The sequence below is a fragment of the Mytilus galloprovincialis genome, chromosome 2 (assembly GCF_965363235.1).
Source record: "Mytilus galloprovincialis chromosome 2, xbMytGall1.hap1.1, whole genome shotgun sequence".
NCBI classification, from domain to species: domain Eukaryota; kingdom Metazoa; phylum Mollusca; class Bivalvia; order Mytilida; family Mytilidae; genus Mytilus; species Mytilus galloprovincialis.
Window position 1 is genome coordinate 29,931,734 of NC_134839.1, and position 72,089 is coordinate 30,003,822.

Sequence of the window (72,089 nt, forward strand, 5' to 3'; positions counted from 1 at the left end):
ACATAAGACAGCTATGGCGTTCCATAATTGCCAATAGTACTTAGTTCAAATGAAGTGGATGTTAGTAATTTTAGGCAATAGTACTGCCTTCAACAATGAGATAAACCCATACCGTAATACGTATAGTCCCCGATATGAAAAATATGAAACAATTCATGCGAGAAACCCAGAGGTCTTTTTCTTATATACCAAAACCGTGTATAAAGAACAAATATGACAGTCATTAACCAACGACAATAACTGAACTACAAGCTCCTGACTTGGGACATGCACATACATAATAAGGCGGGGCTAAATATGTTTGATGGGCCATCCCCTTAACCTGGAACAGTGGTGTAACAAAAAAAAAAAAACAAAAAACAAGAGCAAACTGTGCAAAGCAATACACGAAAAACAAATATGAAAACAGCAACCATTCAATTTATTCAGGCTCCTTTTGAAAGACACACAAAGAATCTGGTGAGGTTAAGCAGTAACTGTAATCGAAATCTGTAACACGGAAAACTAGGGAGAGGTGTGGGAGAAAACAGGCCACTGAAAACGTCAACTTCTGCTTGCAAGAAATAGATTATGGTTCGGTTCCTTCCGTGCAATATATTACTTGGTACTAACAATTCTCAAAAAAGTAATTTTGATACTTGAACTTACCGTGATCGTTTTTCTCCGCTTCAAAATGCTGATACATGTTCTTATTGGACTTCTCTTGAACTGGATTTTAATGTGCGTATTGTTATTCGTTTACTTTTCTGCATTGGCTAGAGGTTTAGGGAGGGTGAGATATCAGAAACATGTTTAACCCCGTCGCATTTTAGCGCCTGTCCCAAGATAGGAGCCTCTGGCCTTTGCTAGTCTTGTATTTTTTTAACTTTTAGTTTCAAGTTGTTTACAATTTGCAATTTGGTATGGCGTCTATTATCACTGAACAAGTATATATTTGTAACTCGCAACTCGACTTTTGTAACTCGCAACTCGACTTTCTTAACTCGCAATTCGACTATTGTAACTCGCAACTCGACTTTTGTAACTCGCAAATCGACTTTCTTAACTCGCAACTCGACTTTTGTAACTCGCAACTCGATTTTCTTAGCTCGCAACTCGACTTTCTTAACTCGCAACTCGCAAGTTAACTTGCAACTCGACTTTTGTAACTCGCTACTCGACTTTTGTAACTCGCAACTCGACTTTTGTAACTCGCTACTCAACTTTCTTAACTCGCAACTTGCAACTCGACGATAAGAAACCCTCATATTTGTTGAGGGGCCAGCTGCAGGACGCCTCCGGGTGCGGAAATTTTCCGTTGCATTGAAGACCTGTTGGTGACCTTCTGCTGTTGTCTGCTTTATGGTCGGGTTGTTGTCTCTTTGGCACATTCCCCATTTCCATTCTCAATTTTATCTATATATAGTTACGATACTGTTGTCATTCTGACATCGGACTCAGACTTCTCTTAAACTGAGTTTTACTATGCGTATGGTTGTGCATTTTTTCTACATTAGCTAGAGGTATAGGGGAAGGGTTGCGATCTCAAAAAACATGTTTAACCCCGCCGCAATTTTACGCCTGTCCCAGGTAAGGAGCCTCTGGCCTTTGTTAGTCTTTTAATTTTAGTTTCTTGTGTATAGTTCAGAGTTTAGTATGACGTTCATTATCACTTCAACTAGTATATACATATTTGTTTAGGGGTCAGCTGAAGGACGCCTCCGGACGCGGGAGTTTCTCGCTACATTGAAGACCCGTGGCCTTCGACTGTTTTCTGCTCTGTGGTCGGGTTGTTGTCGCTTTGACACATTCCCAATTTTATCTAATCAGAAAACAGTTTCAAAGATTGTTGTTATAGCATTCAAAAGACGCAATGAATAAACTATTTTTCAACGAAAACTAAATTCATTTGACAATACTCGTAATAAAGCTTTTAAAAAAAAATCGCATTCCTTCTTGGGAAGTGTATTGTTTGCTGACTATTCTCTTTTCGTCGAAAGGGTTTATTTATACATTGCGTCTTTTGAATTAAACATCTTTAAGCATTATCAAACTATCATTATTGATGGTTTTTCATAAATAATGTGTCATTCTTTTTATAGAAATTGACATAACTTGTTATTCAAAGGATTGTTTTTCTCTGTAATCTCATACACTTAACAAGATGAGGTTCGTAAAATTGACAAGCACAGATAGATGGAATGCTTTTGTGAAAGAAAGGAAAAAATATTTTATAAAGATCATCGACAATCAAAGTTATATGTATGAATAGATCTTTATAATTACATACTCTTTATCATATTACATTGATATTCATCCATTTCTATATTACTATTACTCTTTTGTGTATTATATCAGAGAACGAATCTATGAACACGTAAGAAGGATGTTTTTGGATTTATGACTTAGCATTGATAGACTAACATTGATTACGTTAACATTGCATAATATTAATTTTAATATTTGGTAAAAGAAATAACTTCTTTTTAAGTGTTATATTTCCGTATTACAAAAATGAATCTCTTTCTTCACAACTAATATCAGTCCTATCTGTATTAGCTCTCAAACACTACCTTTTCTACAGTCATTGTGTATGTAACTCTCTCAAACACTACCTTTTCTACAGTCATTGTGTATGTAACTCTCTCAAACACTACCTTTTCTACAGTCATTGTGTATGTAACTCTCTCAAACACTACCTTTTCTACAGTCATTGTGTATGTAACTCTCTCAAACACTACCTTTTCTACAGTCATTGTGTATGTAACTCTCTCAAACACTACCTTTTCTACAGTCATTGTGTATGTAACTCTCTCAAACACTACCTTTTCTACAGTCATTGTGTATGTAACTCTGTGGATTAAAAAAATAGCAAAGTTAAGTTCAGTTTATCTTGTAAGAGGAGATCATACGATTTTCTCCGTTTTTCGACATGTATCTCTTTGGGAAGGAGGGGCATGTTTTTTTCTCTCAAACCGTACCGTACAAAACATTTTTTTTTACTCTTGACAAAAGTTCTCTGAAACATAAACCACTGTTAGTGAACCTCTTCTGCAGCAGGCAGTCAGTATTCTAATTGAAACTAACTATGCTCCCAATCTCGCCGAATATTCATTATGCTGCCGAAACTTAAACGGACCTAGCTTACCACATAGGAAATGTAGACAGAGAGATTAGGACTGAACCACAAAAGCATTGACTGTGACGAGTCAGCTGTGAAATGTAATCCACAAAAAGAGGGAATTTCCATGCTCACTAAATTAAAATCTTTTTATTATTGTTCGATATGTGCCGAAACTTAAAATATTTCTATTACTATTCCTCTTTTATTGTATTATATCAGAGATCAAATCTCTGCAGAGGTAACAAGGATGTTATTGGTAGTAGACGACAATGTCGTTTACACTGGCCACTGAGCTTTGGGGGACGAATCTCTGCAGAGATAACAAGGCTGTTATTGGTAGTAGACGACAATGTCGTTTACACTGGCCACTGAGCTTAGGGGGACGAATCTCTGCAGAGGTAACAAGGATGTTATTGGTAGTAGACGACAATGTCGTTTACACTACCCACTGAGCTTTGGGGGACGAATCTCTGCAGAGGTAACAAGGATGTTATTGGTAGTAGACGACAATGTCGTTTACACTGGCCACTGAGCTTTGGGGGACGAATCTCTGCAGAGGTAACAAGGATGTTATTGGTAGTAGACGACAATGTCGTTTACACTGGCCACTGAGCTTAGGGGGACGAATCTCTGCAGAGGTAACAAGGATGTTATTGGTAGTAGACGACAATGTCGTTTACACTACCCCCTGAGCTTTGGGGGACGAATCTCTGCAGAGGTAACAAGGATGTTATTGGTAGTAGACGACAATGTCGTTTACACTGGCCACTGAGCTTTGGGGGACGAATCTCTGCAGAGGTAACAAGGATGTTATTGGTAGTAGACGACAATGTCGTTTACACTGGCCACTGAGCTTAGGGGGACGAATCTCTGCAGAGGTAACAAGGATGTTATTGGTAGTAGACGACAATGTCGTTTACACTGGCCACTGAGCTTTGGGGGGACGAATCTCTGTAGAGGTAACAAGGATGTTATTGGTAGTAGACGACAATGTCGTTTACACTGGCCACTGAGCTTTGCGGAACTAGAATTGATTATCTAAACATTGCATAAGGTTACGTCTAATATTTGACAAGCGAAAAAAAACATTGTTAGGACAGGACATTTTTTCTCAAGTATAAATGTATTTCCGCATTACATCTCACGAACAGGAATTTCGTTCCACGTAACTTACATCAGTCTAATTCCTGTTTAAATACTATCTTATAAGGGGATGCTGTGGAACATTGGATTTAAAAGCAAAAATAAGGCTTTAAAGGGATGGACATATTTTTCTCGGGACAAACATTTTTTTCGTATTTAATAACCAAACATTTATCTCTTTGGGAATGAGGGGCATGGATTTTTTTCTCATGCTAGACAACACAATATTTTCTTTCCTACTCCTGTAAAAAATTCTTCGAAAATTAAAACCTCCAAATTTTGCTGGAAACAGCCGTTGCAACGTTTTTTTTGCGCTTCAAGAGTTAAAATTTCATCAACCCGCCGTCAACTGTCTTTGACTGTTATTTTTCCAATTCAGTGGCATGTAAAATTATCGAAAGACTTCAAGATCTTAAAATGTCAGAATATGATCCAAAAGCGTCTATAAGTTGCATTGGAATCAGTTTTTATCTGGGAAAAAACCACTCTTTATAGCAGAAACACACGATCATATATATGTGAGGTACATACAAACTGTAGTAACGAAAACAACAAAGTTTTTTATGGGCAAACCATAGAGTAAGGCCGTGTCTGTTTTTTTTTTTTTGTTTTGCGTCAACTGATTCTGAGAAAACCTACCAGACAGCAAGGAAAAAAAAAACACACACAAAGAAAATAACACAAGAGTCTGCTTAAGTTCTGGACTGATTAACAGTGACTTTAGATCAATACTGTCATATCTAAGTGAAAGAGCAAACATGACAAACAGGAAATTTAGCAATGTACAAACTTGATATGACTATATTCTGAGAAATGGCCTTGGTATTTCAAACATTTCCCATTTATACTGAAGCCTTTGAGAAGAGATATGTTTTGATCTGAGATGTGTCATGTTGTATTAAAACCTATGTATAATCAATAATTCCCTGTATCAAATCAATAATGCTTTAAGCATGGATTATCTCCCATTTGCAGAGTTATCTTCCTATAATTGGAATACTTTATGTAAACTTTTTGGCAATATATTAATGTTTTGTTCTGCATACTTTCTTCGGGGTTTGATCCAAATTTTAGCGGGTATCTAATAGGTGTTTTTGAAGACATAAGCACATCAAAGGCACTCTTTTGTTGATTTGAATTAGTTTTTTCACAAAATTTGTCAGTCAGCTTAAAGCTTACATATGCACCAAACATTTTAACAGCATCTATAGCCTTGAGAGATGTATTCATTTCAATTTTTTCCCCGTTAGAGCTAGATGAAACATAACATTTTATCAGAGTTTTATCCCCTATGGTGATAGGTTCATTGAATCTTGTATTTAACGTGTCTCTTATGCTGGCTACGTAAAGGCTCTCTAGGATCTGAGAAAAAGTTTCTGTGCCGGCGAGCGGAAAGGCATATGGAGCCAGAACGATCCTTTTATCTTTGAAAAGTGAAACACAAACGATCTCGGTCGCCGGCACATTTATACTGGCCATTTCTGCTGTCACATGTATCGAAGTCAAGATCGTTTAAACGCTTTAAATAAGGAGCGTACTTGTTATTTAAAGCGCAAGATAGATTTAAGTATAAGAATACACAAAAATACGGCTGGAAAAACCCGAAAATACGGATTTTCTACTGACAAACAAAAAAAAGTTTGTGTTTGTTTTTGACACAAATTGGCCGAAAACCTACCCGCACGCGGACGCAAAACAAATAAAAAAACAACTATGGCCTAATCTAACGCATGTAAATTCAAATATTTTTTTTTACGAGATACGTGTGTGCCGCTATTTTAGCGAAGTATTGTAAGATATTGACAGAGCCTACCAGAGACTCGGAACCAAAATAGTAATAGACTTATTGTAATAATTGTGTTGAGAAATCCGAAGGCAGTAATTGGAAATTTCCATACTCACTACATTTAAAGAAAAAACCTTCTTATAATTCTTCGAGTTGTGTGGAATCCTCAAATACTGTATTGTGTTATTTAGTCATACGATCAACATATATTTGTTTGTTTTTACTGATAAACGGAAGACAACTCAAAAGTAACATTGTTCTATTCGCTAGAAATAAAATTATGATAAGTCGCTCTTTTCCGAGAATACGATTAAACGCAACGGCCTTTTGTTAGGATTCGTTAGACATCAAGCAATTAACGTATACGAGACAGAAACTCGATTAAAATCACAAAAAGACGTTTAGATGTCAACAAACAGTTTTCTGCAATAAATAGCTTCTGAAAAATTGTTAATTATTCAATGAATACCCACATACTAATGATAAGATCAGCACTCTTGATAATATGTTGAATGTTTCAGATAACAAGAACAAGGTCTAGAGTGTTAAATATTATTCATATAGAAAACTGCGAATTAAAATGGAGAATGTGTCAAAGAAACAAAAACCCGACCAAAGAGCAGGAATCAGGCCAAGGAATCAATGGCTCTTCAATACAGAAAGAAAACTCGCACTCGGAGGCGGCATCAGCTGGTCTCTAAACAAAAAGGTGTACTAGTTCAGTGAAATGGACGCCACCCTAAACTCCAGAACATATTAATGAACCAGCATTACAGCTGACTGCAATAAGTGTCACTGGGGTAAAGCTGATGACCGTAACTGCATTCACGGTCATCCCAAGATGTCGGATGAAAAATTAGGTCAGTTTCTGTATTGTCTGTTAAAGTGTTTCTATATCATTTTCTTTACAAATCATACACTGAAACGATGTAAATTTATAAAAGAATCACTCGAAAATCACTAATTACTTCCGAGAAATGTGCATGAAACGGGAAATTCGATTTGAAAAAATCGTTAAGATGACCGTAAATCATAATCAAAATATTTTCAAGATGACCGTAACATAAAACCAGGATGACAGTGATTGGTAAAAAGATGACCGTAACTTGTAAAGGATGACCGTAATTTGTAAAGACTGACTGTAATTTATATAGGACGACCGTAACTTTTATTAGTACTATATAGGATGACCATCAATTCTAAGAAATATCCGTATTGTATTCAAAGCTTTTTTGTTGAGTTTGTCGATCTCAATAGGGGCTCGGTTAGCGGATATAAATATGTTTCATAAATTTCTTTTTTTAAACTATAATATAATTGGCCATATTTAGGATTTATAACAATGATAGTAAATTGCATATTTCTCGTAAACAATGAAATATTTATTGATATCGACGTTAAAATTTTAACACAAATTGACAGCGATACGACGAAAATTTGAAGAAACATGAATGTGTCCCTAGTACACGGATGCCTCATCTACACTATCATTTTCTATGTTTAGTGGACTATGAAAATGGGATAAAACTGTGATTTGGCATTAGAATTAAAAAGATCATACCATATAGGGAAAATGTGTACTAAGTTTCAATTTTATTTAACTTGAAGCTGGACAAACGGACAAACAAACAGACGAACGGACGCACAGACCAGAAAAACATAATGCCAATAAATGGAGCATTAAAAACATTTATAATACATACGAATGTTTGGTAATCGAGCCCATATGTATGGTTCCAGAGGAAGCAGATTAAAATCTTAATTTGTCTTGATATATATATATGCAGGCGGAAACACTTTTGAAATAGAACAAAAGAATCGAAGCTCTGTGTTTATCGAGAAAGCGATAAATGTTAACCGTAATGTTTGATATAGTAACAAAATTTTAAAAAGTTAATAGAAACAAATAAAACGACAATTTTCTTATTTTAAAAACACTATTTGCATAAGTTTTCAATGTATCTATTACATAGTAATGCAAAACAATAAGATATCAAGTCGACGACATGGTTCTTATCGGGGCCTTTTATAGCTGACTATGCGGTATGGGCTTTGCTCATTGTTGAAGGCCTTACGGTTACCTATAGTTGTTAATGTTTGTGTCATTTTGGTCTTTTCTGGACAGTTGTCTCATTGGCAATAATACCACATCTTCTTTTTTATATATAGTATCTATAAGTTGGATGTAGAAAATGCATAACCTCCGATTTTTTTTTATCACGGACGGAGAACATATCAATCTTTTAGTTCAGAAATTTTCGTGTCTGCCCTTCCATTATGTGAATCAAGAAAAATTCCCTAAAACAGGTAACGATTGTATCGAAAAGAGAAAAATCGAGTGCACCTTTTTATGTTAGGGCATGTTTGGGGTGTATATTTTGTCTTTAAAACGTACAAAGCAAGAGTATTTAATATAGCATCTCGCTTCAGATTCTATCATTATTATATATCAAAGCTACAGGTTGACTTTATAACGTAAAAAAATGACAGTACGAAAAGATGAAATATATGGGTCAAGTGAGATACCTATCTAATGAATCACAAAAACAGAGTAGATGTGTTCGAATAGCTATTTTTTCTAAAAGTACTTGACGACAGTCTTTTAATTTGGATGATGAACATGGATATCTTCGAAAAAATATGATTTTCTTGTGTGTGATAACTAGGGTTTATAATCTTCAACCACTGAAAATGTTTAGTCTGCCCTTCCACGAAATATTTAATTAGAATTTTTTTAAATGTTTAAGAATTTTCAAAAGTTCCATCTGACATCCGAACAGACAATATTTTTAAGTTGAATCAATGCAGACAAGATCATTAACTAATGCTCATTAGCTAGTAGATACATTTGTCTTTTAAAATATAACTGACATATAACGATCGATCGTAATGGTGCTATGTGGATAAATTTATCAGTTTTCAAGAGCAAAATTGGCAGAGCGTCATCCCTACAATGGCTTCCATTTCTACGATTGTGAGCATGAACTGGCGTAAAGGGGGGATAATTTTGAAGAAGTAGAATCCTGACTGTATGAATAACATTTCTGTATATATACAAATTGACAACGTTCCGCCTTGTGATACGCTTTTCGTACAATACTATTTTAAGGATCTACTTTGCTGGAGCTCACATTCACTAGTTTATTCGAATGATATTTTCAAAATATTTCTGTTATTTTATTTGCACGACAAAATGAAAGACAATATAATATCAATGGGTGTACATGCAATTTTTTGGCTTTTTTAAAAATGTGTATTTATTATATGTCATTAAAAGGAATCCCAGAAACAAACAAAAAATCTTTTGTCGAGCAGTTGAAGGCTGTGCATCGCATTTTTTTCATTATGCTTGTAAAGTGTCATTTTATCGCGCTTTTGTAGCATGTTTTCCCTTCCTGTTCATTTGCATGTCTTTTGGGAAATTCATTTTAAAAATTAAACCCTCTACTGTAAAAAAGATACATATGGTAATCTTTGCATTTGAAGCACGTCTTATTTTCTTCTACCTATAGGATAAAACTCTCATATTAATATATGTATACCAACATGATTAATCATTTGATACAAAAAGATAGTTATATAAATACGGATATTTCTTAGAATTGAGGGTCATCCTTTAAAAGTTACGGTCATCATTTACAAATTACGGTCATCTTAAAAGCAGTTACGGTCACCCTTGTTATGAATCGCTGATTCTGTTACGGTCATCTCGATTGTGATTTACGGTCATCTTGGCGATTTTTTCAAATCGAATTTCCCGTTTCATGCACATTTCTCAGAAGTAATTAGTGATTTTCGAGTGATTCTTTTATAAATTTACATCGTTTCAGTGTATGATTTGTAAAGAAAATGATATAGAAACACTTTAACAGACAATACAGAAACTGACCTAATTTTTCATCCGACATCTTGGGATGACCGTGAATGCAGTTACGGTCATCAGCTTTACCCCAGTGAAGTGTGTAGGCAAAGGTATTATCTTTGGATAGCTTGCTTGCTAGCTGTACCGTAAAGTCATTATTAGATTAGGTAAACTGTCCTCCTTTAAGAGTAGACTAGTCCGACAGATAACCAATACATCTGCCTGTAGGACAAGACTACTTCGAAAGAAGGGTATTTTTTATTGGCAATAAAATGGGCAATATAATAACCTAATAATAACTTCACGGTTCAGCTAGCACGCAAGCTAACCAAAGATATTACCATACAAACATTGCCTACAAACCCAATGGAATCGGCTGTACAAAACTTACAAGATTGATTAAGCTATCTAGAGTCTTATGAATTTAAAATAACAAAACAAAAATATGCATTTTGTAAACATGACCAGGTTTACGAGTATTATAAATATATTGTGATATAAAACTCATTGAACTCAATGCTCCGCTCACGCTTTCACATTTTTAGGTTCAATGTAATCAATAAACATAAAATATAGTCCAAATCACTAATTTTTCATTTATTTTAATAGAATCACACCACAATGAGCACATGTAATATATTAAGATTTTGAATTGATGTAGCACGGACTAACGGATGGACCTGGAAACATGAGCATCCTGTACTATAGTACCTGAGGGGCATACCAGTCAGAATAATATTTAAACTTCATGGCAAACAACTATTAACTAGACCAATAATAAATTGATTCAACTGACTGACGGACGGTCGGTCGGACATGAACCTTAATGCTTCACAGCTCATGGTCGTTGACGGGTAGATTGATATTCTTACATATAATATAATATCGCCCCGAATCTACACATCGAGTGAGTAAATGTACCCTAAACCCCAATAAACATTAAAATATAAATAAAGACAACTTTTGACAAGATTCCTGACAAAATATAAAAAAGAAGATGTGGTATGATTGCCAATGAGACAACTGTCCACAAGAGACCAAAATGACACAGACATGAACAACTATAGGTGTCACCGTACGGCCTTCAACAATGAGCAAAGCCCATACCGCATAGTCAGCTATACATGCATTGTTTTCAGTCCATAATCTTAATTGACCCTTAATTGTGTGAATTGGCGATATTTTGATAAAAAGAGGCGTAGATGAGAGTACTTGAAAATGCATAAAGAAAATGCCCAACAGACAATCGATGGAAATCCATCTAAAACGAAATAGGAAATACAATTGTTCAGAAAAATAAAAACGATCAAACGAAAAATAGGTTTCAAAACATTGCTTAAAAAGCTTTGGTTATTGAACACAGAAATAATTTAAGAATTAACAAGTTAGCTCATTTTATTTTCATACTTTCAACGAATGAAGAACGAATTTTTTTAAACGAATACATAGTTAAGTAAGGAACTTCTAAAATAATGAAATAATTCAACTTAAATATTTTCACCTGTTTGCATTTTTTTTTTTTAATGAAAATGGTTTATAAAGTTATTCTATGTTGCTTGGTTTCTTAATTTCAACTGATATTTGTGAACAGATATCATGTAAACAAACCAACGAGAAAAATCCCCGTGACATGAGCAATTTTCACGTGCAATATATATAGTCACGATTTTCATTCACCTGTTAGTCTGCCAAAGTTAACGTGACAAAGAACATCGAAAGGTAAGCACATATTTTTTTAATTTAAAATTAATGATAAGAATAGAAATTGTATGTCTATTTAAGACAAATGCACATTTATACTCCGAGGTATTGAAAGCATATCAAAATTACAAATAAATGCTCAATGCTAAAAGATAAATGTTATATGATTTTATTTCAACAAGAAACTTCTAGTCATTTATTAATGTTTCAATCTCAGCGACTGGTAAATGTCATTCATAATTTCATTAGACGTGTATTAAGTATTTTGGTACTGAAACCAAATAGGAAACCTCTTTTTTGTTTTCAATGCCGCATTGGATTTTTCTTTTCAATGGATGTCCCGTGAGCTGAATAGATAATGGCGGCAACTAGTAGGATGTGAAAAGTACTAACAAACATTTTGTACGAAATGTGATATTTTCATGTGTGTTTTGGTAACGAAATTTGCAAGAATGTATTCCGAATATATGGTACTAGTCAGACTTTCATTGTTATGTCACTATATGCGTTAAATGCTGGTAAAATATACGATTTGTTGTTTCAACCCCAGTTATAAACAAACAAAATGTCCGACACAAGTGAATTAAAAAGTCAAACTCCTGAGTCTACAAGTCTTCTTGGTGGTAGTAACAGAGGGAGAAGTTCCTCCAGGAAACGTCAATTATCTTCATCATCAGAAGACCAAATGAAACCCCCACCAACCCGTCAAAGATCTTTATCTGTTCAACGCCAATCTAAAGTACAGTCGAGTGGTCCCCCATCGAGTCCAGTTACCTTCAAAACTCATGGTGAAAGCTTTAATATGGCAAAACTTGTACAAACAACTTTATTGAAACCTGATGTATTTCAATCTATTATCAGTGAAATAAAAACAGAACTTATTTCAGAACTAAAAACATCTTTAAAATCAGCTATTACTGAAGCCATTCAAGACGCTATTAAACCACTAAATGCCATTATTAATCAACAACTGAAAATTACATCGTTAGAAACTGAAAATACTCAACTAAAACAACATGTTGACAAAGCACTTTCCGATGCTAGCGAAAGATATGAGAAATTTAGAAATTTGGGCAATGCAATTTTTACCAGTATGGCTGAAAACAAGGGTCTAAAGGAGGAAGTGGCTACTCTAAATGCCGATATTGAAGAACTTAAACAATACGGTCGCAGAACATCGCTCAGATTTCATAACGTTCCCTTGAGTAAAGAAGATCTCCAAAAAACAGATAATATAATAGTTGATATTGCCAACCTAAAACTGGGCATTTCACCACCTCTCTGTGTCAATGACATTAACAGGTCTCACATCATTGGTAAAATTGAAGGTGGGGAAAGCGCAACTCATTTGTAGGTTCCGAAATTGGAAAATTAAAAACTCCATCTATATGTCTAAAAAGAAACTCGAAGAACAATTCGGCTCAAATATTTATTACAGAAGATCTAACTAGAGACAGACAGGAACTCATCAAAAGGCTAAATCAACTTAAAAAAAACAAACAAAAAGATTCACTCGTTCTGGACCTTTGATGGTAGAGTATTCACAAAGAAAAATTACGGCTCGGACAAAGTTCTAATAAAATCCTTTCAAGATGTTGAAGATCTTAAGACTGAATAACTTGTAACAAATATGAAAACTAGAACGACTGTTAACATTGTTTCTTGTCTGAATTAGTTCTGAAATAACATATTATTATCATCTTATTGACATTTAGTTGTACGCAAATACACAATATAAAGACAAACAAGATCAATGTAAAGTATTATTTCTATTTGTAAACAATGATAATAAATAAATAAACTTACCTGTAACCAATTAAATGAACAAATTCCTGAACTATTAATCAACAATTCTTGCCACGTGTAATTGTTTATTTACCAAAACTGTTCAAGCGTGTAAGGTATGTGACCTCAAAAAAAGGTTCACTCGAATAACAATGTTGATTTGCAAGGAACAATTACGAAAATTTAATTCAAAATTAAAAGTTACACCAAATTTTTCTTATTCTCTTCATTTATAAGAATGTTAACATTTGTGATATTATTATTGATAATGTTAAGTAATGATGTAGAAGTGAATCCGGGTCCTTTAGGTGGTTTTTTCTCAATTTTTCACCTTAATATTATAGTGCGGTGACTGAAGGCATATTTTTTGGAATTTAATCTCCCCACCGAACACACACCTACATAATATATCATTGGAAAGAGGAAATCGTGTACTATAATAATATGCCTGTCGTCAGGACTTGATATGGTCACATTTTTCTAAAATTGAGGTCAAAGTTCATATGTAAAAATCTGAACGTTTGGGAGGGTTTCAATTTTGACATTTTTTTCTATTTCTAAACTCTACCTATATACAAATGATACTGTTTTGGCTTTAGTAATGTTTGTTTTTATACATAAACCTTAACCATTAAGATTTTTTTATCAACAAAACTTCAAAAATCAAGTTTTCAACCTATAAAATGTTTAGAGCACCTTAACCTTATGAAAGATATCAATTTCAGGTAAAAATCAAGTGTCATGCAGGACAATACTTTAAAATTATTTTTTAAACTATCATAGTGGGTGAGTCATCAAACCAAAGCCATAGAACACTACAGTCAAATATGACCTCAAATTGAATTTGCGGATACTTCAGTTTTTTTTTTTATAGACTACTCGTTGCTTTTGGGTTTTTTTCACAATTATTACTGCTACTATAGTATTATCTTTTGTTGTGTATTTAAATCTGGTTAATATCTATTACATTATACGTTTTGTAACTATATCCCCCTTTTATCCCTTGCAACGTACCGCAAACTTCAAAAGTATTCCATATAAAAAAAGATGTGATATGATCGATTGCAAATGAGACAACTCTCCAAATGAGACCAAATGAGACATTAAACAATTAAAGGTCCCGTACGGACTTCAACAATGAGTAAAATTCATACTGCATAGTCTTCAATTCCCGAAATGAATAATGTAAAACAAACAAAAAATCTAACGACCTGATTAATGTACAAAATAAATAAGAAACAAACAAATATAGTATATAGAAACAAACGACAAACGCTGCATTACCGTCTCGTGACTTGAAACAGACAAATACAGATATTGGCGGGGTTTAACTTTTTTAAGGGCACGCCAACACTCCCCTAACCTCGGGACTGGAACCGTGTGTACCAGTGCAACAGGCTTTATACCAAATCAACCGTTATCTCCATCATCTTCATTTTCATCAACCGTCACAAGACATGTTTTAATATTTCTACATATTTCACTCATGGCCACAGGTCTGCACATGAAAGGTTCTGCTCAAAGCTAACACGTTATTTTGAGTTTTACTTTACAAGTACAGACAAGGTATTGTAGGAAGTCCGAAGACATTTGTTTCTAAAAAAAAATACCAGCTTCAAACCATCCTTATCAATTCATCCAGGATTTTTAAAAGAGATCTAAAAGGGGGTTAGGAAGGTGTGATGACATCCATATGCTTGTCTGCAAAGATGCTGGGGAAACATTATACGAGACGTACACACTATCTTGAATTCGCTCAATTTCATGGTTGGCAACACATTAGATAGCGTCGCACTTTACTTTAAGTAGCATAAAATCCATTGGCATTCAATGTTTCAACAAGGTGTTTTGAACCAAACTCATGGTACATTTGTAAAGCCAATCCTAAATGAAAAGGAGTAAAACAAAAACGATTGTCTCAACAATTGCTTAGCATTTCCACAATTTCTCCGATGCCATTTCCTGAGAATAGTCTTGGCTGTATGCATTTTTATTGAGTAAACATAGAATGAATTGCAATAAATACGAAGGCATTGGCTGAATTAAGAAGGAAGAAACAATTCATCCGAAGTTGGGTAGTCTTCTTTAGAGTTTCGATTTCTTTTCTAAGTAAACTTGCAGCGGAATGAAATATCTGTCCGTTATTTGTGTCTATTACAGTTGACATTGAGATTTTGAGGTCAGTTTTCAATTGACTAAAAGCTTATATGGCATCTTTAAAAATAGTTATTTTGCTACTAAATATTATGTTATATTTGCCTTGAACTTGTTTATCGAGTAACGGTGTCATGAGGAATGACCATTAAATCATTGTCAAAAGCCAAAATAAAATTACTAAAAGCAGTATCGTGTTTTGAGATATCTGCTTCCACGGGTTTGAATTTTTTTTTTACGTTTTTAGCAAATAATTTGTAATGCAACCAAAATGACAGAGTGATTGAAGTTTAAAAGATGGACGGGAAACTATTTCAACTTTAACTTTATCTGACATGGATAAAACATTTTTAATACGCTCATCGGATTCAAACTTGAGTAATTTTTTTATCTTTCTAAAATGTTTTATTGTTGCAACAAAATATACAAGCGCTCCAGTTTAACGACTGCATTCTAGAACGTTTACAAATACTCGAAACTGAGGGACAACAGTCAGGTAATTGTATGTCGTCATTAAATATTAGACTAGAAGCTTCCTCGCGATAAAAGAGGGAAGAAATATGTTTACTTGTGTAAGTTTTGTAGCATGAACGATGATAAATTGCCTGCACGGAGTTCTTCAAATCGTTAACAGCTATTGCATGAAACAGCTTGATGTTCACCTCATCCAATCTTTTATGCAATGCAGATACAAAAATTGACTTCCCTAAACTGGTAAATTGACTCAAAATTTCAATCGAGGTTTTTTTTTGCATATTATGCACTGCATAAAATGTGACGACTTTTGTCTTTTCTTTGAACTTAATGAAGCAAGTTGCAAAGGACTTGACATATCACGGAATATTTACTGAAACTATCCGTCAATTATTTTGATTTTACAATAAGACTTTTCTGACAAAGTATATTTGATGTTTTATAACGAAAAAAACATAGAATATAAACATATAGACGTTACGCACGGTATTGGTGCCACTCAGCGTTACACGACGTTCCTAATAAAACAACGATTTTGACGTTGTTCCACGGAAAGTTTCAAACGTTGACCTTATATTCTACTCATTTGAAATGCCGCTTAAAGTAAAGAGATGTCCGAAGTTGCTTTTTTATATGGTTTTATTTTTTCAAGCCGGTGCAAATGCAAAATTCCATTGAATTAAAACAAAATTTTAGATACATGAACATTTTTTTATTTTTGCGAAGAATTGTCTGCAACAATAGCACAAAATGACAATTTGATGTCTTGTAAAATGATTTAAATATATAAAAAGAAGATGTGATATGATTGCCAATGAGACAACTCTTCCCAAGAGATCAAAATGACACAGAAATTAACAACTATAGGTCACTGTACGGCCTTCAACAATCAGTTTCTTCTATTTCTTAAAATTAAGCAACGCTCTCTCTGCCAGAAGACGTCTCCTATCTTTGCTAGTGAAATTGTAAATATTTCGTTTCTTGTTTCTGTCTCTTTTCCCCAATTACACGTTTGTATATGTTTGTTGTAATTTGGTAATTTCGCTCCCTCAATAAATATTCAAATGCTTCTTGATTTGTCTTTGATTATGTGAAAGATGTAGGTAGTATATCGCAAGCTATTTTTCTTTTCATAATCTTATTTTATCAACACTTTAATACTGAGACTATTATACTAACGTTAATATAAAATTCCAAGAATTTTGTTTTATTTAATTTTTCTTAAACAGTGACTTATAATTACATTACAATTCATATTATTTACTTTTACGTATAAGTAAGTCCACAATCTTAACATCAATCCCGATTTTATGGAAAATGTTTACTATATCATTATTTCAAAAATCTCTAACAAAAAACTTTACAAAATGTGCATCATGTTTGAAAAAAAAATACGTGCTCTTATGTTGCCGTTGCCAACTTTCAATGATTTAAAGTTGGTCGGGTCTAGATTATTTTTTTTAAAAAGAAAACGTTTTCATTGATTAATTTTTTTTTAAATCAGGATTGTTTTACCAGGCAAATAATTAAGAAAATTCATGTTATGTAGGAATTTACACATTTTGCACATAAATCAGGCCGTTAGTTTTCTCGTTTGAATTGTTTTACATTTGTCATTTCGGGGCTTTTCATAGCTGACTATCAGGTAAGGGTTTTGCTCATTGTTGTTTGCATATAGAAATTATTAATTGGTCTTACACGGCCGCATCTTCTACCTAATTGTGAAAATGAGAACCGTGATTCTGTTTTGTTTTGTTCTTGCTTTCGGAAACATATTTAGCAAGCTATCCTTTCATCTGATATTTTTTCACAAACTCAAGCTTCAAAAAAGGGTCGGCAATCAATACTTTTTTTTTAATATTTGAAATTATAGAATTTGGCAAAGTATGGAAAACTTTTACACAGACCAATACCTACATCACAGATTACCAGCAGGTCGAAATCCGATTTTGAATAATACAATTATTTTTTTACTAGTAGTGATTTTTTTAAGTAACTGCTATATGTGCATGTTTACATAGTTCAGTGTTTTCTCAAGCGAACAACTATGGAACGTCAGGAATGCATTTCATGCATTTTTTATACTCAACAATATTTTTGGTTTCGCGCTTCCATTTTCAACATATAACTGAGTATCGGTTTACACAAAATCTTCTTTGACATTCATCTGATTATTTTTATGTTTTCGGTTTCAATCTTTTTGGTTTCGTTTTTACATTGTTTTAAAAGTATAATCAAAGTACTGAAGTACTGAACCTCGGATGACCGCAAGTTCTTGTGGATGGTCACAAGCACTTGTCTCAGAAAAAAAGTCATATTTCTATACCGGAAAACGGAGGCTTATGTACAGAGATATATTTTTTCTGAGACAAGTTCGTGCGTGGATGATGAATAAATGACAAGGAATTCAACTTCACTGCTTTAATATCTATTATATTGTGGCGATACAAATACGTATACTCTGGTTTGTTGTTATATATTATATTTATAATTGTATATAGCAGTTACATGTATGTATAATGTTCATCCAATTGTATATCAAATGTTCTATTCTACGATTCTAATAAAAGTGCAGTACAAGTGCATGGTGGACACTCTTCTATAACAATTCGATTTTTCCAATAGATTGGATTTGAGTAGACATTCATATTTTCCCAAAAAAACTTTCTTCTGATATTCTTCCGCATGCGTTAACACAATTTTTCTGTACGTGTGCATTTTTTAATGCATATAAATATTTGTAACGACATAATATTTTGGTATTATAAATTTCTGTTCTTATGAGTATTCATTGAAGAAGTGAATTTATAACAAGCGATAAGAAATGTTATTTTGCACTCGATGATATCCGCGTATTTATACGATCGGTTACCAGTTAAAAACTAAAGTCAAATCTCTATGGCAACAATACATCGGAATGCCCTCACGGTCATCGCGATGTAAAAATTAAAGTTTTGTGGCGTTCTGCGAAGATAAAAAAAAAAGATCTACTTTACACCGCAGATTGATTGGTTGATTTTTTTTTCTAGAATGAGTTGGGAGTGTCTATAAATTAATACCTTGGAGCTAGCTGCTACATGTGTGTGTGCCATCCATCATATATGTCGGACAACTACTCTCTCACTCTCTCTCTCTCTCTCTTTCGTTCTTTCTCAAATTATGGTAAAAGAAAAGTTTCAAATTTCAATATACTAGTTTCATCACATGCCTATGTACCAGGCAATTCTGTTGGAGATTCGAGAAAATAATCTTCATTCTGCCATAATACTCCTAAGCGTAATAACCTTATTTTTCAAACACATATTGCTAGGTAGATGACTAGGAATTGTTCTACTCACAGTAGATAAAAAATTATCGTTAGCTGTACTGAAATGTTTATGACATACAAGTATTTCTCTGATAAAACGTTTTGTTAAATGAGTCGATGCGACAAAAAAAAAATGATTGCACGTTTTACTGAAATGTTCACGACTAAGGTGTACTTTTTCTCATACAATTTTTGTGAGAATTTTCATTCATGTGTATAGCTTCGAATTACAGATACTATCTGGCTTAGGAGGATAATTAAGAAGATTTCACTTTTGATCGCATTTTCTTTTTCAATGTATCTTGCTTTTATAAAGTGGGAGTGTGGTCATTAGTAAGTTATCTCTTTGTTATAGCTCCGAGGCCTTGTCTTTATGACGTATCCGAGTTAAATATTTCGACATCTTATATCCTTGAAACAATGCAGATCTATATTTTAATGCATATTAAACGAGAACTTTATTTTATATAGATCATACAATATCATGAAATTATGTTATGCCAAATATGCAAGAAAATTTGTATACAGTTTAATGTTATTATAACGCGAACGTCAAATTACGGTTACGGGGACATTTCATTGGACATCTTAGATCGTTTCGGATTTTCTAACAGCAACTCAAACAAAAGTACATATCATATCATTTTAAAGGAAATTAAATGTATTTTCCATTCATATCAGTAAACAGGTGTTAAAAAGTTGAGATATAGTAGAATTTCGTTTGATAAAAAGCCTCTGAATTATTCTTTGTGTTATTTTGTCCATCGGGACATTTTATTGGACACGGGAAAAATGACGATGTTTTTAAAATAAGACCGCAGTTACTTAATGATGACTTCAGATAGCTTCTTCGGGACATGTATAATTTTTCTGATATTATTAAAATCCATTTTCGTCCATAATATCTTATGAAAGTGAAGACAGAAAAAAAAAATACGGGTTGAGCAGCTAATTGGGACATTTTTTCTCTTTTCTATTTAAACTCTTTTGACGACCTTCCTTCTCTTAAAATCAAAAACGTCTGTTACTTCATTTTAGGTTAAATGTATACAAAACAATTGCAAAATTTTTAACCATTCTACTTACTAATGAATTCGCACTGGGATTTTAAAGACTCACATAAAACAAAATTGTAACAGCGGGACACCCTTGAAATGACGTTATAGGCATCGAAATGAGCAAAGTTTTTCATTAAAAAATAGACAAAGCACAAAATCATCTATGTTATTGATTTCTGTGGTTTATTTCCTTTCGAATGATATGCATAACATGGATATTTATTGTATAGGATAAGAGCTTGGATTTGAATAACCCGCCTTCTAACCCATATTTCCAAAGTGACACCAATATCGTGCGCAACGTCATACAAACAAAGAATGTGGCATATATCAGCGCACTTTAATTGAAAATATGTGTATATAATAGCGAAAAAGGTGTAATTTCATATATCATTTGAGAGCAAATTATTGACTAATACACAAAATGTGACGGAAGGCAAGTGATTGAGTTCCGTGTTAAAATTGAAGACATTTACTCCATTCTTTTTCCATTGATTTCTTAAGGTTTTTTCATATTTTGGCTCCGAAATTTTTATTTCTAATTAGTTTTATTAAATATTATATGCTTAAAATATTATGGGATAATTTTTATTACTACTATGAAGAGAAAACTAAAGTTTGAGTCTGAATTTGCAATTAAAATTACCTCAATTTTAAATAGTCTAAAGTTCGCAAATTTTATAGATTAGAAGAAAATAAAATACTGAATGGAATATTTTGACATATAAAAATAACTTCTGGAAAAACTATTTCAATTAAATGTAAGCAAACATACACATTTTTTCATTTTGAAAAAGGGGGGTTGAAACTCTCCAATATACTACCAGTCATTAAAACGACTTTTTAGAAAAAAAGTGACCGTACGAAACTCTGACGACAGGGCAAAAACTAAAGAAGACATATTTGTCTTTAAGTTAAGACCATTTTTAGCCGTGTGTTATTTGGAGAGATTAAACTCGCGATCTAGACGACTTTTTACACTTCTGTCACCGCACTATTAGAAGTATGCGTAATAAAGTAGACTATGTTGAAAACATTAGTAATGAAGCTGATGTGATTTGTTTAACGGAAACGCATCTTGACGAAAATATAAAAAATGAAGATATTCTTATTGAGGGTTATAATAGAGATTCTTATAGAAAAGACCGTAATAGCTCAGGAGGAGGAATTATAACTTATATTAGTAAATTTATTCAAGCCAAACCAAGACCTGATTTGGATTTTGATAATGGCTTGAAATTACCTTCCCCTCTAACAAATTACTCCTTTGTGTTGTATATCGACAACCTTCAAATAACAATACTTTTTGGGATAAATTTCATGAATCTATCGAAAACGCAATGAGCTATACTCCAAATGTTGTAATAACGGGTGATGTAAATGTAGATTTTCTTACTGACCATTCACATAAAATATTTGACATTATGAGACTAAATGGCCTTAAAAATGTTATAAACGAACCAACCAGATTTTGTGCTACACGCCAGTCCTTGTTATATCCTATTTTGGTATCAGATTCATGTGATGTCTACGATTCCCATGTAATACAAATAGATCGTACGCGTATAGTGATCATGACGGAACTATTATATTCTTGAATAATTTTGGTAGGTTACAAAATAATACTACTTATAAAAGAATGATTTGGGACTATCGAAATGCCGATTTCGACAAATGTAACGAGTTCATTGCTACTTTTGATTGGGAATCAATAATTAATGCTGAAAATAGTATGGATCAAAATTGTAAAAATTTTACAAATAAATTTCTTGAATATATTAATGACTGTATTCCTCTAAAAGAAGTAACTATACGACCAAATGATAAAATATGGTTTAATTCTGACCTACGAAGAGAAATACGTAAACGTGATAGACTACACAAACAAGCTCGTAGGTCCAATAGTATTCCAGATCTGAATAAGTATAAAAAGCAAAGAAATAATGTGAATAATTTAAAACGATACACAAAAGATCAATTTTACTTAAACGCAAATAGTTTGTTACACGAGTTTGCATCTGGTAATTCTAAATCGTATTGGTCATTAATGAAAAAATTAGTTAAGACATCGGGTAATTCTACTCGTATCACTCAACTTAAAAATGAAAATGACGAATTAGTCACTGAAAATTACGATAAAGCATGTCTTTTGAATAAGTATTTTTGTTCCATATCTACTATAGATGAAAATAATGATAGATCTCCAGAATTTCTGACTAGGTCAAATTCTAAAATTGATATTTTCTATATAAACTCAAATCAAGTAATTGATATTTTGCAGACTTTAAAATTGGGAAAAGCATCAGGTAATGTCTCAATTAGTCATCAAATGTTAAAAAAGACAAGTTATACTGTCAGTGTACCCTTATCATTGTTATTTAATTTGTCATTTGAAAAGGCAGAGTTTCCTAGTCAATGGAAAACAGCTATTGTCATGCCGTTATTCAAAACCGGAGACAAATCACTGATTTCCAATTATAGACCAATCTCATAATTATCAGCAGTGGGTAAAGTTTTTGAAAGAATTGTGTTTAAAAATGTATTTAATCACTTAATAGCAAATTTGTTATACAAATTTCAATCAGGTTTTATTCCAGGTCATTCTACCGTTCACCAGCTAATAGAAATTTACTATAGGATATGCATGTCACTTGATGATCGCTGTATAACATCTCTTATATTATGTGATATCTAGAAAGCTTTTGATAGGGTATGGCATAGTGGCCTCTTAATAAAACTTAAAGCGTATGGTATTGATGGAAATCTATATAAATGGTTTGAAAGTTATATTTCAAATAGAAAACAAAGCGTTTTTGTTTCAAATGCCTATTCGCCTTTTGATAATACTAATGCAGGAGTTCCGCAAGGCTCCGTATTAGGTCCCCTAATTTCTTATTTATGTAAATGACATAGCTGATAATTTGACAAGTCTAACTCGATTGTTTGCTGATGATACATCTCTTTCTTATTCCAGCAATAACCCTTACACTATAGAGGAAGTCTTAAACAGCGATTTAGAACAAATTTCAGTATGGTCTAAAGATTGGCTTATTAATTTTAACCCTAATAAGACAAAGGCTATGATATTCTCCTGTCATACTTCCCCAGATGATATTGAAATAGAATTTCAAAACCAATTAGTAGAATTTGTCTCCTGTCATAAACACTTAGGGATTACTTTTGATTCCAATGGTAAATTCCATACACATATAGAAAATATTTTAAAGTGTGCAAGCACAAGATTAAATGTTCTTAAAAAATTGAAATATGTATTGAATAGAAATTATCTTGCTCGTATATATTTAACTTGTATAAGACCCGTTATGGAATATGCATGTGAGTTATGGGATGGTTGTACTCAACAAGAAGCCGACAATTTAGAACATGTCCAGTTAGAAGCAGGGAGGTTAGTAACTGGGTTGCCGGTGTTTGCTAGTCGGGAAGCTATATATTTTGAAACTGGCTGGCAATTGCTTGTGGACAGAAGAAAATCCAGAAAGCTCAATATGTTCTATTCTTTACATAATGAAACTGCCCCTGATTATCTCTGTGATTTAATGCCCCCGCTTGTTGGTCAAGTATCTAACTACGATTTGCGAAACAGTAATAATTATGTAGTACCCGGTTATAGACTAGACATAACTAGAAAATCCTTTTTCCCATCCACTACTATTGAATGGAATAAACTTACCCCCGACATACTTTCTCCAAAAATATAAATATTTTTAAACGAAAGATGAAGTCCAAATTGATACAGCCACCTTCCTATTTTAGTTGTGGGGATAGAAAACTTAATATCATTCATACACGTTTGAGAAATATGTGCAGTTCTTTAAATTCAGATTTACATCGTGTTAATATTAAAGCAAATCCGGCATGCAGCTGTGGCCACCCTGTTGAGGATAGTATACACTATTTTTTAGAGTGCGCTTTTCACAACGAAGCAAGAGAAATACTGTTTTCTAAATTAGAACGTTATGCTATATCCATTGAGCTTCTGTTAGCTGGTGATGGTGACCTTTCTTTTCAGCAAAAACAAAGACATTTTTGAGTCCGTACAATCTTATATCAGAATAACACAAAGATTTAAAACAATCAATTAACGTTCTAAATTTCTACTTTACAACCTTTCACTCCAGTCCAGTTGTTTCATTATTATTCCTTATTATATTGTATTTTTTTTTCTTTTTATTTCTAATTTTTGAAGTATGTATTACATGCATTACTACTATGTTTTTTTTTCTTTTTTTTCACCATTATCTAATGTACTTTGTGTTTATATTTATATTGGGAGAGGACGTCTCTAATGTTGTTATAACTTGTGTCCAATCCCTTTTGCTACTTATGCAAAAAAAAAAATATGTTTAAACTAAATGTCCCGTTTATCCAGGACGCTATCCACAAGAAAACGTTCTGGTAAATGACTAGTCCGAAATTACGCTGACGTCCAACGACTGTCTAGCAAAACAACCGTTGGACGTCAGAGTAATCTCGGACTAGTAAATGACAAAAATAAATATATATAATAAAAACAATGTACATCCATATGTTGTTGTCATTTTCCTCCTAATGATAGCAAAACAAAAGTGCAGAATTCTATATGAAGTTTGTGTAGATTTGCATTGGTTTGCACCGTTGATGCCCGAATGCATTTCTGTTGAACTATCTTCAATTATTTCCTACTGGCTTTATAACTCAGTTACGTCATACACTGATTTTCAGACAGAAATATACTAACAAAATCGTTTGACACGTAATAAAGATTAAACGATGGAAATTTAATAGACACATTTTATGGTAATTCAAACGGACCTTATACGATGTAACAATTTAATACAAATAAATCGAGATGACCCCGTCATAAATGTTTAAGGTTCATCATGACAAATATGGCCATATTTTCACCTCAAAAACTACTCTGTACAGACTTACCTGTACAGTAGTCTACAGATAATCTTAAGACATCAATAATGTTTATTGGAAATTGTTCTTTGCTGATTAATTACATTATAAACGATACATTCTCAGAAAAAAATAAACAGTCACGTTTTTTTAGAACTAGAAAGCAATTAAGTCTTCAAGTTGTTAATAAAAGTTAGATAACATAAATTCAATTTACTGATAAATTGGCATTTTTTTGCGGTTAACAGTACATTCTCCCTAACATCTTTTTCACAGAAAAGACACTGGATACTTGATCTAGTTCCTGGCATGCTTTAATACTAATCCGGGATACAGCTTTGTCTAAAAACTCGGGAGGTATTGTTTGACTGATCAATAACCGATTAAGGCGCTACCTTTAAAAGACTTTCTTAGACAATTACATTTTTTTTTTGTTTACTATAATGCCTTATACGATTTATAAGAACAAACCCTTATTATGCACAAAACTTAATTGTTTTAGAATAAATGTGTTTATTTCTAATGCAAAGACCCTATAAGTAAATCAATATTAAAGCCAAAATATGCCAAAGTTTTATTTTGTTTTTTATACTCGGGATGTGTCTGTACTAATTTTCAAAATACAAATATAAAACGAATTTGTTTCTTTTATAGGGATTTATTTTAAAAGTTTTGATTTGTATCCACTATTTTTTTCAGCAAGCATCTTTCTTTGACAATGTATCTGAAAACAGACCACGGAGTGGACAAGTTGTTGATATGCTTAGTTTTGCTACTTGTTCCAGCCGTGATTGCCCAAGGTAAAGATTATTGCTAATTTTACAAAACGCGATTACCAAAGTTAAAGGTAAGGTATATGTTGCTCCAGGTAAATATAAGTGCTGATATTGTCCCAGCCGTGATTGCTGATGAAAGTCGTCAGAAACAAGTTTTCTTTCTATATTTTTGTCTAGTAGTAATGCCCTTTTGAACCTATAATTTTTGCCTAAATACACGTTTGCTAGAGTTTTGTCATCGTAACTCCTCCGAACATGCACAACAGTATTTCCTGAATCCACTCTCCTCCTCAACCATCTTCGCTAGCCAAGGGTTACAATCCACTCTCAGAGAGGCTTTTGACTTTTGGAGCAGTTATGAGTCTTGGAAGTCCAGTGAGATTTTGTTTGCCAACTGACAATGTAGGGGCGTGTGGTATGCGAGCGTGCTCAAATGTTCTTTAATTGCACTACTATTTTGCCATACCCCTATATCAGCATAGTTCTAAGTATGTCAGTTAGATAGATACTTCGTGCAATGTCTTTAGCTTTGATGAACGCAGTAACAATACAGTAAGTGTACATATTGTTTTACTCTGGACCTCTCCGGTGCGTATCAAAGTATACTAATAAACCTACCAATCTAAATATTGAGACCTCTTGAAAAGGCCCCTATTTGATCCTAGTTGGATTTTGTTTTGGATGAAATTTTTTTCAACCTCATGATACTTGAAACATGCGCTTACTGAAACGAACGGTCGTTTAAGTGAATCTTGTAGACCTTTTTTAAACCTTTTTATTGGAATTTCTAATTGTAAAAGACTTAAAAATTCATAGCAGACAGGGGACTTAATTCATATCTGTTTTGTCTTTCCTTGACAGTTATAAATCCAGACAGGTATGTTATTTCCGATGGCAGCGACGGCTGATGAATTTTTTAAAAAGAACTTGCTCTTCACACCGAATTGTATGGTTCATTCCTTATTATCTATATAGACTATCTATACCACATGCATATATGATTCTGAATGTAAATTTACTGCATTATGACAACCTAACTTTTTTTCAGTACCACCCGGCAGTCCTGTTATCACTTCGTCAAAAGAACGAATTGAGATTGGTGACACTATCACGTTGACTTGTACCTCCAAACGTGGTATTCCAGCACCCAGTGTCAAGTGGTACAGAGGCGAAAACGAGATTTCACCCATTTACAATACTGTGGGCGATTTAACGACAAACACCTATACATTTACAGCTAGTGATCGAGATCAGTTTGCAGTTTACGAATGTCGAGTTTTCAACAACGTCTTACAGAACCCACTGACCAATACCATATTTATAATAGTATATAGTAAGTATATCTAGTGCATTAATCAATAGATAGATATGCAGTATATAGTAAGTATATCTAGGGCAGCTAATCAATAGATGCGGATATCATGTTCCGTTGAAAAAAAACATAAAAAAGGTCATAACCTTTATACAAATTGAGAAAGGAAACGGGGAATGCGTGAACAGTCAATAACCGGTTAAAAATACAGAAAACAACCAGAGACCACACTGGGGTTTCATCACACCGCGAAAATCCGGCACTCGGAGGTGGGTCCTCAGCTGGCTAATAAACAATAATGTATATTTAGTTACTTCATTAAGCGCTGCTTTTGTTTTAAATATTACTAAATTTTATTTTTAGAGCCATTGGAGGTGAACGCGCCTAGATTATCGTACTCGGCCCAGACGTCAAACAGTGTAACACTACAGTGTGAAGTGACCGGTACTGCTACAAATATTTATTGGTACAAGAGCAACCAACTATTACAAATTGGTTCAAATAATCATTTCTCTGGAGCCAGTGTCCAGACTCCTTCCTTGACAATTACTAACATAGCGCTATCGGATGGTGGCGAATACGCATGTTCCGCGACAAATGGTATTGACACAAAAAGAAGCAGAAATATTGTTCTATCTGTGCAAGGTTAGTTATACATTGAATAACATACATATTCTGTGTTTACAAAAATCTGACAATTATACTCCATTTTACATTTACTGGTTATATTTGCATCAGACAATGAGGTTTCGGTCTACAAGTCTTTGAAGATTTAAACAAGCAGACGGAGGATCACGAATGGTCTAAACAAAGTTTATATAATGCAATGGTTCAGGTCCTTGTAAATAACTACTTTACACATGATCTCTATTTTAATCAGATTGCATTATACGTTGTTAAGAATTAACAATAATAACTGCATTGACAGTAAAATTAAGTTGGACCTCCGAAACTGTCTCAGATTTTTGTCGAGCCTGCAACTTTTGTTGCAGAAAGCTCGACATAGGGATAGTGATCCGGCGGCGGCGGCGGCGGCTACGGCGGCGGCTACGGCGGCGGCGTTAGCTAACTTCTTAAAAGGTTTATATTTTAGAAGGTGAAAGACCTGGATGCTTCATACTTTGTATATAGATGCCTCATGTTACGAAGTTTCCGTCAGTCACATGTCCAATGTCCTTGACCTCATTTTCATGGTTCAGTGACCACTTGAAAAAAAAGTTCAGAATTTTTGTAATGTTGAATTCTCTCTTATTATAAGTAATAGGATAACTATATTTGGTATGTGCGTACCTTGCAAGGTCCTCATGCCCGTCAGACAGTTTTCACTTGACCTCGACCTCATTTCATGGATCAGTGAACAAGGTTAAGTTTTGGTGGTCAAGTCCATATCTCAGATACTATAAGCAATAGGGCTAGTATATTTGGTGTATGGAAGGACTGGAAGGTGTACATGTCCAACTGGCAGGTGTCATCTGACCTTGACCTCATTTTCATGGTTCAGTGGTTATAGTTAAGTTTTTGTGTTTTGGTCTGTTTTTCTCATACTTTATGCAATAGGTCTACTATATTTGTTGTATGGAATGATTGTAAGGTGTACATGTCTAGCGGGCAGATGTCATCTGACCTTGACCTCATTTTCATGGTTCAGTGGTCAAAGTTAAGTTTTTAAGTTTTGGTCTTTTTATCTAATTTTATATGCCAAAGGTCAGCTTTATTTGGTGTATGGAAATATATTATGATCTATATGTCAGTCCCGCAGGTTTATTTGACCATGACCTCAATTGCACGGTTCATTGCACAGTGTTAAGTTTTTGTGTTTTGGTCTATTTTTCTTAAACTATAAGTAATAGGTCAACTATATTTGTTGTATGGAACTTTTGTTAGCTGTACATGTCTGCCTGGCATGGTTCATCTGACCTTGACCTCATTTTCATGGTTCATTGGTCTTTGTTTAGCTATCTTGGTTAATGTTAAGTTTATGTGACAGTTGTAATAAAGCTTTATACTTAGGACTATCAACATAATATCAATGATTAGTAAAGAAGGCGAGACATTTCAGTGTGTGCACTCTTGTTACTATTGTATTTCATTCTTTCATAAATCTCCAATGAAGTTTGCAATTCTTAACTTGTTAAACATAACCAGTGAGCACTATAAATGTTATTATCTGACCCAATTTAACTCTTTGCAGCAGCTTTAACATATCTCGGGCCCCGCAATTATAACCAATGAAACGGATGGTCTAAATAAGATTCTAATATGGCGTGCTTCTTTCGCTCTATGAATAAACCCATGCTCTAAATCCAATAATATTTTTTAGCACATGCGTATATTGACTACTGCAGAAGAATACTTTTTATTAATTTGATATGCATTAATATATTTCATTAATTTAAAACACTTCCAAACTCTTAAATGTCTATCATGCACATGTTGTTACTAATTCATTTATCATGACTGTAATGTGATGCATTCCGAAATTGACATATTTGACCTAGATACGACAACCGTTCATGCTGGCTGTTCCAAAACTCCGCCCTCTGAAAGATCAGTGCCAGCTAGCTGTTTGCTTCTCTGCAAACAAAAAAGAGGTTCCTGGAAGAGCCTACACAATCGCGTTACCCTTATACACATCGGACATAGAAATTACTTTAATTGTCCTAGTCAGAATCGAAATAATTGATGCAGTTTTAACATGGGTAGGCATTATATTCATGTTATTTTAGCACTCATTATCGCTCGGGCAAAATAATTACGAATATAATGCCTACCCATGTTAAAACTACAATTATTTCTTAATTTTCGGTTTCTAAAGACTGTCAAAAGAGAGGTCATTTCAAGTTAAAAATACGTATGATTTGGTTTCTGTTAACCGTATTTAAACAAACATATTTGTGAGGTTTTTTAATGTATGATTCAGCCCATTGAGAAAGCCAGGATCGATTACATAGTCTTAATTAGTTTTTATACACAAATAGACATAAAATATACTTATAGATTATCGTTGATCATCTCAACGAGATTGATTTTCTCGCTTGAGCCGGGACGGCGAAAGCGAGAAAGGCAATCGAGTTGAGATGATCAATGATAATCTGTTTATCGCTATTTTACCTACATTTGTATGACGATGTTGTCAATTTCATGTCAATTTTGTTAGAAACGCCACGTGCCTGCTTAGTTTCTAGCAATAATTTTCCATCTTAAGCGAGTAGCATGATATGAAAAATTATCACGTAAAAAGATCAAAGGAAAAATGCACAAAATAGCGATAAAATGCATTTGGAACCAACTTTTCTTAAAGAAGTTTAAAAATTAGGGTTTTATTTTTTTTGTTTTTATTCTGTGAAAACTCAATTTATAAACCGATTTTTTTTGGAAAGGTTTGTTATAAATCATTTCGGTAAAAAATTGAAAACAACACGTTTGATAATTTCTTGCGTCCGAAGCGTTTTTCTGGATTTACCTTCATCAGGAACGCTCAAAGCCAAACAATTGAAATCTGAAGATGTGCAAGTACCGAAACCGTTCAAGAGCTATATGTCAAAAATACCTAAAATGAATAGCCAAAATCGATCTAAAGCCAACTTTGCCTTAACTGAGGTATCTCGGTAAATATAATGATAAGTACAAAGTGTAAGTGATTTAACATGTTTGGTTTTAATTCTACGTTTTCAATATTTTCAGCCCCACTGGCAGTGATCGCGCCATCGACTTTGTATACACCCATGACGTCCACCAGTGTGACTTTAACATGCCGAATAACTTCCGGGACTGCTACTGATATCAAATGGTACAAGGACGATCAACAATTATTTATTGCTTTGAATGCTCGATATTCAGGAGGAAGTGTGGGGACTCCTTCCTTGGTCATCACTAACGTACAACTAAGGGATGGTGGCAAATATATATGTTCAGGGGCAGATGGTTCGGTTACCAGAAACACCACTACAATCACTTTATCGCCAAAAGGTAGGTAATACATAGCACAGAAACCAATTTGTTGAATGTAGTGAATTTCTTGTTTTCATTTAAATAGATTCTGAATTGGTGTACTCTGTGTATCAACGATATCTATATATCGGATTCTAACGTTAGCCAGAGGGGAAAGAACACATTAACAGATTTAGCATATACTGGTATTGAAATATACCTGCTAATTTTCTTTTATTCTATATTTAATATTTCATATTGAAGATGAATTGCCCTATTAAAATTAGAATGCAAACGACCTAGAAAAGGAATATTTAAATATGATTCTATAAAGATTTTTCTTAAGTCCAATACTTTTCATTTTGCTTGGTACTCATTAAACATCTAGTATTGAGCGATATTTAATCCACTATGACGAGTTTGTCTTCCTCTTCATTGACTCACTCTTTTTTCCTACTCTATAGCAACGCCATCACAGCCCATTCTAGTCGGCCCACAATCGGTTACAGCTGGTTCGTCTAATACATGGACATGTACGTCTACTGGTGCATTCCCTGCGCAAACTCTTGCAATGAGGATTGGAAATGAACTGTTTACCAATGAACTAGCGACAAACTCGCTGTTCGAATCCTTTGCCGGTTCGTATCGAGTTGTAGGGCGATTGACATGGGCACCAAGCATGATACACAATCAACAAATCATGTACTGTGATGTCTTCCACCCACAAACATTAAACAGTAAACAGACTGCAAGTATGCAGCTGACAGTAAGATGTAAGTATTAGATTAGTAGAGACACATATTAGATCTGTAAATACACATATAACACATATAAGATCAGAAGATACACATATAACACATACAAGATCAGTAGAAACACATAAAACACATACAAGAGCAGTAGATACACATACAAGATTACTGCCCCAAAGGCCGGTGACTGGGGAATAGAAATATGGTCACTTGGTCTTCTTCCGACTGGCAGTAAAACGCTTGTGGAAGTGGGGCTTCCGGTTGGCTGTGCGGGATGTATCAAGTTTGCAGTCACGTCCGGTCAGATTGGGGACGTTAAATCCGATGCCTCGTGTAAGGAGATTGCCACGCTCTTTGCACGTTAAGAACCCTTGAAACAACTCTTTGAGGGGTCCGTAGGTGACCTGTTTCAAGGCAACATTTCTGTCCCTATCCAATATCCCCTCTTGTCCAGTGGCAGTCCAATTTTCCCCGACCATCATTAAAGATGGCCTCTATTATTTCAAGACCAACCTATAGTATTTATTGTGAACTTGTTCTCGTCCTGAATATGCATGAAACATTTGCCACTGGACGTTAAGCAACCAACAGTCAATCATACAAGATCAGTAGATGCACAAATAACACATACAAGATCAGTAGATACACATATAACGCATATAAGATCAGTAGATACACATATAAAACATATAAAATCTAATCTCACACATACAAGATCAGTAGATACACATATAACGCATATAAGATCAGTAGATACACATATTACGCATACAAGATCAGTAGATACACATATAACATACAAGATCAGTAGATACACATACAACACATAGATCTACAAGATCAGTAGATACACATACAACACATGCAAGATCAGTAGATACATATACAACACATACAAGATCAGTTGATACACATATAACACATACAAGATCAGTAGATACACATATAACACATATAAGATCAGTAGATACACATATAACACATATAAGATCAGTAGATACACATACAACACACACAAGATCAGTAGATACACATATAACACACATAAGATCAGTAGATACACATATAACACATAATAGATCAGTAGATACACATATAACACATAATAGATCAGTAGATACACATATAAAACATACAACACCAGTAGATACACAATATACATATAAAAGATTAGTAGACACATATAAAAGATTAGTAGACACACATATAAAAGATTAGTAGACACACATATAAAAGTTTAGTAGACACACATATAAAAGATTAGTAGATACACATATAAGACATATAAGATTAGTAGGTACACGTGTAAATATAGAATAACCATACATTGTATCGAAATATCAATGTTATTTATACAAGGCTTAGAAACGAGTAGAATGCGAGGCTGAGTACAAATAACAGATTGATATTTCGAAACAATGTATGGTTATACTTTAGGGAGCTACCATTTGATTTTTATGGGGGGCTAGGACGACAATTTAGGTAAAAAAAGTCAGGACCGATTAGAGTGAAAAATAAAAAGGCAGGACAGAGATTACAGCTAAATAAAAGGCAGGACAAAATTTTTCATCCTAGCCCCCCCCCCCCCCCCCATCAAAATCAAATGGTAGCTCCCTTATATACTGCAACTCTTATAACTGTTCAAAATGAAGTATTTAGGGTGAAAACCGTCTTTCTTTAATTGTAAGCGGACAACGTAAAATTGCCGCGAACCTGTATTTTATATTGACGTCATAAATAAAACTCTATGGAAAAGCATTGTCAACGTCATAAACAAGGTGATATACGGTCAGTGACTGTATATCACATATAAATATAGTCATTAATGCAATTTGACTGCTCAAATAGCACAGCTGCAGTATATATTATAAGTTATAAGATTAGTGAGGCTTGTTTAGGGGGGGTATCAATATCCCATATCCCATTAAGTTTTTATCCCAATATCCCGTATCCCTATAATGTTTACCCCTTATATCCCAATAAATATTTTTTACAAATATCCCATATCCCTAAAACTATTTTGAAATATCCCAAAAAATCATTATAAATTCATTCCCAAGCCCATTTTTTCCCTCATCACAACGTCAACAATTTTGACTGGGAAAACAAACTGTGTTAAAGGAAATTTACAGTGCATACTTCCAGTGTTAAGAATATATATGTCCAAAAGATGAAGTGTTCCATCGTAGAGCCTTGTATAACAATCTCTTTTTATGTGATCTTAAACGATAAATTTAGTGTAAGGGGTCTAATTTCAGACTTTTTTTTTAATTGTTCAAACCGTGATGCATATGACTGTAAAATTTCATTTTGATAGCATTATTCTTTCATTGATAAGAAACTTCACCCTACACGTTAACCTATGTTGGATAGAACAGAAGGACTCAATCCTGTCTCTTGTCCGAGATTGCTCTGACATCCAACGATTGTTTTGCCAGACAAGCTGAGACTGTGGGACGTCAGAGCACGTCCATATCAAACAAAAAGTGGATATTTAGCATGCAAGTTCAATAACTCAAAATTTAACACAGGAAAGCTTTCTGCTAATGTACCTACATTACACTTTAACTGTTGCAATATTTTTACAGCAGGCAAAATTTGCACAGCCCTTGCTTTGCAAAGAAACAACACAACATTTGACTCTGTGATCTTGAAATTTATGAATTACGTAGATCCCAATATTTTTGTTACTTTTTTTAATTTCCTTCCTCACAACACCAGTAATAGAAAGAAAATATATTAATTTACATTGATTATTTAGTAATTATTCGTTATTAACATAGTTTATACGGCGAAATATCTACTTTTTGATATGGGACGTGCTCTGACGTCCCTCGGCCCCAGCTTGTCTGGCAAAACAGAGCAATCTGTGAAACGTGGAGACCTCTGAAGATCCTCGCCACGTAAAAAACAAGAGGTAAAACACTAGAAAATATCCTGTAATCATATAAAGCATCAAAACAAATAAAAACATTGACAACAATAAGGCTTAACTCATCAGATGGATACATCTAACAAAAATCTATGATTATTTCAAGAAAATTATCAATGAATATGAGCATATAATATAAAAAAAAAAAAAAAAAAGATGTGGTATGATTGCCAATTGCCAAGAGACCATGTGACACAGAAATTAACAACTATAGGTTACCGTACGACCTTCAACAATGAACAAAGTTCATACCGCATAGTTAGCTATAAAAGGTCCTGAAATGAAAAATGTAGAACAATTCAAACGAGAAAACTAACGGCCTAATTTATGTATAAAAAGATGAACAAAAAACAAATATGTAACGCAGCAACAAACGACAACCACTGAATTAAAGACTCCTGACTTTGGACAGGCACATACATACAGAATGTGGCGAGGTTAAACATGTTAGCGTAATCCCAACCCTCCCCTTAACCTGGGACAGTGGTGTAACAGTACAAGTTAACATAAGAACGAACTATACAAATCAGTTGAAAAAGGCTTAACTCATCAGATGGATACAAATAGAAATACATCTAACAAAAACAGAGAGTGGACGTGACCGAGTACTTGTACATCCCATAAAAAAAAGACACTCAGTACAGATCTGAGAGTACTCGCAGTTACTGACAGCTAGTTCAAAGCCAATTACAACTTATAAAAAGTAATGCATCTGAGACTAAATTATCAATCATTACACATCCAGCATCCAATGGCACGGTAAACAACATTTCCGTAAAAATGAGGATGTGCTATCCCGTTGGAAATAAGTTTTCTACAGGTAGAACCAAACTTCAAAACCAAATCTAGAATTTAGTAAAGATTTTAAGTGATTTGTGGTAACGAAATCCCTGACTTAATAATTTACCAGTAATACATATATTTCGTTCATTAAAATCCAAAACGTTACAACAGACACGGGGAAAGCGGAGGAGTTGTGATATACAAACACCGTAAGATAGTGCCAAAGGAACATCACCATCTAAAAAAGGAAAATTAACAATAAGGAACGAGGTATGGAAAGCAAAACAAATACTTTTAAAATTATCAGTACACATGAACATATAAATATCGAAAATAGATCAATACTTTTCGCTTGGGTTTGGATGACTTTTAAATAAAACGACCATAAACTCAATTAAAATCAACAAAGCACTAAAATGACCTTTAATATTAAACTTTTTTGGGCAATTTTATCAAGGACTATCAAGTGAGATGTAAATATTTCTGTACTTGACTTTCAAATTCCACATATTTTTTTTCATGTTAAAAGTTCAATATCCTTATAAATGCATCAATATCCCATATCCCATTTACTTTTAGGACAAATATCCCATATCCCTAAAATTAAAATGGCAAATATCCCGTATCCCAATATACCCTATACAAGCCTCATTAGTAGATACACAGTGTAAAATCAGTAGTTGCATATATTATGATGAACAAGGTGATTGTGGATGAATTAAAAACAGTGTCATTGCGTTTTTTTTCTGTTTATTTTTTTATTACAGCAAAAAGCCTTTCCTTTTGTTCTATACATAATTTTAAAAAGTAATAAGAAATTTACATCCAAATATGATGATTTGGTAACAAAATTAAACTGTTCGTTAAACTTGAATCCATGTAATGCATAGGCACTTTTTTGTAGCGTCTCTGTCCATCACGGCGCCAAGAACTTTCTATAATCCTGCTGAAACGGAAACTGTTACACTAGCCTGTATAGTTACTGCCGGAAACCCCACTGGGATCAGTTGGAAGCATGACAACGTTAATATTATAATATCCGGTAAAATGTCCGGAGGTACCACATCCAATCCGGCATTGAGAATATCCAATGTTGACATGAGTGATGCTGGTAACTATGTATGTGAAGCTACAGATGGTAGCGCTACCGTTAGAACCAACAACATCCAGTTGTCTCCAATAGGTATGTTTACAGTCCCATTCTCCATCCCATATGTCAATTTACAATCCAATTATCTGTCTCGTTGTACAAATTCCTCTGGTATCTGATACAAGTGTATCCAGATTATTACGTGTAACAATTTATTTATTGTAATATCTAACAATTTATTTATTGTAATATCTATAGTAAAAAAACATGTTTATCATTGTTAAAATAAGAAGTCATTAATTTACCTCTTGTAATCTGTTGTATTTAAAACTGATTTTTTGTTTTATATCTCCATGTATAACTGCATGTCTTATCAAAACTATCATGTTTTTCATTTATAGATAATGTATGTATGTTATATTTTTTTATTTAGAAAGAACTGTGTCCGAGTTCGACATCATAACTTCAATTCTTAAGGGATACAACAAATTTGTGAGACCAATCGATCCAGTTGTTAAGGTGACCCATTCTTTAATTCCAAAAGAAATGGTGAAATTTGTAAGTGTAGATGAAGATGCAGTTTTAATGTATTTTTTATTTATAATTTTTTTCTTTGATATTTCCTGTTGACGTTTATCCTACATTTCCTTTGGTCCGTATAGCAGATAAAAGTCTACCAAGTTAACCAAACAATGACAAACTAGACAAGAGTCAACAACATGTCACAATCTAAGTCATCCCAAGTCTGGAAAATGTGGCCAATGAATTTCAGAGGTTAAAGATCTTAATTGGACACAAATTTCCCCAAATGAGGAAAGCCTTTTAAAATGTATTACAGAAAGCAATCACTGAAGACGTTTCTGACTTGGAACATGCGCACTACGAAAGATAAGAAAGATAATCGCTGAGGAAGTTTTAAAGACGTTACATGACATGCAGCACATTTGAATTCTACTATGTTTATTTTTTTTAATATAACTGATGGTTTGTACCAACTCGTTTATAATAGTTATTATTTGTGTTTTAATGTTTATGTCAATCATCCCGTTTTAATCATAAATGTAATGTCAATTAGTCCTGTTTGATATTTACATGTCTATAATGTTACCAGAAAGTGTGGTAGTTAATTTTTACATGAATCTTCGGCATTATAATTGTAGGATCATGAGATGCTTGCTTTCGACGCCTTGCAATGTATCACCTGGAACGACCCAAGACTGTCATGGCCGAGAGGACAACCAAGAGTTAGTTTACCTTCATCTATTATCTGGTTACCAGATATTGTTATGTTAGGACAGTAAGTATTAGTTGTTTAAGTACCAGTCATTACGTTTTGACAATAAGTATCTGTATACTGATTATAAAATATGCTCCTTATTTACATTGTGTCAGTTTTTTGTTTTTCTTATAAAATGTGATATGGAATGATTTCTAACAAAACAAAACGATTTAGATATGAGCAGCTATGCTTTAAATAAATACATGTATGATTTGCTTTAAAAAGACCTGACAAACTATTAAAACGTTGATTTGACCAAAGGTTGTTAGAACAGAAATGGTATAAAAATAGCAATTTCTAAATAAATGAAGTACAAATTTGCCATCTTCAGCTGATTTAATTGAAATCTTTTAAGGACCCCAAATCATACTTGGTTTTAGTAAAAAAATGAAAGTGTAAACATGTAGAAAATATAGGATTGATATTCATATTACGTCAACATGTTTGAAGAAGCTTTCTCTAATATATTTGCCACTAGAATTCTTTGATATGTCTTAGCTTTATCATGATCTTTTCATTACTATAGGAAATTCACGAAGGACTTCGAGGATAAAGCAATAATTAAAAAGAATGGAGATGTGACATATTGTCCTGAGAGTATGATTATGTCTAAACACTGCGAGGGAATGGCCGGTAACGTTTGGGAATGCGAATTCAAACTTGTGTCCTGGTCCTACGACAAAGTGATGTTGGACATTTTCTTCCCAATAGGTATAAATGTGCCGTCGATAGATATGTCTATGTATTATGAACATGAAGAGTACGAGATCGTTAGTAAATGTGCCACCAGACGTGAAAAGACATATCCCTGTCGAGTTGGTACCTACCCGGAACTAACCTACACATTTGTGATCAGACGTCACCAATCTTATTGTAGAAATTTGAATAAGAATCCGACATGCAATTCCTAGGATCTCGCTGCGCTCTAGTTACCCCATATATACATTTAAAGACTACTTTGAAGATTATTTTTTTGATCAATCCACAACAAAATACGTTTAGAAATGTATATTATCATTAATTTAAAAAGAAACAGTGCTGTTATAGTGGTTTCTAATTTATAAACATTTTGTTTTTCAAAGTAATCAAATTGTTAAAATATTGTAGAAATACGTGAATGTATATTCTATTGTTCTTTCTTGTTTCAGTAAATTAAGTGCTATATTTATGAAATATATATATATACTAGTATACGAATTACATTGTCATCTATATGATATCTGTATTGAAAAGATGGTACATATTAAAAAACAAATGACCATAATCTGTTTCATTTATCATTCTTGGACATTCAATTTGTAATAGTGCAACCATCATTCAATAACAGAAATGGGTAAACATCAATGCAGAAGCAAACCCCCCGACCTTCGAGTCACAAACCCCAAACAAAATATATATGATATCTTCTTAGACAAAAACAGAAAACCTTAACTCAGGAATATTCGTAGCTAATAATAATTTTAACATATGCCATGCAGTCACTAAACAACTTCTGTACAAGGAAAATTTTCGTCCAAGTTTTCATGACTTTCAAAAAAGAATACATCGTACATATTACCTCAATGAAATGAATACAGTAACACAGGTTAGGGTTCGGTTACTGGTCTTGATATCATACCAACAGCATATATTGTATTCTGCCAATATCTAATATCAATTGGTGATTTACTTTTTGTAACCTCTTTGTTCATTTAACATCGCAGTACTCATCGGTTTTAATTAATACACAGGACTCAAGAATTTCGTCAAGAGATGAAATTCTGTAATGCTGGTTTTCCTCTTCAAATACGGCGTGAATTATTAGTACATGCTTCATACGTTGTATAGGCTATACCGATACCTTATGTTGCAAAGTTTCCGTCTGTCAAGTTGTATAGGCTATACCGATACCTTATGTTACAAAGGCTATACCGATACCTTATGTTACAAAGGCTATACCGATACCTTATGTTACAAAGTTTCCGAGTACTTGCTTGGTACGTTGTATAGGCTATACCGATACCTTATGTTACAAAGTTTCCGAGTACTTGCTTGGTACGTTGTATAGGCTATACCGATACCTTATGTTACAAAGTTTCCGTCTGTCATATGTGCATGGTTTCTTTGTTCAGCAACTCCTTGTAACACAAAATTGCCGAGTTAATTTTACTGGTCAAGTCCGTTTCTCGGATACTACATGCATAATCCATACAACACAAATATCAGTGGGAATGACAGACGTCTTGAAAACACGGGAAAGACAAAAACGCACATATAAAAAAGATCTGATATGATTGCCAATTTGACAACTCTCTTGTGGAGACCAAATGACATACATTATCAACCATAGGTCATCGCACGGCCTTTAACGGTGAACAAAGCCCATACCACATAGTCGACTTTAAAAGGTTCCGAAATGACTAAAACAATTCCAACAAGAGAACTTAATTTGTGTACTAAATATGAACGAAAAACAAATATGTAACTCATAAACAAACAATCACGGAATTACAGGCTCCTGCCTTGGGATAGGCACATACATACAGAATGTGGCGGGTTAAACATGTTAACGTGATCCCAACCCTCCCTAATCTGGTACAGTTACAGTGGTGTAACATAACTATAAAAATCTGTTTAAAAAGGATGAACTCATCTGATGGATATAAATACAAATACTAAAAATACTAAAAATACAAGTGGACGTGGCCGGGTACTTGTACATCCCAACAACAAAAATGCACTAATTACAGATCTGAGAATACTCTCAGTTACTGACTTGTAGTTCAAAACCGGTAACAACTAACAAAAAAAAATCATGCATCTAAGACTTATCAATTGCATAACCCGTTCTCGTTTATAACCTTGTCAGTTTATTCTAAGTTGGCAAAGGAACCAGAGTGGCAAAATCAAAATAAAATCAAACCGTTGCTTTTCTCATTGTTTTACATGTCTTTTCGGGACCTTTGAAAGCTTGCTTTGCACTATGGTTTTGTTCATTGACATTGAAACAAGATCTCTCTAAATAAATTTAAATAAAGAAATGATGAACCAAACCAGAACAGAATATAAAAGACATTAACAATTTGAGCACAGTTTGGCACCGTGCACTTATAACATGATACATATAATTCGGGTACAATATCGCATACAATAGTAAGGGATAGTGCATTATATATCCCTTCGCATGTTTATCATAAAGCTAAAAGATTAAATTTAGAATTTAATTAGTTTACAATAAATGAGCTGGCCCCTACACTTGAAACTTAGTTTGGGTGTTCATCATTACGAGAATTTTTTAAATGATAATCTAAATATGTTTTTGATCTTGGATTTTTTAGAAAATTTTCTGTTACTGGTTTTTGGTTTTCCTACACAACCAAGTAACGTTTCCAGGTTGCTTATTATCTATTGTTCAAATAAAATAAGAAAGTGGAGGAATCCTCTCCACTTTCTAACTTTATTTGGTCTTTTTTACTTTTTTCTTATTCCAGCGTCACTGATGAGTCTTTTGTAGACTAAACGAAACGCTCAAATACAAAATTTAAGTTCTGGTATCTATCATGAGTTATCAAAAGAGCAATGGGTCAATATATATATATCAATAAATAGGTTTGAAGTTTGAACTATCGAAACAGAAAATTCAAATTCTATATATAGAAAGATATTTAAAGCATAGTTTAATTCACTACAAGGAAACAAAATACTAATAAATTATGGAAAGGTATGATCCTACTTCCAGGTTGAAGCAAAAACAAATTGTACATCTGATGCTGAAAAACATTTATCATAACGCAGGTATGATCCCCTGTTGTCTTAAAGCCCCAGTCACACTGTCACGTTTTACTACGTTTTAAAATGCTGCGTTTCAACTATGTTTTGAATAAAAATGTCCCGTTAATTTGAAAGCTAGGTTTTCCTAGGTTTGTGCTACGTTCTTGTCATGTTTTGCTACGTGTAGACCCACGTTTCGACCGTGGATTGATCACCCCGTATAACCCCGATACAAATGAAACCGGACGTAGACGCGTTCGAAGCGATAATCAGGACACTATTTAGGATGACAACAATTTGGAATGCCTCTCTAGAACTTATTTGAGTATATATAAATATGTCAATGTGCATGCTAGTTCATTTATTCAATTATACAATTGTTGTTGGTTTTAGATATTGCATAGAACGTTTGATAAAACTGCTAGATACAAAACGCACAGACATCAGAGGCGGATTTAGAGGGGGGGGGGCCCAGGGGTCCCGGCCCCCCCCCCCTTTTTGGGAAAAAAATTGGTTGCTTATATAGGGAATCACTGAAGCGTGACTGGAGCGGGCCCCCTCTTAGGTCAGTCAGTGGGCCCCCACTTATGAAAATTTCTGGATCCGCCACTGGACATGGTGCAATTTCATACGTTTTATGAGATAAACAATGCTGAATATCTTTTCGTGCATACACCTTTGCGTATTAATACCTTAAGCAATAACAAATAACTATATTTTGAATTACTAAGTGCCTTCAAATGTTCCCTAGAACTAAGAATAAACGCAATATCAAAGTAAATAAGATTTCTCTTACTGTATTTGTTCCAGACCGTATGAGTATTTGGACCGTACGGGTACGGTCTGGACCGTATGCGTACTTTTTCAAAATACGCATACGGTCGGACCGTACGCGTACGGTCTGATTAACATTAAAAAGTTAGTCACGTTTATTAGATACAAATGTATATAACAGATCAACAGAACTTATGTCTCAAATTAATAGAAAAAGTTCAATAGTAATTATGGAAATAAAAACTTAATATTTTAACTATTTAAAATAATCACGCTTATTTAATCTGTTAATCTCCTGCATTTAGCATGTCAGTAATTCGTTAACTGCATGCAGCCCATTATGCTCATTGAAATTGAAGTTCTCGGAAGTACACATAATGTGGGGAGACAATTGTTATAGAATATTTAGAAATTTTACAAAAAAAGACGAAGGAACATGCATGAACAAATCATATTAATGTAAAAGAAAATATGACGTTCCTTGTGTTGTGGTACATTTGTAGCAAGTGTCACCTTGGTCCAGAGTAACAAAATAAGATTCAGATATACAATTAAACAAATATTTAATGTCAATTGTTCGCTTATTCACTCTATTCATCTATTTGTAATAATAACAATTTGTATAACTAACAATAAATGTTTGTTTAAATTTAACCCATATGATCCCATGCAAAACATGTCTGCTCAGCTGGACCGTACGCGTATACTCATACGGTCCGACCGTACGCGTATGGTTGGACCGTACGAGTATACGTATACGGTCCGGACCGTACGCGTACGGTCCAAATACTCATATGGTCTGGAACAGTTATATATATATTTTTGTGTTCACTATTTTTTGCAAAAATTAGGCTGTTAGTTTTCTCTTATGAAATGTTTTACATTTGTCATTTCTGTGTGATTTTTTTAGCTGACTATGCGGTATCGGCTTTGTTCATTGTTGAAGGCCGTACGGGGACCTATAGTTGTTTTTGTGTCGTCTGGTCTCTAGCGAAGAGTTGTTTCAATACCACATCTTCTTTTTGATGTAGACGGCAATCAAAAACAATTAATGGATTATAGGCTTTTGGCCTGAATCTCAGAGGCGGGTCCAAGGGGGTCATAGATTACAATAGATTACAATAGAGTTACATTAAGGCTAGAGAATATGTGTATACAATGAACATGTAACTTATAGCCGTCAATAGTAATACAGTTTCTTTAATGTAAAGATATAAAGATGAAGAGATACTTCTTAATATTAACTGAATTGCTTTCTCGATTATGTTTTTTTTTGTTTGTTTAATTTTTAAGGTATAAAGATTATGCTTAGTTGCCTCGGACATTACAGTCTTTCTACTGTGATGCCAAAATCTACATGATTGGTAATTCTGGTACTTTAAGCACCTTGAAGTCTATACCCACCCATATGCATTTCATTCAAATTTTGACTTATTTCGGAGAAGACCAAAAGGACCATATTTATATTCCCCAGTTTCCTTTGGCGTCATCGGTAAATTATGCAATTGAGGAAATCATCAATCATCAACCATCAACCTAACCTTAGACATTTGCTTTGTTTCTTTTATCATGTTTAAAATAGTTATCAATTAAAAATTGAAACGTTTCACAGTTGATACTTAACAATTTCTGGACCCCTTTATTTGTTAATGACACGCGTACGTAATAGCTGATTGTTGGCTGCTTAACGTTCAGGATAAGCACAAAGTAGCAACACATACTACATGAAGGTCCTGGAAGGAGGCCCTCCGGAATTACGTCAGGGAAGTTTGGACTGCCACTGGATAAAATGAGGAATATTGAATAAGGACCCAAATGTTGCCTTTCAACAGGCCATTTATGGACCTCTTAAAAAGTTTTTCAAGGGTTCTTAAAGTAGACGAGACATTGGATCGTATATTCCCATTCGTTCTTTGTCGATATTATTTGTATACTTCTTAATATTAGTCAGACCGTACGCGTACGGTCCGACCGTATGAGTATTTTGAAAAAGTACGCATACGGCCCAGACCGTACGCGTACGGTCCAAATACTCATACGGTCTGGAACATAACCACTGATTACATGCTCCTGGCTTTAAACAGGCACATACAGAATATGGCGGGATTAAATATGTTAGCGGGCACCTAACCCACTCATCACCGTACATATGGTAAACATTTTCTAAAATGCAATCAAATTAGATATTCGGACGTGTGTATATGTATGCTTAGTCATATTTGCATCTGTCGAGTTAATGTATTTCTACCAATTCAACTTTCGTATACATAAGGATTTTTTTTACATGTACAAAATACCTCCAAGAGTGTTTCGACAATACAACGGATATTATGGGTTGCTGTCTGCATGTTATGGTGGTAAATTATTTATTTTTTAAACATGCATATTGGTTATAATCATATCAAAGCATTATTTCATACACGCAAAATTCATTGACAAACGCAATATTGTGTCAACGAAGCGTACAGTATAAAAAGGTGTAATGACAACGAAGCGTACACAACATGAAAATAAAGACACTTTAAAACGTGTATTTTTTTGTTTCTAGACACAACACAAACATACGACCTTTGTAAGTTTGTTAATTTTAACTAAGAAATTTTCAAACATGTATGTTATAAAAACTATGAGGTACAAGAAACATTAAGTTTTGAATATTTAAAAATACCAAGCACGTTTTATCATTGATATCGTCGTGCGTTATTTGATGTTTGTATATAAAAATTCAACATATTTGAAAAACCTTTTTGTAACTGATGAGTATTATGGCAAAGAATATATTGGAGCAAAATATCCGAAGAATAGATATTGGATTTTCTTTAAAAGTATTACTTTCTTACTGTCTTAACTCAGTGTTACACGATGTGTTCGATTCGAACGCGTCAACGTCCGGTTTCATCTGTATCGGGGTTATACAGGGTGTTGATACGTTTCGATATGTACTGAGCTTGTTGTGTTACGTTCTGCTAAGCTTTGATACGTATTTAGGTTTCTACATCGTTTCAATTTTCGCTACGTTTGTTGTTGAATTTTCAAAACATACAGGGTAGATCTTGTTTTGAACAAGGATCACTACGTTTCGTTACGCTTCGTTACGTATATTCCTGTTTCGCTAAGCTTTCCAAACGTAGTAAAACGTAGCTCTTGAAACGTGACAGTGTGACTGAGGACATATTCTCTCAAGATTCTCCATGATCAGAGTACTGAGTCATCTTTCTTAGCAACAGACTGATTATTCACAAAGCTACTGTATAACGCAGAGATATCTAATGATGTAAGGTACATTTAACAGATTGAACAATTATAGTAGATTTTTCGTTGATGAGTATATTCATGTATGGTTGTGACGTATACATTTGAATGACACGCATGGTGAGGTGTTCAGTGTACCTTACAGTCGGAAACCCGGTTGAAATAGAACAAAAGAATCGAAGCTCTTTGTTAGAGAAGGCGATAAATGCTTACTGTAATATTTACTATAGTGACAAAATTTTTAAAAGTTAGTAGAAACAAACAAAATTACCATTTTCTTCTAAATTAAGAAATGTCTTATTTTAAAAACACCATTTGCATAAGTTTTCAATTTATTTAGTTCATAGTTAAGCAGAACAATTAGATATCAAGTCGACGACATGGGTATCTTTCAAGTTGGATGTAGAAAATGCATAACCTCCGAATTTAAAAAAAAAATACCACGGACGTGAAACATATCAATCTATTAGTCCAGTAATTTTCGTGTCTGCCCTTCCATAATGTGTCTCAAGAAAAAATTCCAAAAATGGGTAACAATTGTATCGAAAAAGAGGAAATCGAGTGCACCTTTTTATCTTAGGGTGTGTTTGAGTTGAATATTTTGTCTTGATATCGTACAAACAAGAATATTTCATACATCATCTCGTTTCAGATTCTATCATTTTTATAAATCAAAGCTACAGGTTGACTTTATAACATAAAAAAATCACAGTACTAAAAGATGAAATATATGGGTCAAGTGAAATACCTATCTAATGAATCACAATTTGTCAAAAACAGGAAAGGTGTGTTCGAATAGCTATTTTTTACTGAAAATACTTGACGACAGTCTTTCAAGTTGGATGATGAAAATGCATATCTTCGAAAAATTATAAGTTTTTGTGTGTGAAAACTAGGGTTCATAGTCTTCAACCACTAAAAAAATCTAGTCTGCCCTTCCACGAATTTTTTAAAATGTTTATGAATTTTCGAAAATTCCACCTGACAACCGATCAGACAATAGTTTTAAGTTGAATCAATGCAGACAAGATCATTAACTGATGCTCATTAGCTAGTTGATACATTTGTCTTTTAAAATACAACTGACATATAAGGATCGTAATGGTGCAATGTGGATAAACTTGTCGATTTCCGAGAGAAAAATTGGCAGCGCGTCATCCCTACAATGGCTTCCATTTCTACGATTTATACGAGGGTTAAGCTACACGTCCACTATTGACTCGCACAACTGTCTTACAAAAGGAATAACATATTAAATTAATACATGGTTAATGTTATTACCCATCTTTATATTTACAAGATCATAGGGAAAAAACCCAACATGAACACGACAAACATGAAACGGGTCAAAATTCTAACCTTCTTTTAGTTGCCTTTGTAACGATATTTCTTTGTGCTGATTAAATAAAAGGCTTAAAGTTTTTCTGCAATTTTAGTTCTGTAGCAAGGAACCAAAGGTCTGCCTTAATACCAAACTGCTTTCTACAATTACATTGGTATACTCTCAACTCACCAAATATACCAGGCTTATTTTAAAATTGGTGCGCCCGACGGGTATTTCGTCTACTAAAAGTCATCAGTAGCATTCGAATACAAACAATGGCAAGGCCAAATCAAAAACAATTTGACTAGAATTAAAAACCAAAAGTTGTGCCAAATATATACGGTCGAGGTTACTTATACCTGGGGTAAAGAAAAGAAACCCTTAGTAGTTTGAGTATTTTAAAAATATATATACATATATAAACATAACTTTCCACGCTATACTTATTTGCACTTCAGGGGACAATGGCAGGATTAAATGAAATGGAATGTCCAATTTGTTTCGATGATTTTGTTCTTCCGAAGTTGTTACCATGTGGCCACACTTTTTGTGATAACTGCGTTAGGAAATGTTCCATTAGCTCGGAAGGTGTAATTTCATTGATCTGTCCACTTTGTAGATCAACGACAAACGACGTACTGACTAATTATTTCAAAGAATCAAAATGCATACCCAAGTTCTGTGAATTCTGTCACGACCGACTGAAAGTTGCAAATACTCAATGTGTAGAATGTCATTTATTTTATTGTTTGAAATGTTCGTACACACACATTCATCAATGTGAAGAAAATGAAAGACCTAAAACAATACCTCGAACTTCGGATCTTAATCATCAATTCGGAACAGTTCGAACAAAATATTTATGTCGTCACTGGTGTGCTTTTGAACCGGAATATTCTACTATGGATGGCATACAACACAATGTTTATTGTATCAGGGCATACGACGCACATGCGTACATCATCGTTGAAGGGCGTTCATACATATACAAATATAACAGACAGGGTAAATTAATAAACAAAATATGTACACCAAATATTCCATCGGGGATGGTTAAATTGAGTGATGGGTCGTTACTAGCAACGTTTCCAGAAGAACAAAAACTATTGCATTATTCGTATGGAATTTGGCACAGTTTTCTAGACGTTTCATTCTCACCAATGGATTTGGCCGAAATTGATGATGTAACTGTTGTGGTATGTGGTCATAGAAATGATGGCAGCGGTCAGTCCAACGGCATTGTTGGATTTGTATCAAGGCAAGGACAGCTACTTAAGACTATCTATCAAAAGGATGACCATATGGTTATTCAAATATCTACAGCTATAGCAGTAAACAAAAACTTGGAACAATTGCTATTTGCAATAGCGATAGAGTGACAATTTTATTTTCGAATGGTGAAATTTGTTCAGTTTACAAAGGGTCGTTCCCCTTACGATTTGTTGTGTTTGGAGATTCACAAAGACATGAGTTTAAACCTGCAGCTATCTGTTGTCATAGAAATGGAAACTTCTTGATTTCTGACTACCAAGATGGATATGTACATGTTATTGACCCTCAAGGTCTTTTCAAAGGAATCCTTACTTGTAGTCAAGGTACCGGGAATGGCTTGCCTGGCCTTATTTCGATTGATGACTTTGGATATTTATGGGTAGAAGATATTCAGCACAAATGCATTAAAACATTTACGTTCAGTTTTTACGAAAATTATTTTTCAAGATAATTATAAAATTCACCAAGACTAATTTGACCTTAGTAGATAGTATAGTTAAACTTCTGTCAAAGTTAAAAGACATTATCTACTCAAACATTGAAGGTTATCTGCGTTCCAATTATACACGTGATAAATAAACTCATTTTAGATATACCAGGAAGACATTTTGTATTTGCGTCAAACGCGCGTTTCGTCTACAAAAGACTCATCACTGGCGGTAAAAAAAATACAATACAAAGGGCCGAATAAAGTACGAGATTGAAGAGCATTGATGACCAAAAATTTGTAACAGTTTTGCCACTACAACTTTGGTTATTTATTCCTGAGCTATAAAAGCCTTTACTAATATTTCCAAAATTCTTCAAAGTTTTGTAAACAGATAACTTATATATATTCCCACATCAATGATAATTCATGGCAGCACAGAAGTTCTGACTACTAGGCTGGTGATACCCTCGGGAAATAAAAACTCCACCAGCAGTGGTATCGACCCAGTGTTTGTAAATAAATTCATCATAAATACCAGGAAGACATTTTGTATTTGCGATAGACGTGCGTTTCGTCTACTAGTAGTGCTCAAACAAAAAAAGTTAAAAAGGCCAGATATTCCATAAAGTTGTGACCAATTCAGCTAAGGTAATCTATTCCTGGGGTAGAATACCTAAGGACTAGGAAAACATTGGCACATCATAGTAAAAAAGGAACATCCTTATGCATGTATCCTACACTTTGTTTTTCCTGCATCGCATCAATAAATTATTGAAACTATTATGATAATTTCTCATTATAAATTACGAAGTCGTTGGACATAAAAGCAGTATTAATTAATATAGGTCCAACAAGTATGATGCATTCAAATACATATAACAATATGTAAATCACTGTTTTCCTTGGATAAAAATGTTAAATGTTTTGTAGTCTGAATCGTTCAATGAAATCAGTCTCTAAAATTAGTCTTAATATCCGGGTTCTCAACTCACGTCCATTTAACTGGAGTGTTCATGTATAATTGATCTCTAACTGAGGTCAACTCATAGATAGCATCAATATACATCTATATAGATCTTATTGAGGTCCAATTATTGTCTTGTCTAGGTCGATAAGGTACCAATTTCTTGACAAAATTGAACCAGACTAACTGCAAATAGTGAACTTTTGTTACGTACAAAATGTAAGTGTTTGAAAGAAGAAAAACACCAGACTATATCTTTCATTATCTTTCGTTATTATTTTTTTTAAATCTTATATGTATGCTGGTACAATCGTAGCTTAACTTAACTGTTCGGAGTAAGGTATCTGTTTAAAACAAACTATTTTTAGACTTGGGACTATTGAAGTTAGGAAACATGGTCTTTTTGTTGAAAATGTTATAATTGTTAATATTTGGAAATCTTTATACACTCGATATAGATATAGGAAGATGTGGTATGAGTGTCAATGAGACAACTCGCCATCCAAATAACAATTTATAAAAGTAAAACATTATATGTCAATGTACGGCCTTCAACACTGAGCCTTGGCCCACACTGATTAACATGCTATAAAGGGTCTATATGTACTAGTGTAAAACCATTCAAACGGGAAAACCAATCTATACAAAAGAACGAGAAACGCGTATTAATTACATAAAAAAACTACTGTACATCAGATTCCTAACTTAGGACAGGTGCAAACATTTGCAGCGGGATTAAAGGTTTCAATGGCACCAGCCTTCTCCCTTTTTCTGAGACAATAGTATAACATTACAACATAGAAAATTCGATATGTACGATTTATGGATGTAATTATTTTATTTTAGCTGGATTGCTGCCTCTCTAACGCAAATCGCTCATTTTCGTTTTTCATGCTGAGGTCATAATTTTATAAGATGGTTTTTTTTCTTACATTTTTTAGCACGAATTTACAAGTTTGTATTCTTTTGGTAAATTAAAGTGGTCTCCCTTTGTCCTGAGTTTGTTAAATGAAAAACATTCAATACAAAATTAATTTAAATAACACGACAGAAATAAAAAAAAAATCCTACCAAAATGCATGCGATATTGAAAAAGTAAGAAAGTATCAGGGTGAAACAGTTGATAAGTCTACTCTTGCAATGGCAATCCCCAAGGGTGACTGGGGTATAGAAATATGGTCATTTGGTCTTCTCCCGACCGGCAGTAAAACGCTTGCCGAAGTGGGGCGTCCTTTTGGCTGTGCGGGATGTATCAAGTTTGCAGTCACGTCCGGTCAGAAGGGGACGTTAAATCCGATGCCTCGTGTAAAGAGAGTGCCACGCTCTTTGCACGTTAAGAACCCTTGCAACAACTCTTTGAGGGGTCCGTAGGTGGTTTGTTGCAAGGCAAAACTAATGTCCCTATCCAATATATCCTCATTTTCCGGTGGCAGTCCAAATTTCCGACCATCATCCCAGATGGCCACTATTGTATCAACCTACCTATTGTATTTATTGTGAACTGGTTCTCGTCCTGAATATGCATGAAATATTTGCCACTGGACGTTAAGCAACCAACAATCAATCAATCATGCAATGGTGTTTTTGATATCCCTTTTTAATCCTTTTTTCCCTCGGATTGACTAAGATAGTTCTTCTTTTTGCGATATTTTCATACGTTCTACTTTTGTTTACATTCCTAGCTGTCAAATGTTTAGGTAAATGCTCCTAGTGAAGAATAATCCAGAAAAGCGCTAAAGAAGAACGATATTTATAAAGTGCTGTTTTTATTTACATATTGGCATACATGTGTCTTCTATTGCAATGCCTTTTCAATTTTATGCAGTTTGGTTCAATACTGATTAACATAATATATTACCCACATCTTATAATATACACAATTTATCAATATATGTCGATTCCATTCTAAAGAAACCCCTAAAATAGCTCTAAAATATTTAATGGGATAAATAATATTAAAAAAAAAAATCTAGGTTTTTTACCTCGGTTTGACTTAAAATCCTGCCACGTTTGAAATCGGGTAAATTGTCATTTTCAGGTTAAAAATATCAAGGAATTTTGAAACTTTTCTCTCAAATGAAAATATATTTTAGAAAGAAAAGGTTCATGTCAATTTGTTTTCCTAGTTCTTTAAAATTGCATGTAGTCAAATGCCTATTTTTTATGTATGCAAATCATTGTTTTCCTCGCGTAAATAAAGGCAACAGTAGTTTTCTGCTGTTCGAACGTCATAAATCGATTTAGAGAAAACAAATCCGGGTTACAAACTAAAAACGAGGGAAACACATCAACTATAAGAGGAAAACAAAGAAACAAAAGAAACATTAAAGTGCAACAAAATAATAAAATAATATCTTGACAAAATTGAACCGAACTGTCTGCTATTGTAGAGAAAGTGTTTGAAAGCATAAAACAGACTGTATGTTTCGTTTTTGTTTTGTCTTATATGTATGCTGTTAAAATCTTAGCTTAGCATGTCTGTTCAGAGTAAATTCTCTAGTACTGTTTAAAACTTACTGAAATTTGTGTTTAGGAACTTCTTGTTATTGTTAGTTTATAGCATTTTTAAACTTGGGACTAGTTGAGCTAGGAAACATGGTCTGTTTGTTGAAAACGTTATAATTGTTAACATCTGGAAATCTTTATATATTCGATATGTACGATTTCTGGATTTAATTATTTTATTTTTAGCTGTATTGATGCCTCTCTAACGTATATCTCTTATTTTTGTTATTGATGCTTATGTCATAATTTTACAAGATGGTGTTTTTGTCACATTTTTGTTATCACGAATTTACAAATTTGTGTTCTTCTGGTAAATTAAAGTTGTTTTCCCCTTTGACCTGAATTTGTTAAATGAAAAAAAATAACATATACAAAAATTAATTTATATAACATGACAGAAATGAATAAAAACTTTATCCTGATTTAAAGTAATTTCTCGCAATTTGATTGGCTGATATTGTCCAAATAAATTTCAGTACAATTTTTTATTACGTCAATAGGAGTTATCTCCCTTATTTATTACGTCAATTGGGATTATCTCCTTTATACCATTGACCTAATAATTTTTGTTTAAAAACATGAGTTTATTTCACAGTTTTAAATTAAATATCTAAAATATATTTAGTTGATATTGTCCTTATATTGAGATTTATAATAATGACATGTAATATAACAAAATCAGGATAAATTTATTACACAGTGTTCAATTGTCCTAATACGGAATTTATCTGGTCAATAAAATTCATATCGGGTTTGGCTTCGCCTCAGCCGATATGAACTTTATTGACCCGATAAATTCTCGTATTAGGACAATTGCACACTGTGTAACTAATAAAATCCTACCAAATATGCATGTGATAATATTTAAAAGGTAAGAAATAATCAGGAAGAAACCGTTGATTATTCTACACATACAATGGTGTTTTTGAATTTTTTTTCTTTTCCTCTGGAAGTGACTAAGACATTTCTTCTCTTTGCGTTCTTTTTGGTAAGATATTTTCATATAGTGCGGTGACTGAAGGCAGATTTTTTTGAATTTAATCTCCCCACCGAACACACACCTATATAATATATCATTGGAAAGAGGAAATCATGTACTATAACAATATGCCTGTCGTCAAGACTTGATATGGTCACATTTTTTTAAAATTGAGGTCAAAGGTCATATGTAGAAATCTGTGAAAATTTGGGAGGGTTTCAATTTTGACATTTTTTTTATATTTCTAAACTCTACCTAAATACAAATGATACTGTTTTGGCTTTAGTAATGTTTGTTATTATACATAAACCTTAATCATTGAGATTTTTTTATCAAAAAAATTCATAAAACGACGTTTTATAAACAAAACTTCAAAAGTTTTCAACCTATAAAATGTTTAGAGCACCTTAACCTGATGACAAATTTCAATTTCAGGTAAACATCAAGTGTCATGCAGGACATTACTTTAAAATTATTTTTTAAACCATCATATTGGGTGAGGTATCAAACCAAAGCAATAGAACACTACAGTCAAATATGACCTCAAATTGAATTTGCGGATACTTCAGGTTTTTTTATAGACTACTCGTTGCTTTTTTTTTCTCACAATTATTACTGCTTCCATAGTATTATCTGTTGTTGTGTATTTTACTCTGGTTAAAATCTACTAGTATTACATTATAGGTTTTGTACCTATATATATCCCCCCTTTTTTTCCTTGCAACGTACCACAAACTTCAAAAGTATTCAATATAAAAAAAGAAGATGTGATATGATTGCAAATGAGACATAAATTAACTTACAATTATAGGTCCCGTACGGGCTTCAACAATGAGTAAAATTCATACTGCATAGTTTTCAATTCCCGAAATAAATAATGTAAAACAAACGAAAAATCTAACGGCCCGATTAATGTACAAAATAAATAAGAAACAAATAGAAACAAACGACAAACACTGCATTACCATCTCGTGACTTGAAACTGACACATACAGAATGTGGCCGGGTTAAACTTTTTTAAGGGCGCACCAACACTCCCCTAACCTGGGTGTACCAGTGCAACAAGCTTTATACCAAATCAACCGTTATCTTCATCATCTTAATTTTCATCAACCGTCACAAGACATGTTTTAATATTTCTACTCATTTCACTCATGGCCACATGTCTGCACATGAAAGGTTCTGCTCACAGCAAACACGTTATTTTGAGTTTTTCTTTACAAATATAGAAAAGGTATTGTAGGAAGTCCGAAGACATTTGTTCCTAAAAAAATACCAGCTTCAAACCATCCCTATCAATTCATCCAAGATTTAACAGAGATTAAAAGGGGGTTTAGGAAGGTGTGATGACATCCATATGCGTGTCTGCAAAGATGCTGAGGAAACATTATACAAGATGTACACACTATCTTGAATTCGCTCAATTTCATGGTTGGCAGTACATCAGATAGGGTCGCACTTTACTTAAAGAAGCATAAAGTCCATTGGCATTCAATGTTTCAACAAGGTGTTTTGAACCAAACTCATGGTACATTTGTAAAGCCAATCCTAAATAAAAAAAGAGTAAAACAAAATTAGCCACACACACGATTGACTTAACAATTTCTTAGCATTTACGCAATTTCTCTGGTGCCATTTCCTGCGAATAGTCTTGGCTGTATGCAGTTTCATCGAGTAACTATAAAATGAATTGCAATAAATACGAAGGCATTGACTGAATTGAAGAAGGAAGAGACAATTCATCCGAAGTTGAGTATTCTTCTTTAGAGTTTCGATGTCTTTTCTAAGTATACTTGCAGCGGAATGAAATATCTGTCTGTTATTTGTGTCTATTACCGTTGACATTGAGATTTTGAAGTCAGTTTTCAATTGCCTAGCAGCTGATATTGCATCTCAAAAAGTTATTTTGCTACTATATATTATGTTATATTTGCCTTGAACTTGTTGTTTGACAACTGAATTTCTATAGAAATCAATAAGTTTAGACCGCATGTTACAAGTAGAATATTTTAAATTAGAGTAGATCTATATTTATCAAGTAACGGTGTCACGAGGAATGACCATTAAATCGTTGTCAATAGCCAAAATAAAATAAGTAAAAGCAGTATCGTGATCTGAGATATCTGCTTCCACGGGTTTGAATTTTTTGGGGTCTTTTTTCGTTTTTAGCAAATGATTTGTAATGCAACCAAAATGACAGAGTGCTTGAAGTTTAAAAGATGGACGGAAAAACTATTTCAATTTTAACTTTGTCTGACACGGATAAAACATTCTTCATACGCTCATCTGATTCAAACTTGCGTAGTTTTTTTGATATTTCTAAAATGTTTTGTTGCAACAAAATGTACAAGCGCTCCAGTTGAACGACTGCATTCTAGAACGCATACAAATACTCGAAACTGTGGGACAACAGTCCGATAATTGTATGTCGTCATTAAATATCAGATAAGAAGCTTCCTCGCTCTAAAAGGGGGCACACATATGTTAACTTGTGTAGCTTTTGTAGCATGAACGATGGTAAACTGCCTGCACGGAGTTCTTCGAATTAACAGCTATCGCATGAAATCATAGGCACTTGTTTCTGTCAATATGGGGTTTACTATCCATACCCGTACGGGTGATTTTTCGTACGGGTATGGATAGTAAACCCATATATTGACAGAAACAAGTGCCTTTTCATGAAACATGTTCACCTCATGCAATCTTTTATTCGATGCAGATACAAAAATCGACTTCCCTATATCGTTAAATTGACTCAAAATTCCAGTCGAGTTTTTTTTTTGGCATATTAAGCACTGCATAAAATTGAACGACTTTTTCTCTTTTCTTTGGACTTATTGGAGCAAGTTGCAACGGACTTCACATATCACGGAATATTTACTGAAACTATCCGTCAATTATTTTGATTTTACAATAAGACTTTTCTGACAAAGTATATTTGATGTTTTATAACAAAAAACATAGAATATAAACATATACAAACAAAGTATGTGGCATATATGTGCACTTTAATTGAAAATATGTGTATATAATAGCGAAAAAGGTAGTAATTCCATATATCAGTTGAGAGCAAATTATTGACTAATACACAAAATGTGACGGAAGGCAAGTGATTAAGTTCTGTGTTGAAATTGAAGTTTTTAGTTCATTCTTTTTCCATTGATTTCTTAAGGTTTTTTTTCATATTTTGGTTCCGAAATTTTTATCACTTATTAGTTTTATGAAATACTATATGCTTAAAATAGTATGGAATAATTTGTATTACTACTATGAAGAAGAAACCAAAGTTTGTGTCTGAATTTGCAATTAAAATTACCTCAATTTTAAACAGTCCAAACTTGGCAAATTTTATAGATTAGAAGAAAAAAAATACTTAATAAAATATTTTGACATATAAAAATGACTTCAGGAAAAACTATTTCAATTAAATGTGAGAAAACATACACATTTTTTCATTTTGAAAAAGGGGGGTTGAAACTCTCCAATATACTACTAGTCATTAAAACAACTTTTTAGAAAAATGTGACCGTACGAAATTCTGACGACAGGGCAAAAACTAAAGAAGACATATTTGTCTTTAAGTTAAGACCATTTTTAGCCGTGTGTTATTTGGGGAGATTAAACTCGCGATCTAGACGACTTTTTACACTTCTGTCACCGCACTAATACGTTTGTAACAAAACGACCTCAAACAGACAGACGATGTTTGTATTATGGTCTGCAACCGTTATAATCTGCTAAATAATACAGATACAGCGGTAGTGTCTTCAACAATACAGGTTAACAAACTATAGCATTTCAATATCTTGCTGAAAAAGAACGCTATGTATATTTTGCCTTTAAATCAAAATGAACATTTGTTAACTTTATTCCAGTGAATTATTTCCACCTATAATGACATATGGGTCTGAAATGTGAATTATTTCCACCTATAATGACATATGGGTCTGAAATTTGAATTATTTCCACCTATAATGACATATGGGTCTGAAATGTGAATTATTTCCACCTATAATGACATATGGGTCTGAAATTTGAATTATTTCCACCTATAATGACATATGGGTCTGAAATTTGAATTATTTCCACCTATAATGACATATGGGTCTGAAATGTGAATTATTTCCACCTATAATGACATATGGGTCTGAAATGTGAATTATTTCCACCTATAATGACATATGGGTCTGAAATTTCAATCTCAGATTTTAAAACATGTATTGATACTGCAGACAAGCTTACATTTGAAAAGGTTCAGTAATATGAAGAACATCATATTCTCGTCTTGATATACAGGTAGTATTTTCCACTGTATGACGTAAATAGTTATCAAAGGTACCAGGATTATAATTAAGTACGCCAGCTACATAAGACTCATCAGTGACGCTCATATCAAAATATTTATAAAGCCAAACAAGAACAAAGTTGAAGAGCATTGAGGATCCAAAATTCCAAAAAGTTGTGCCAAATACGGCTAAGGTAAAATCTATGCCTGGGATAAGAAAATCCTTAGTTTTTCGAAAAATTCAAACTTTTGTAAACAGGAAATTTATAAAAATGACCACATTATTGATATTTATGTCAACACCGAAGTGTTGACTACTGGGCTGGTGATACCCTCGGGGACGTAAAACACCAATTCACCATCAGCAATATCATCAACATCCAAAAAATGTTTTTATTGTTTGCGAACATTCAATCCTTGTTAAAAATGTGAAAGAAGTTACCGGCCGCGGTCATGTTTTTAAAAAAAGGTATAACACTTAACCGCAACAATTTTAAGTATGCGCTCGATACTTAAGGAGGCTCGAGGTACAAAAATTTCAGAATATTTTAAAACATTGTTTTTTTCATTGTAAATTTTATTTATTACACAATCAATTGTTACTTTGGCATTAAAATTGAAATATCTTTTTTTTTAACTCATCGGTGACCTATATTTTTTTTATTTTGTTTTAATTATTTTAAAATAAGCTGTGCTTAAACTAAAAAATTGTACAAAAGAGGGATGAAAGATGCCAAAGGGACAGTCAAACTCATAAATCTAAAACAAACTGACAACGCATTGGCTAAAAATGAAAAAAGACAAACAAACAACAGCACACACGACACAACACAGAAAACTAAAGAATAAACAACACGAACCCCATAAAAAAAAACTAGGGGTGATCTTAGGTGCTCCGGAAGGGTAAGCAGATCCCGCTCCACATGCGGCACCCGTCGTGTTGCTTATGTGATAACAAATCCGGCAAATAGTCCAATTCGGTAGGTCACATTCATGAAAGGGAAAGGGACTACAGCCACGACGCAAGGAACATATCCGATATCATTTGTGAAACGGTTATTCCATAATGGTCAACCAACTCGTGATGGCGTCCGTAAAATTTACGAAGGGATAATTTCAACTTCACCATTTGGAACTCTTGGTTTAATAGCTTCCTTGTGAGCAGCAACCCTCTATCAAGAAAATCATGATAGGAAATGCAAGCACGGGAATATCGTATCAATTGGGAGATATATACCCCGTATGCAGGTGCTGCTGGAATGTTGCTACTTAGAAATGGAAAGTTCACAATTGGAAACCTTAAAAAAATTAGGCTTCTTTCGAAGGCAGATACTGACCCAATTTTTTTATTTTATTTTTCTAATAAGTTCATTTATAGAAAAAAAAACAAAAAAATAGCAAAATCCTATGTTTAAAAAAAATCTATTCATATCGCGAGTCCCCTTAGGTCAGAAATCGCATTTTTGCTTAAACTGTGATGGTTTTTAAAAAGTAAGCATGTTACAATCTATTTGCTACGCTTTTATTTCTTTTTATGTATCACTTGCCATGAAACTTCTGATTGACAGGTGTATTAATGGCAACAATACCACATCTTGTTATTTTTATATATAAACACATAATTCAAATATACTCATCTGAAACAGAGATGAACTATTTGTGCAAAAATAATATTATCAAATTCATGCGGGAGCTTTTCTTGGTTTACCTTTATCGGGAACGCTCAAAACCTAATTTGTGAAAGTCAATGATGTATAAGAACTGAAACAACTGTAGAGCTATATGACCAAACATTGCAATTTTGTAGTTAAATACCAGTGCACATTTGAACATATCAATCAGTAATAGTTATGACGAATTTGTTTCGCGTAGATCCAAAATACGACACCAGTACGGGCGCAGGACATTTCAGCGAAATTTTTTAAACTACTAGGGGACATTTTAGCGCCGACATGAGAGCCCATTTTAGCGCCGAATTAATTCGTTCACTTATATTTTCGATAGCTCATTTTTGCGAAAACTTACCCTGTTGAATAATAATCGCCTTACTATAACCATACCCATTATAATAAACAACTTTGTTGTTCATCTATTTACGTTTTTCATGATACTATTATCAAATTGCAAACAACAACATATATATAAAAAAAACGAAGTATAGAAGAATGTGCACCAAAATCTAATCAAGATAAAGAGAAAGAACAGTTTCTAACGCAATCCTGTGAACAGTATCGTACAGGAGGTATATCCAGAACCCATTACTTTCCCTATTTATACATTCCAGGCTAGAACGGATTTTAACATTTTATTTAAACTTTTTAGACTTTTAGTGCTGTATTTTATTCCACATACCACGTGTTTTCAATTAAAAGATTTTTTTATTTATTATATATAATATATTATAATCAGTGTATGTAAAGTGCGGATCCTAAAATATCGTTTTCACTGTTTATGCCAAAAATTTCTGATGTAGAATGATAAATTTACCGACGACTTTTTTTTGTTTTTTGTGAAGAAAATGAAGAAAATTAGTTAAAATGTATATGTTTAGAAATACATTATACTAGCAAGACAATGTAAGAGATGCAAACGGGTTTTTTTTTTGCGCTAAAGCCACCAAGATTTGAAATATATACCGAAATAGGTAAATATTTAGGACATTTCACGAATAGATCGTGCAGTAGATTTAAAACTAGCAGGTAAGCTGTATATTCATTTCAACACAGTTATTAAAGTTGTATAACGTAGAGTAGGTTTTGTCATTCAGTTTCTACATATTTAACTTTATTCCTCGATGATGTTTTCTTTATGCGATTCATGTTTACTGTCGAATAATGATACTATACTTTCATTTTCACTGTAGAGCGATTCATTAGTATTGTAAATGCGGTGCATTTTCACTATATAAACTTTAAACTATTAAAGCCTTAATTTAGCCGACTTGTTTAAACCATAGATAAAGTAAGAGAAGGATTTGATAAAGTTTAACTTACGGAGGAAAGTTTGATTTACTACATGTATAATAAATTCAATGGACATAACATTTATTTCAAATATATTCCATTTAATTTCTTAAAAATTGTAGGGATCTTTATCCTTGGTTTTATTTATCAATTTCCATGACTCTTTGTCACAAATTACGGACATCTTGGTATAGATTGAACCGTTGGTTTTCCCGTTTGAAAGGTTTTACACTTGGTACCCTTTATAACTTGCTGTTCGGTGTGAGTCAAGACTTCATGTTTAAGACCGTATTTTGATCTATAATGGTTCTACTTTTATAAATTGTGACTCGGATGGAGAGTAGTCTCATTGTCACATATGACATCTTCTTATATCTAAGTATCTATGGCTCATACCGAAACGGAACGGGATAAAAAAAAAAAACACACTACTTTTCTAATATATTTAAAATGGCCTTAATATGAGTGTTGTCAAATCGTATAATTTTGCCTAGCCGGTTATTCGGATAGTCGTTCGACCGATTAACCGGTTAACTAGTAGTTTTAGTTCATGTTTGAGAGCCTTACCTATAGTACACTACAAATGTTCGTTTTCATAATACGATGAATTAAAAAAATATATAGAATGGAAATGGGGAACATGCCAGAGAGACAACAACCAGATCATAGAGCAAATAACAACCACCAATGAGTCTTCAATGACGTTTGTCCTTTACACATTATACATGTTGTACGGATTAATTGTCTGTGAAGAATACTGGCGAAGATTGACTTTTAATAATCCAATACCACCGTATATGCTATGGTGTTTGTAATATCTTCATATTGAAAAAATAAAAAAATCTTCTTGATCTCGTCGAATTAAATGATTCCATTCTCTTTCTCTTGATATCTCAGAAGATAATGTGGGGTGTTTTAATTTGAAATAATTAAACCAGTTGCATCAAGTATATATTAATTACATTCACCTTGATTTTAGTACATTTTTTTTAGTTGACATTTCGTTTTCAGTATGACAAAGCCTTACACATTCAGATGTAGGTCTACGCAATATTAGATTAAAAATACAATAATGAAGTAAATCCTAAAAACGTGCACTTAAACTCCACCATATCAATCTTTTACTGCAAAACAATACAAGTTTGAACAGCTATATATTTGACAAAGAATGAAAGAGGAGTTTGTATTTCAAATTGAAAATGTCACAAAAACTCAAATCATTAACTAAATGTTTTCATTTGTTGCAAGTCCATTTATATATTTATCAAATAAATCTACAAGAAAAATTCCTTGCATCTTTGAAAATTCTACATCAGACATGATTGCACTAATAGTGATAATTCATCGCATCTATAGTTACTAGAACACACCCGTGAAATCGCGGGCATTTAGAGCGTAGTTTAAAGTATGTAAAGTGTTGTTAGAAGAATTTTGTAAAATACCGAATGACTGGAGAATTTCAGCAAAAGTATCTTAAGTCATAGGTTATTGGGGACAGGAATTTTGTTTTATCCCTCCACCTTTATTTCCAAAGTTCCCAATTTTTGGTTTTCTATCAATTTCAATATGAATATACATATAGTTTGTTATGAACATTTAAGTAAGGAGCCTGTAATTCAGTGGTTGTCGTTTGTTTTTTTGTTACATATTTGTTTTTCGTTCATTTTTGGTACATAAATAAGGCCGCTAATTTTCTCGTTTGAATTGTTTTACATTGTCATTTCGGGGCCTTTTAAAGCTGAGTATGCGGTATGGGCTTTGCTCGTTTTTGAAGGTCGTACAGTGACCTATAGTTGTTAATCTCTGAGTCATTTTGGTCTCTTGTGGAGAGTTGTCTCAACATGGCAATCATACCACATCTTCTTTTTTTTGTAATCAATGAATTTCGTAAAAGATTTAATGATTGGAGAATTTCAGAAAAGGTATCAAAAGTTCACATGAATAATTTTAGCGCTTATCTGTATATTATGAACATTCATTACTATATAAATAAAGTGTATTTACTTTCAATTCTAAGTTTACTAATCGATCCATAGGAGTCATCGATATAGTATACAGACCCCTCTATTTAATAAACTCTGTGACCGCCGTGGATAGTAAACTTGAAAATGATAGAGGATAAAATTCTGAAAATACACTTTATTCATAGTATGTGTATGTTCAAAGTATACAGAAAAACGCAAACCGGAAGTCTAATCTGACTTAAAATTTCGTCCAATGACGGGACAATCTCTGGATGCCTTTTTTCTCGTTTTTTCTCCCAAAATAACTCAATCTGAATAATCATATGAATGGATGACAAATGCGACCATGCACTGTGGACACAGAGGCGTGTTGATTAATTTATTGTGGAAAGAAGAGAAGCGACACACAAAATGAGGTCTTCTCGTTTAATAGTATAGAAAATGAATCGCTTTCAATAATCGATATGCTATATATCGTTGCTTTTATAACACTAATTTGAAATTTACTGCTATGTTTGTACATTAAAAATACATATCACAATGAAAATATGTTGAAACTTAACTTCAAAACAATTATTTTGGTATTTTTGAAACGTAAACAAATACAGTTTTCCCATGATCCTTTATTCTACAATAGACATACTCGCATATGATAGTAAAATGAACTAGCAGGACTCGCACTTTATATACACTGATAATGGTTAAAAATATTTCGCTAAAATGGGCATTGACAGTTTAAATTTTTGCTAAAATTGGTTAAAGGGGCACTAGCTACGAGATATATAAAAAGTTTAAAGTTTGATTTTTTTCTGTTCAATCAATAATGAAAGTGAAATAGTGAAATAACAATTCGCTTTCTGTAGCCAAAAGGGTTAAATTATGTCAAATTACGCTAAGGAACATTGATAATTAGTAATTCACTTGCAAGTGAATGAGTCGACCTCTTTAAATCCGTATTCATGTGAACTTCAATTTAACCCCTAGCTAGAGATTGACAATGCATGCATTGTACGTGTACTGGTTATTTAAAGAAAAAGAATGTCAACAATGAAAGTGAAACTACGGTAAATCATTTGATTACTAATTCGATGCACATAAAATCATTCTTATACGGTTAAAAACAATGAGAAACATCTATTGTTAGTCTATAAAATAAAATCAAACAGACCTATAAAAATCCAATTGCACGTGTTGGTTTAATCTATTCATATCTTTATTTATGTTTACATCGCTTATATGGACATCTGAGGTCAAATCAATAGGCAATTAGATGTCATCTGGACTAAAATACACACGAAACGAACCTATATATTATCTACCCCATGCTCTGTAAACTGTTTATTTTAGACTTTTGATAGTTTGAATAAATGTTTTACATTGTTATAAATCAAATATTAGAATTTGAGTCGAATCGGTGACCATTAATTTGACAGCTAGTGCCCCTTTAAAGATCAGTCGCTAAAATGGGTTCTACTTTGGCGTTAAAACGTCCGTCTTTTTTCGCTAAAATGTCCTTTAAATGCGCTAAAATGTCCCTCGCCGTTCCCAGACAAGTACATTAGCCCCTAGTAATCAAATTCCGTAAATCAGGTATACTGAAATATTAAAATTAGACAACATAACATATAATTGAATTCCATATAAGAAAATATCTCAAATTTAGATCATATCTGAATTTGTAACAAAACATATAAAAAATACATCCTAATTTTATTTAAATTATACAAGCGTCAAAACTTATCAGTAACAGTTCAAAAAGTAAAATTAGTAACAATAATCAAATTTAATATAATTTAATAAAATACTATATAGAAATTACAATATCTTTTGTTAGAAAAACTGACATTTAGCCTTGTAATTGTAAAACTATTGTGATTTTTGAAGTTTTCTTATTGTTAAAATTATATTTTCCTTTGACAAGTGAAATACAGATAATTTTTTAGTCACTCTACAAAATTTATAATTATATTTATAAAAATCAAAACTTGATAAAATTGACTCAATTTAATGGTATTACATACTTTTGATGGGGTTAAATTAACAAGATACAAATCTATAATGTTTCTTTTAACTTATTTTCTATAAAAGATTTAAACGTATTGAAAAAGTTAATGAGAAAATTGATGTTAAGATTAGCAAATCAACGTTTTTATCGGATTTCATGGGTTGTTTGGTGTACCATATTATCTTCAATAATGTCTGGGCTAAATTGTGGATTGTAGCAACTAAAATCACAAAAAAATACTGAACTTCGAGGAAAATTCAAAACTGAAAGTCCCTAATCAATTGGTAAAATCAAAATCTCAAACACATCAAACGAATTGATAACAACTGTCACATGTCTGACTTACTACAGGTATTTTCTTATGTAGAAAATGGTGGATCGAACCTAGTTTTATAGCTTGCTAAACCTGTCACTTGTATGACAGTAGTATCAAATTCTATTATATTGACAACGATGCGTGAACAAAACAAAAAGACATACTAGGTAAAAAATATCAAAAATATCAACATTGGTTATAATCTTAATCTCTAAAAAATCAAACAAATATGAAATAATGAAGCACACAATGGCATATATGTAGTTTACTGCAGCACTCCTTTTAATGTCGAATCAAGACAGTCAAGTCAGCGAAACTCTGACTCTCGTACTAATCGTCTTGCTATACAAATGATCTGCATTTTCAAATGGAAAAATGTATAATAGTTTATTTGTTATTGCATTCACAAACATTTTCCGACTATAAAATGCATGATCTCTTTTCATAATGAAATATTACTAATGACAGAAAATACAGTAGATATTCGTAATCTTCTAAAATCGATGCACAGGCAGTTAATCTTATATTTATATCATCTGATCTTGTGTGTCTGTCTCTTAAAGTAGCAACAAGTCGCGAATATTAACCTTATAGTTTGTGGAGGTACCATAATCATGTTAGTACGTGAAGAGTGGCTTTTTAAACATTTTTTTAATAAAAAACCGAAAATAATAACAACCGAGGCACGCAACCGGTTGATTCCGTCCCTGCTTAAACACAAAATACTATAAAGCATTTATTAACCGTACATACCAGTAGCTAAATTTACGTTTGTGCACAATCAAGTTTCATGAAACGAGCTCAACTTTACAGATACGCTGAACTCTAACTTATCTGAAACATTCTACATATTACAAAAAAGTAAATTTATATTAAATATTCAGAATTCAAATGATTACCCATGAACAAGGTCAATTTGTAATAACTGCTTTGTACGGTAATGTTATCTTTGTACTTTCTTTTTTGTAGACTATATGGATTTCAACGTGACATGATCAGCGACAGATCAGCAAGTGCCTTTAATGATTCCAGTTTTTGACTTTACCGCAGACTATGTATAAAATTCAATCCCTGTACAAAATTTATATGCTGATTTCATCGATAACAAATCACTTAACCCAACATAGAAATATAACACGTTGGGTTGCTACGAACATTACTGTTAATCTGAAGAGAACATCTTGTTTGGACACATTAGGATTTAGACAATATTTTAAAAAATGACAAAGGTCCGGATCTGCATCATTTATAGCTTATAAAGTAGTTAATACCTTAAAGAAAAAGATAATAGGCATAATCCGATAGCTGTTTATTCAACTCATTGAAATTTAACCCGAAACAGATTGTACGGCTAGTTCTATCAACGAATTTGAGAGATAAATATGCAAACACCAATTAGGCAGGTGACTTTTTTTTCATCCAACGACCTAAAATGAAACATTATTCATCCCTTCTTTACACTCTCTCCGCTATTATCTCTCGTTTATATTTTAGAAATGTGCTTGTTTTAATGACCTGCCATTCGACTTGATATATAAACCTGGAAACAAATGTCGTACGACCCTGATTCTTATCACAAACCAATATATTATAACATATTACATTATTTATGACCCTGACAATATACAAATTATACCAATTTGTTATTGACAAGACCACTCAGCGTGCAGAACGCCACTTGCATGTTCGTGGCTTTGTTGACCACGGGGTGTCGGTTCTAAAGCAGAGAAAAGCGACCAAGGTAAGTAAAACCACATGAAATGTGGTATTGGGAAACTACAAAGAGATTTGGGAAACGATTTGGGCAAATACTGTAGTAACAATCTTTTTTATTTGTCGTTTCTGGGGTAGTCCTTTTTACGGTGTGCACGTGTTATTAATATTAAAGTTTGTAATGAGCCATCATTACATCATGTACATAGTAACTGCTTGAATTACAAACAATCAGATGAAGCCCGAATTATGGGCATATCTGTCTTATTTATTTTAACTAAATGCATCACCCCCTTATGACTCAAAATCTGATATCCGAGCGACACATTACAATTCGATAAAAAACTAACTTTATAACCGATAATTTTTAAATAAGAAGTTGGCCTTTGGTTAAAATCTGTGAGAGGTATTCATTTCTATATAAATCATACGGGGAAAAATCACCAAAACTATTTATTTATTTGAAGCCTGCATATGAATTCTCAAAATCATCAACACCGAAAACTGGGGAGAGGGTTTGAAAAAACGAAGCTCTCGAACAGTCTGCTTCTGTTTACTGGAAATATATTACGGTTCGTTTTATCTGTCTTATAACACATATAGAGAGGTTTCAACAATGTCACAAACATGTCTGAAATAGATTGACAAATCTACTTGTAAAATGATATTTTGTATATCCTAAATTTCGTTAAAATTTTCTTTAACATGTTATTAATGTTTTAATTTTATTTAATTGCATGGCAACTAAATAACGTGGTTTTGTGTGTAATTTATAAAAAAATGCATATGCAGACATTTTTTGTTTATTAATGACAAAATGTTGTTAGAAGATACAAATTAACACTTCATTAAAGATATGTATACTTTAATTTATCAATTTAGTAAGACGTAACATCAAGGGTGGTACTTACAAACATTTTAACAACTGAAACCTAATAAGCTTGTGAAGAAGTCAAAAGTCGTTAAGTATCTATATCGTTTGACCCTTTGCTAACTGTTGTATAATTATGACAGTTTATTACACTTTATAAAAACATTTAAATTTAAATAGAAATGTCTTCCTTTTGTCAAACGCCTTTAAAGTGATATTAGGAAAATAAGTGCTAAAAGAGAAAAACGATTTAATGTGTAAATTATATCGTTTAATAATAGACCCATAAACATATGCTCAATTTAACTTGAATCGCACAATGTATTGACAATCTTGCTCTGTTAGCCGATACTCAATGAAGGACAAATAGATATGGATAAAAATTGTTTTTACATTCATGCTATAATAAAATATGTTAAGTGGTTGGTAAAATGCATATTTAGCACGAATATATCTTACGAAATGTTTTGTGCAGAAGATTTTGAAGAATTCAGTATAAAATACACAACTAGTCCATCCTATTCATAAAAAAGAAAATTGTATGTAGTTTTACTGTTTTTGAATTTGTCTTTTTTTATTTTGTTATTGACAACATTTTTTATGCCCCACCTACGATAGTAGAGGGGCATTATGTTTTCTGGTCTGTGCCTCCGTTCGTTCGTTCGTCCGTCCGTCTGTGCGTCCGTCCGTCCGTGCGTCCGTCTGTGCGTCCGTCCGTCCGTCTGTGCGTCCGTCGGTCCGTTCGCTTCAGGTTAAAGTTTTTGGTCAAGGTAGTTTTTGAAGAAGTTGAAGTCCAATCAACTTGAAACTTAGTACACATGTTCCTCATGATATGATCTTTCTAATTTTAATGCCAAATTATAGTTTTGACCCAATTTCATGGTCCACTGAACATAGAAAATGATAGTGCGAAGTTCAGGTTAAAGTTTTTGGTCAAGGTAGTTTTTGATGAAGTTAAATAAAGGCAACAGTAGTATACCGCTGTTCAAAACTCATAAATCCATGGACAAAAAACAAAATCGGGGTAACAAACTAAAACCGAGGGAAACGCATTAAATATAAGAGGAGAACAACGACATAACACCGAAACGTAACACACACAGAAACGGACCAAGCATCAGACAAAACACCACGAGAATAACAAATATAACATGAAAACCAAATACATGAATTTGGGATAGACAAGTACCGTGCCACGTCTTATCTCAGTTTCTCAAAAATAAGAGAAAACACAAACGACTCAACGTTAAAATGCAACACACACAGAAAAGAACAATAATATAACAATGGCCATCTTCCTGACTTGGTACAGGACACTTTTAAAGGGGAATAAAAGTGGTGGGTTGAACCTGGTTTTGTGGCATGCCAAACCTCGCACTTTAATGGCAAAGTTAAATATAACATTGAAATGACAACATAATATTACAGGACTACAATACAAATTAATAGAACATATTAGACAAAGAAAAACATGATTAATAGATAACAAAAAGCATCAGGTTTAAAATTCAATACGCCAAAAACGCGCCTTGTCCACACAAGACTTACAAGTGACGCCCAGATATAAAAGATCGAAAGTGAAAAAAGTACAAAGTTGTACAACACTGAAGATCAAAAGTCGAAAAGGTTTCGCCAAATACGGCATTGTTTTTATGCCCGGGATAAGAACATTCTTATTATATAGAACAATTCATGCTATTGCAAACAGTAAATTTTATCAAATGAATATGAAAGAGATATACATAAAGAAACTGAAGTTTTAACTAATTACAGAAAACTAAACCCGAATACATAACGCCCAGATATAAAAGATCGAAAGTGAAAAAGGTACAAAGTTGTACAGCACTGAAGATAAAAAGTTGAAAAGGTTTTGCCAAATACGGCATTGTTTTTATGCCCGGGATAAGAACATCCTTATTATATAGAACAATTCATGCTATTGCAAACAGTAAATTTTAACAAATGAATATGAAAGAGATATACATAATGAAACTGAAGTATTAACTAATTACAGAAAACTAAACCCGAATACATAATGCTATTAAAGTTTAACACAGAATAGACACACCCGAATCAGTCCAGGCGTCAACGTAATTAAAAAAATGTGACGTCACATACGATGGTGAAAAGGCACAAACGTTATGCCACATTTGAATTTATGAAATTTAGAAACAGCATGACGTCACATATGAAAAACTATCAAAGGGAGATAGAATTAGGATTGATTTAAGATTATATTAGAACTAAATACTGATAATTCATTTAAACAAAATGCATATTGCAATACTTATTAATAACAATTAACTGTAATATATATATGTCCAGTTTGTTATGAATCCAACTTCAAACGTAAATAATCGTACAAAATTTAATATAATTAATAAAGGCGGTGATTAATTTTTCTATCCGTAACACCTAAATATAATAAAAAGACGTCAACACATTTGACAAAATCCGATGAGAATTACAAATATAACATTAAACATGTAAACTAAATACATGAATTTGGGATCAACAAGTACAGAAACACGTCTTATAGTAATGCGAATTTACATTCAGCAAAACAGTCACAATCGGGAATAAGTCACGTTTGGTAATTAAAAGATTAGACGACATAATGACAAACCACAATCTACCATGTGATAAAAATGTCCTTAGCTAGTTTGGTTAAAGAGACATCATATGGATCCACCAATTCGTGATGGTGTCCATAAAATTTACGGAGTGTCAATTTTAATCTGTCCTCCTCATAACTTTGTTGGAGCAGTTTCTGCGTAAGGAGCACACTCCTGTATATCAAGTCCGTATAGTGTGAACAAGCACGTGAATAACGTATCAATTGTGTTATGTAAACACCATACGAAGGGGCAGAGGGTATGTTACTGCTGAGAAATGGGAAATTGATAATTGGGAAGTTGAAATCGTCCCGTTTATCATAGATTTTCGTGTGAAGTCGTCCATCTACGTCAATATTGAGGAAAAGATCAAGGTATGAAGCAGTCCTTCTAGTATCAGTAGTATCCTTAATTTCAAGTTCACTGGGATATATGAGATGTAAGTATTGGCTGAAGGTATGGGTTGTTCAATGATAAAACATCATCAATATATCGGAAAGTAAAATTAAGGAATTTCGCAAGGTGCTTTTTCTTTTTGTCTTTTAGAAGGTTCTGAATAAATTCTGCTTCATACGAATACAAAAACAAATCAGCCAGCAGGGGTGCACAATTAGTACCCATTGGAATACCGACTGTCTGTTGAAATATAAATCCTCCAAACTCAACAAATATATTGTCGATCAAAAAGTCCAGCATTTTTATAATATCATCTTCAGTATATTTTCTGGAAGATTCAGTGTGATTCTTAACAAAATATGAATTATTGTATCCCAAAACAAGAAATTTGTATCTACGATTCCCATTTTTATAGAAAAAGCTCTGTTTTATGAGATGGTGAAGTCGATCTTTCACATCAACTTGAAGTTACATCAACTTGAAACTTAGTACACATGTTCCCTATGATATGATCTTTCTAATTATAATTCCAAATTATAATTTTGACCCCAATTTCACGGTCCACTGAACATAGAAAATGATAGCGCGAGTGGGGCAACCGTGTACTATGGACACATTCTTGTTTTGTATTTGAATTATATGTTTTCGACTTAATAAGCTTTTTTCCTAGGGAACCAGCTGTGTTCCATTTCTTGTGGCTATTAACTTTTATTTATACGAAGCAGATTGCTCTCAGGGGAGTGTAAAAAGAGAGTGCATGCTTTTATCAACTCTATTAACGCACTAAAATTATTGAAGGTTTGGTGATAACATATATATGTTGATCGCATATATGTTTGAAATTGCAATTAAGGACACATCAGATACAATTAAGATTGTTTCATTATTGTCTTAAATCTCGAAGTTGTTAATAAGATGATTTCATCTTTTTCTATTTTTGTAAACTCTTTTTTTGCTGATTTTTACAGCAACTTAACAGTAGTGAAAAGTGAAATAACCAAAAATACCGAACTCCAAGCAAAAATTCAAAACAGAAAATCAGTAATCAAATGTCAAAATCAAAAGCTCAAACACAACAAACTAATGGATAACAACTGTCAAATTCCTAATTAGGTAATTTTCTTAAGTAGAAAATGGTGGTTTAAACCTGGTTATATAGCTAGCTTAACATCTCACTTGTATGACAGTCGCATTAAATTATAATATTGACAACGATGTGTGCATGAATATATGGAAACATACATCACCCAATTGACACGATATTCCAGGACTTGCTTATGCTAACATGATTTTATTAGATAGTTGCTGATAACAAGTTTTTGTCAACCTACATCTGTATGTAACATCATCCCCGGTCCTTAAGGTCACGAATGTCTGGTTGATGTTTCTACTAGTACTACGAGATGACCAACTTTAGGGCATGACAAACTTTAAACAGATTTTAAGTTTAATTGCTTATTATCATGTTTTATGGATAATTGTGACACGTTTCATTGTGTGTCTAGGTGAAAATCTTATAATCATTAACAGGTATTTCAATTTTCTTTACAAGATTTCAAGAGTAATATGTCATGAATGTCCA

At 33.2% G+C, this 72,089-nt stretch overlaps 1 protein-coding gene across 1 annotated transcript; it reads left to right on the forward strand.

Annotated features, from left to right (window-relative positions):
• Positions 1-11,508: 11,508 nt before the first annotated feature.
• LOC143063336 (titin-like) lies at positions 11,509-39,393 on the forward strand. Its single transcript, XM_076235436.1, has 10 exons — positions 11,509-11,613; positions 25,975-26,075; positions 27,100-27,384; positions 27,727-28,008; positions 31,048-31,332; positions 31,758-32,066; positions 36,665-36,943; positions 37,284-37,408; positions 38,011-38,147; positions 38,656-39,393. Exons 2-10 carry the CDS (start codon positions 25,994-25,996, stop codon positions 39,038-39,040), a joined length of 2,169 nt encoding a protein of 722 aa, XP_076091551.1. The 5' UTR covers positions 11,509-11,613; positions 25,975-25,993; the 3' UTR covers positions 39,041-39,393.
• The last annotated feature ends 32,696 nt before the right edge of the window (positions 39,394-72,089 follow it).

Excerpts from the sequence above, each read along its gene's own strand:
- LOC143063336 (XM_076235436.1), top strand. The coding sequence starts at position 25,994 with ATGTATCTGAAAACAGACCACGGAGTGGACAAGTTGTTGATATGCTTA. Across the intron at positions 26,076-27,099 it reads TCCAGCCGTGATTGCCCAAG|TACCACCCGGCAGTCCTGTT; the intron begins GTAAAGATTATT and ends ACTTTTTTTCAG. Across the intron at positions 32,067-36,664 it reads TATGCAGCTGACAGTAAGAT|CGTCTCTGTCCATCACGGCG; the intron begins GTAAGTATTAGA and ends ACTTTTTTGTAG.